Source organism: Anopheles nili, chromosome 2 (assembly GCF_943737925.1).
Source record: "Anopheles nili chromosome 2, idAnoNiliSN_F5_01, whole genome shotgun sequence".
Taxonomy (NCBI): Eukaryota; Metazoa; Arthropoda; class Insecta; order Diptera; family Culicidae; genus Anopheles; species Anopheles nili.
Window position 1 is genome coordinate 59,322,416 of NC_071291.1, and position 71,414 is coordinate 59,393,829.

At 41.2% G+C, this 71,414-nt stretch overlaps 6 protein-coding genes across 7 annotated transcripts; 3 read left to right on the plus strand and 3 right to left on the minus strand.

Annotated features, from left to right (window-relative positions):
* Positions 1 to 7,954: 7,954 nt before the first annotated feature.
* Positions 7,955 to 34,017, minus strand: LOC128721601 (serine/threonine-protein kinase ULK2). The gene is made up of 15 exons (XM_053815369.1): positions 33,924 to 34,017; positions 31,688 to 31,861; positions 12,412 to 12,499; positions 11,941 to 12,066; positions 11,797 to 11,870; positions 11,560 to 11,720; positions 11,303 to 11,445; positions 10,911 to 11,228; positions 9,839 to 9,983; positions 9,625 to 9,766; positions 9,079 to 9,558; positions 8,722 to 8,992; positions 8,517 to 8,653; positions 8,170 to 8,305; positions 7,955 to 8,108 (listed from the first exon to the last, which is right to left on the minus strand). The coding sequence occupies exons 1-15, from the start codon at positions 34,011 to 34,013 to the stop codon at positions 8,032 to 8,034; spliced, it is 2,562 nt and encodes an 853-aa protein (XP_053671344.1). The 5' UTR covers positions 34,014 to 34,017; the 3' UTR covers positions 7,955 to 8,031.
* LOC128721602 (slit homolog 2 protein) lies at positions 22,698 to 29,533 on the plus strand. The gene is made up of 5 exons (XM_053815371.1): positions 22,698 to 22,768; positions 26,587 to 26,846; positions 26,928 to 27,451; positions 27,558 to 27,780; positions 27,852 to 29,533. Exons 1-5 carry the CDS (start codon positions 22,698 to 22,700, stop codon positions 28,364 to 28,366), a joined length of 1,593 nt encoding a protein of 530 aa, XP_053671346.1. The 3' UTR covers positions 28,367 to 29,533.
* A 1,976-nt stretch (positions 34,018 to 35,993) lies between the features above and the next one.
* LOC128721743 (60S ribosomal protein L10a) lies at positions 35,994 to 37,311 on the minus strand. The gene is made up of 3 exons (XM_053815524.1): positions 37,278 to 37,311; positions 36,913 to 37,068; positions 35,994 to 36,588 (listed from the first exon to the last, which is right to left on the minus strand). The coding sequence occupies exons 1-3, from the start codon at positions 37,280 to 37,282 to the stop codon at positions 36,096 to 36,098; spliced, it is 654 nt and encodes a 217-aa protein (XP_053671499.1). The 5' UTR covers positions 37,283 to 37,311; the 3' UTR covers positions 35,994 to 36,095.
* Positions 37,312 to 38,252: 941 nt separating this feature from the next.
* On the plus strand, positions 38,253 to 41,273 carry LOC128731951 (GPI inositol-deacylase). The gene has a single exon (XM_053825110.1). The coding sequence runs from the start codon at positions 38,253 to 38,255 to the stop codon at positions 41,181 to 41,183; it is 2,931 nt and encodes a 976-aa protein (XP_053681085.1). The 3' UTR covers positions 41,184 to 41,273.
* Positions 41,274 to 42,091: 818 nt separating this feature from the next.
* LOC128721783 (NADH-cytochrome b5 reductase 2) lies at positions 42,092 to 47,314 on the plus strand. 2 transcript variants are annotated; one of them, XM_053815575.1, is made up of 5 exons: positions 42,092 to 42,207; positions 42,743 to 42,854; positions 45,618 to 46,182; positions 46,383 to 46,480; positions 46,555 to 47,314. In XM_053815575.1, the coding sequence occupies exons 2-5, from the start codon at positions 42,834 to 42,836 to the stop codon at positions 46,825 to 46,827; spliced, it is 957 nt and encodes a 318-aa protein (XP_053671550.1). In that variant the 5' UTR covers positions 42,092 to 42,207; positions 42,743 to 42,833; the 3' UTR covers positions 46,828 to 47,314. The 2 variants fall into 2 exon arrangements, with proteins under 2 accessions (XP_053671550.1, XP_053671551.1); XM_053815576.1 differs by lacking the exons at positions 42,092 to 42,207; positions 42,743 to 42,854 and adding an exon at positions 44,654 to 44,761.
* Positions 47,315 to 47,381: 67 nt separating this feature from the next.
* LOC128732099 (uncharacterized) lies at positions 47,382 to 48,319 on the minus strand. The gene is made up of 2 exons (XM_053825261.1): positions 48,222 to 48,319; positions 47,382 to 48,126 (listed from the first exon to the last, which is right to left on the minus strand). Exons 1-2 carry the CDS (start codon positions 48,283 to 48,285, stop codon positions 47,684 to 47,686), a joined length of 507 nt encoding a protein of 168 aa, XP_053681236.1. The 5' UTR covers positions 48,286 to 48,319; the 3' UTR covers positions 47,382 to 47,683.
* Between the last annotated feature and the right edge of the window lie 23,095 nt (positions 48,320 to 71,414).

Below are 71,414 nucleotides of genomic sequence, written 5' to 3' on the forward strand. Positions count from 1 at the left end.
TGCCGGCAGCAATCCAGCTGTTAGCGCGGTAAGATCGATCGATCGTCTAAATAGCAGAGAAAGTACAATGAATAAAATATCGATTTTCATAACATCTTAAGTTGACAACTAAACTTCTCGGAAAAAATAGTTAAAATAATAAAAAAGAGAAAATTAAGCACGATTTTGTGTACAACAAATTAGTGCTGAAGAAACTCTGATCAATGCAATGCAGCATGTGACTAATCGTGCATAGGTATGTTTGTAATTTTCCGCTTAGCTGATATGACTCGAGTAACAGAGCGAGCTAAATGTAATGAAAGCATGAAGGAGACCAAACATTCCCGGGACTCGGGATACGCTACCTGCAAGGAGAATTATGCACTGCGAAAACATGCAAAGCACGCTTTCGGATTGGCTCTTTTAAACCCCTCATGTTCACCCATGGTGGAGCAGTTCTGGGTGTTTTCTTTTAGGGGTTTTGGTACGAGTTGCTATTCCTTGAACCTGCACTTTTTGGATGCTTTATTTCACGGTCCAGCCCACCCTGCTGATAAGGGTGTGAGAACTAAACAAAAAAATAAAGAAGTTTGCTAAACGCCTAAGCAGTTACCGAGAACACGCCGAGTGTTTGGAAACCCCCAAGTGCTCTGGGACGTTTAGATGACGTTCTTCCGGACAGCATCTCGTCCACCACACTTTCGGTAAGTTCTTTTGATTTCCTGCACGACATATAACACTCCGCTGAGGCGATGCTTGTGAAGCATATTTGCAGCATAAGCAAACCTCTTCCGGGATATTCTTCTGCACCGTCATATCCCGCCATAGGGACTACTAATTGCCGAGAAGGTTTGTGATCGTTCAGCATAACAAAAAACACGCTTATCCTCAAGAGCCTCTGACAGCATCTTGCTCAGGAGATGAGAACCAGAATTCTAAAGCATGGCTAAAGGATAATCTTTTACATACGTACCTTTTTGAAGTGGCCGATTACACGCGATCGAATCCTGAGATTAACGATTGATTGTTAGACTCCGGAAACTGCACTCGCTGACCGTTTGATCTCTCGAAAGAGGGCGAAACTAGTTGATAGTTGCAGTAATTAATCTCGCTTAGCACTAAGTCCTTTTTTTCGCTCTTAGTCACGCACTATTGACTAATTTCACTTGCTTATTGTTTAGGCCTAGTATCCTGCAGGCTCTTCGACGCACTTCTCGATACACTATTTCGCACTAACGCTCGTCACCTGTAGACGGATCACAAGGCTACCACCATGGATCGATTACTCCCGTGGTTTAGCTGCGATGGCACTACCAACCCCACGTTTCGCAGCAAATCAACACTTCCCTAAGCCGGGTCGGGCTGATGATAACCTACGGCCCGAAGAGCGACACAACCGGTGCCAGTGTTTGGCCTGATTATTATGATTGGAATTTTGTGCGCGACGGTTTGATAACGGATTTCCAGTATAAAAAGGGGTTTGCGCGGACGCCCAGCAGCACACGGGCGTTTGGTTCGCGAACGCGCACACGCGAAGGGCCACAAAATAAAGAATTATTCTCGTCCTTTTGGATCTAAGAAGACACTACGATCATGCCGTTACGCTAATCCTTCCGGGCGTGAAGCTGATTGATTGTTGCCGATGCACGGATTGATCGAGTATTCGATTTGAATTTGATTGGAGCAACACTTCACCTGTGTTCTGTTGGCTGAAGACACACCACAAATGAAACCCAAATCGATGAGTGTGTCGAAAGCAGGACACGTGTGCGGGGAAAATTCCGCCAATAGAAGAGGTTCGAGAGAAAGCAAGCTTTTGTCGACTTTATCACACACCGTCACTGACGCGGAATCCGATTGTTCCGTTCGAAGTAGGTTCGTCCGCTTCCTTCACGAGGACACACGAGCGTGTGCGGATGACATTTGCTGACGGATCACATTATTTCACCCCGTTCGTAGATAGCACAACACAACGACTCCGTGCGTCGGTGTAATACGATCACCACTTGCGGACTTTTCACAGCACATCAGCAAACTATAAACACAATATGCCAGATCGGCCGGCGGTTCCTTCCGTTCCTGACTGTTGAACACTTTTCCTGCGCAACGACGGAAACGCGTGCCTTGCACCGATGCTTACGATAAGACGACTTGCACAACAATGACGGCGGACGTTTGTCGCGCTGCTGGCGTAAAACTTCGCGGAAATGCGACTCAATCTCACCGCTGCTCACCAGCTCAGCTCACGGATCGCACGACAAAAGAACGGCCACACACATGTTCTGAGCGGGTTTAAAGAATGGAAAGAGAGAATGGGGTTTGATTTTACTGCTAACCCATGCTGGTTCGTCGGAATCGTTAGGCGGTGTCTACACGAGCCATCGATCGGAGTGCTGTTTACAGAGATCACTCAATCGATCTGCAGTAGCTATGAATGTTTGGATGATTTGTTTCCTTTGGTTTTTGCTCATTTTACGCGTGTTCGTTCGGTACCGAATAGATTTATGATTAAGTCAACAATTTTGATTGTCAAACATCACTTCATGCCATTACACCTTACGTTTTTGGATGGTTACACAGGATCTCGTCCTTACGTGTAGACACTTTTCGTAGTTCTTTAGCCAGAGAGGCTCGTGTAGACGCGTGACGCATGTTAACGCAAATTTGCTTGGCGTACGATCGCCAAACAAAACCAAAAGAGAGCGAGAGAGAGATCGCGCGCGCGAACCTCAGCAAGAGAATGATCGAATGATGGGAAGAGAGAGCACAAACGGCACACGATCAGAGGATACCAATTGGTACGGGCTTGGGCTCCTTTCGCCTAGCGCAGCGAATCGACTGTGGAGGGTGAAATACCGGCGACTACTACGTGGAACGCCGCCTTTTCTAGCCAGTTTTTGTACAGTCGAAATAAACAGAAAACCATACAAAGTAAACATGCTGGCCTGTAAATTAAAAGCGGCCTGTTTCCGTAGCGATAAGTTCTGCACAAACGGGTGGCCGCGAGATGGCAGTTGGATAAATACGGCCCAACGTGCGCCACAGCATCCCAGACCAACGTGAGCCATAGGCAAAGGAGGCCGGCAGGCTCGAGGTCTCACGAAACTGTTCATAATAGCGGGTTTGCGGCCAAAGCCAGCCGAGAAGCTTTGTCTGGGTTTGATGAAATTCCTAGCATGCTGGAATTTTGGCTTAATTTGAGTGCTACTGTATTCTGTAAAAGTGCATCCTGCTTGCTATGATCGGAATTTTCTAATGCTTACCGTACATTCAAAAAGGTGTAAGCACTCCAATAACATGTGTCACAAAAACTAATAGTTATTTTTAAAAATATACGTCGAATGGAAAAGCGCTCCTTTCTGTTTGCAATGCACAAAAAGCTCTGTAACATGTTTAGTAAGAATAAATCGACAGTAGAGTTATCGAGTGATCCAAAACGGGCCCCGAATGTTGTACTAATGAGCTGAATGCTGAAATGCCCCGATAGTGTGCACAGGTGTGTGAGCTAAAAAGTGTCCTTGGGATCATAAATCTGGTTAGAAAAATAGTGTTTATTGTCTCACAAACATGTGCGCTGGATAGGAACTTATTTTGATAGGATTTATGATGGCAGACTGCCTAGGAAGAATCGTTATACCTGGAATGAGTTGTTGTAGAGTAAAATCCCTCGAAATAGAGCACATTAAGGTATAGATCGTGCCGTGCTATGTAATGTTGTTCGATATGGTGGTCACGTGTTTCTTTTACGTCTGAATGGTATTTTTTGGGATTTTTGCTGAAGGTAAAAAAAACGTACATCAATGAGTGGGTATCTTTCCATCAACGCCAGACGGGTACATAAAATGTTCTCGTACCCAAAATGTATCCTTATCCCCATGTGAACACAGGTTTTGATGCCTCATAAAACGGGCGTGCATATACTTTCGAAGAAAGGTTCAAACCAAAACATGGTATCAATGACATTCTTTTGCATTACAATCGAAACAAAAATGGATAACTATTGATTTCAAAATAGTGTTAAATAAAGAAGATAAAGATCGATCGTCAATCCTGCAACCTGTTTGATTTGTCATGTTGGTGCTCTCTCGCGGCTCCATAATGTAACTATGCATTTCAGGCAACGATGAGTCATGCATACCGACGAGATGACAACAGAAGCATTTCTCCCGTTTTGAAACTTAACCTTTCTACGATTGAAACCTTTCAACAAATCTTAAATTTAGCCAATATGACCACAAATAAATTCTGTCAAATTATATTTGTCACAGCTACACGATGGAATGAAACGGCCAAGCTATTCTCATAAAGTATGCCCAAGCAAATCGATTTGCTGTCTTTTTACGCCATCAACAAGAGCGCAATTGTAACTGAGATACAACTACGCAGCAGCAGTAAACGACGCTCGGGACGTAGTTTTAGAGGATATTTGTGAAACGAAAATCTGATTCACATGTTCCAGGAAAAGCGTTTTGTTGAATTTATCACGTCCTTCGTGCATGCGGCATCGCGGGATGATGATTTTCGAACAGCCTTGGAAAACATGTGCAAGTGAAACTAATGACACGGTCGTAAAACTGGACCTGCTTCAATTCTGTTTACCCTTTGCAGTGGCAAATGGCATTAAAAGCGCATTTTCATCGTGCTCGCTGACTAACGAAAGTCGTAAAATTATTGGTGGTGGGAATCGGAACCGCTTTACGCCTACGTGCATATGTAACCGAAATAAAACATGAAGTGCATATGCAACTTATGAAAGCCATCTAACAGTTGTTTAATTATCAATCCGATCGTTTACAAACATTGATTTCAAAACAATACTGAAGACACTGATTTTTTAATCAGTATTTCGTAATCTTTGCTAAATACTTAGGAGCCTAAATCAATAAATTGTTAAAAAGTACTAAAACTTCAACGGAAGCAATCAAATACAAAAAATACAGTACCAATATCAATTAGTGCAACAGCAATAAACATGTACAACAAATATAAAATTCAGTGCCCTGTATTTTAGCAATAATATCAAAAGTGAATTTAACCCCTTCACAATCTTTTGATTTCGAAAAAAAGGATCTAAAAATTGTCACCCGCTTTTATTTGTCTTTTGGAAAAAACGTGCTCTGAAATTTGTAAAATAAAAAGCATTTTTTTGCTAAAAAACATTATAATTAGTTCAGTGTTTCATGCTTAAAAATTACTTGGTTGTTTCCAACATCACTGAATTCCATGTTATTGAATTGTAATATAATTTAATTTTCGTCCTAGTTTTCTATTGCCAGGAGCAAAGAATTCTATTCATAGTTTCACAATAATATCCAGTTTCTTTGCGTAGCTTTTTATCGCACTTGCTTCTGCACGAACAACAAACTTAGCGCTATCGTCAATCAAGTCAAAAAGTTTATATTTTTTTTTGTTTTACTGACGAACTGGCCGTATTGTTCTAAGAAATAGATTTCTAGTTCGTAAATACATAATTCATACATTCTTATTATATAATTCCACATAATCTATGGCTGATGGGCATTTCCTTCCATGAAAAATTATAGTAAATAATAAAATTATTACGATTTAACCACAAAAGTAAAAAATCCCAGCACTTATTTTAATGAAGAATCTATACATGCTCATAAAAAGTGAAAAAATAGCAGCGCACAAGGCAAATGAGGAAGAATAAAGGAAAATTAAAACTGCCCGAGCAAAACTGGGAAAGGGTTAAGCTAACTGTTCTAAATGCAATTGCAATGCAAAATGCAGTTGCTCTAAAATTATGGTTTGCTTCATTCAAAAATAGCCCCCAAAGGTATGCAATTTGTAATACATCTAGAATTTTATACCATTTATCAAGTGTTGAACTTGTTAAAAAAGGATTTGTCATAAAAAAGAGAAAAATGCAACTAAAATTAAGTAAGTGAAAGGAAAGAGATACACTTATTTGTAATTCGGTTATAGGTTTTTATTATTCATTCGTTTTCACATAGTTTTCTTACATTTCTCGTAACATTCGTCTACCATCGGTACTAGACGGGAATCTTTGTCGAGTTTGTAAGACACTCGGCGCATTTTTAGACTAGTAAACTGTTTATTGTTGCAGTTATGAAGGTTAATCTACTTCTGTTTATTTTTGGTACATATCCATACATGCACATCTCGCAAGTAGGCTATGCTTGCCGCATAATACGAATTACCAATCAGGATATTGGTCTTCTGTCCCTCCCAATGGAAGAGCAGCCTCGCGCGAAGCAGATCCATATGAACTTAATAGGTAGTTAAACATGGGGTTGTTGTTGTAGCTTAACAGTAAACAAACAACTGTTGTATCTTGTTTTTTTTTTTATCTCTATAGCTTTAGATAAAGTCCCTAGCATATTTTTTCCACTCCATTCGATGAGTAATATATGGGTGTAGAAAATTAGTTTGTCATCGTTTGCGTTCATCACTGCAGACTAGTCGTTATTGCAGACAGTGCGGTTCTTGCACGTTATTCGGTACAATAGTTACCAGGTTCAACTCGAGAATCATGGCCAAACCTTCGCCGTAATACAAACGGTAGCCAGATGGCCGCATCGCCATATGATATTTAGCATCCTTGTCATTTATAAACGTCCTTCGGGTCAATGTACTCGTGCCTACAATCCGCGGGGCTCGTTTTAAATGTTCTGTGTTTCGTTCTCCATTTCGAGTTTGTACTTAGATACTTTTATCCAGCATCGTGGAGGTTTTCTTATTTTAAGAGAAATATAGCAAATAAAATACGGCAGGCCAAATATAGAATAAAATGTGCAAAAGTAATTTGAATCTGGTCGCTTCGTGTTACTTCGTTACACTCCTTATTGATTGAGTTTCCACCACTTCAATACAATACATTCCGATTTCCGCTTTCCGAAAAACACACAACAAATCCGTGACAAAGTTGTACGTACTGTATTGTTATTCTCAGCGACCTCCTCTACAAAAGCACATTGTAAGCGATATGGTGTGAGCAACGCGATCGAAATCGTCCTGCTGTTACGTGCAGCGAAAGTGAGTGCTATACAGCAGAACATAACCCCGATTCAATTGTATTTGCATCGGTAATGCATTCGAAAAGTATGTCCCATTTTGTCTGCATCGTATCAACGTTTGGGGAGTATAATTTCCTAACATTTGATATAAGAATTCCCGAACTGTCTTTAAATTATCTTATTTTTCTCTCCTTTTATTTGTTTTGAAAAATCATGCTTTTACGATAGCTGACTACGGTACTCAAATTTCCTATCATTATTCAGCTGCATCTGCTGTTGCATACGGACTGAATCGCGTTTGAACCTCGGTTTATCTTTACCACGCTCAGCGTAGGGAAGCGATCTGGACACGGAAATATATTACGTACTGGTGTTGATGTTCAAGCATGAATTTATACAGTGCTCTCCTTATTTACACAATCTGTCTGATTCGGGTGAGTATGCCATCGTTTAACTTTTTCTTCTTTCTTGCACGTCTCACTTGGCTTTTTACAAGACAAATTATATTCAGATAGAAGATCCAACTAACATAAGTGCATGCTCCCTATCTGTGCTCGTAGGCCGAGCTGCAACGAAAAATCCTTTTCATGTAGCATACTGGACGTGTGGATGCTTGATTTATTTACAACACACTTCTGTAGCTTTAACCAAACCATGGACAAATCTATTGCACAATTAAGCATGGTTTGATTGTATTAACATGATACGAACAAAAATTGTGACGTCTGTTCTTTTGTATTCTTGAACTATACTCATCGCTGTTGTTAACTGGTGTATATAAAGAAAACACATAACAATTCAAAATATTCAAACTAGACCAACACCAATAAAACTAAACGAGTGCCATCTATGCGTTGTTTCAATTGTTCGACTTTTGTCCTAAAAATGTATCAAGCAAACTTTGTCACGTTACGATCATCAATAAGCAACTGACCCGAAATTCAATTGAAAATTAGAATAACTTGGCATCCATTCATAAATATTAATGGATCAGCCTAATGAAAGCAGACTATCATTGTACGTAGTACGTAGTCGTTAGTGCACGAAAGGGCATTCAGGAGAGCTCGTCCGTGGTGTAGATGTAGCCTTGCCCTTTGAGGATGTACAATCGCTTTTCGACGGCTTCTTTATCTACAAATGTAAAACGTGGTGTTATTCACTTGGTTTGTAAAGTTGTTGCAATCTTCCTTACAGTTCGATAGCAGAATTTTGTCCTGAGGATGTTTGGATTTCTGGGCCAACCAGTGCAGCAAAATGTGGGCAGATTGATATCGAGGGAAGCAATCAGCCGGCTTGTTGAATAGCTCATCCACAGCAGCCATCTGACACTGTTGAAATTGAATAAGATAAAAGGAGATTATTTTTTAATTTCTTTAATTCGTTTTAATTAGTGAAAATTAAAACTGTTGAAATTTACTGTGTTAACTATTATATCTGAAGATTTAAAAGTCTTTCCATGCTTAAATAACTTTAGAGTATCCTTTGTTTGTTTCAAAGCATTCGTATTTCAAGTATTTTGTCAATTGTTTCCTAACTTACCATCTGTAGAGCAAATTCGAATATGATTTTATCGGCGGTAATATTGCTTGCATTAGCACGCTGCAGCAGTCCGGCACCGTTTAATTTCTTCGATTCAATCAACGTCGAACGATACTTTGCGTGCATCATAGTCAATACTGAAACAATGCACATTTCTTCAATTAGCTTCACAATTCACTTCCATAATGCTTAGTTATATACGAACCGTTTTTAACACTGTTGGAAGGTTTTAAATTGCCGGCTCTTATTTGGCCCGAGGCCAGGTTCATTCCCGCGGACAGCAGCTGGAGCGCTCGCACTAGCAAAACCAACCGTTCAGCTCGCTTGCAATGTTCCGGTTGATGAGGTGGTACCGGTTGTGCATCGGCCAACATCATGGAGGATAGTGGAGCACAGCGCGAATCGGCCACATCAAGGATGCAGTCCGTCAGCGCAACAACAAAGTTCAACTTCGCCAACGTTTCGTTATGATCTCTCTGTGGACGGAGGCATAAAAAAGAATCGAGCAAATAAATTTCCTTCCTATTCCAACACACTTATGCAAATGGCAAAGGATACCCACATCCAGTAGCGTTTCCGCATGCAGCTCCGGAGCATGGAAATTGATCGGATGATCATCGATGGTGTGATCATCCAGGAAGCTTTGCAGCCCTCCTGCGTTGCCTAATTCAGGTAGTGTGAATGCTCGTGCTGTTAGCGGGAGAGCATTATGGTGATGGTTGTTGTTTTCCAGCCCAGCCATCAGTGTGGTGGGGCTGCCCAATGCGGGCAGCTTGGAAAGTGCATTGTTCAGCACGGGTGAGCTGGTTCCCGACCGACGTAGCGGCGACTGATGAGAGCCGGGACTCACCGTCCAGCAGCTCGGTGGTGGTGGCGTTTCCGACAAGGATCCACCTGAGGTTGATCTTCGACGACCGCAAGAGGGTGGAGTCCCGATAGCGAACTGCACTGCCGGTGGTGAAATCGACCTGATATCACAGTTGCTACCTCGATGCTCCGATCGTTTCATATTAATCGGCTCCGATCGAGGTATTGAATTGTTCTAAGAAGAAAACAAACAGTAACTATCTTGCACGCTCTCAAAAAAAAATGCTGTTTTTTACCATACCTTTGGAGGTGTTTGCGCCTGAGGACGAGACACTTTTCTAGCAGCCGTAGGGACGGGTTTCGGTTCTGAGATCGGTAGTGTGCTGGGTCGAGGCGGGCTCGCCTGAGCTTGCGACATTGGTTGAGGCACTCGCGTTGGTTTGCTGCAAATGCACGAGGACACAATAATGATAAATTCCCTACAGTAAAACCCAGTTTGCGTACGATTTTGTTACCTTTTGTCATAGCTGCCGCCGTGGCTGGGATCGACCGGAATATTATTCGGTACTAAGACAAAATCATCCGATTCCTCGGGACTACTGTTTGACGTATTGTTTCCACTAATCGTTGCCACACTATCATCAATCTCAGCGATCGGCACTACAAAAACAATTGTTCAATAAAGACACAACAGTTGAGCTAATGGATCTGTACGATTGCTTTTGCTGCATATGATAAGTTATTGAAAAGAACAAAAGAGGTTATTTTATTATATGCCATAGCTCACTTCAACTTTATCAGAATATATTAACGCCAGGCGAATTGTGGGAAAGATATCACTCAAAAACCTGTTACACACAAAAACCGATTTGCCTGTTCGTAATGTCAACGGGATTGAAATAACTGAAAAGTAACAACTACCACCAGAAGCTGCACTAATAAATACTCGATCCCGCTGAACCAACAAGCTAAAATACAAATATTGATGACCAACCACTTCTGATCACGAACACCATTCAGAGTACATGAACTGCATCACAGCTGCAGCAGGCATTTGCAGATGACAAGTGCAGTAGTTATTTTTGAACCTGATGATATTCTAACCGTGCACGAAGAGCAGTAATGGCAAAAGGAAAAATAGAAAGTCGCAACGACACGCTTAACCGTGAATGCGAGTAATAATGTCATTTGGGTGACAACGGTTGGGAAGTACTAAAGCATCATCTACGTTCATTCACTAACGCCTCCCATGCTCCGAAAGACTATGGGAAAGCATTACTGTAGTGTAGTTAAATTGTACTTAGAAATAATTATTTTTCATTTATCACAAATAGTAGACTAGCTACTCTTCCCCACTGATTAATATCTTACAGGGGTTCTAAACAAAGGATGAAGATACTAAAAAAAGAAATGATCGATCTCTGAAAATATCAGTGAAACACGTAATATAGCAGCACTGGATTGAATTTAAAAAAAACATTATCGTTGATATTTCTTATCATATTACTTTTAAAAAAATAGGCAACAAAGGAAACACCAAGGAAAAAAAAAGAAAAATAAATTCTCTCACATTTACTGCATACTTACCGTTATTATTTTCGACCGTTTGCTTCTTAGCAAATTCGTGCAATTGTTTCTGGTGTTGTATTTGCTGCTGATGTTGTTGATGCTGCTGTTTCTGTTGTTGCTGTTGCAGCAGCTGCGCTTGGTGTTGCTGTTGCAAATACGTTGGATCAACGTGGGGCTTTGCCTGGGTCGGCTGTTGCTGATGCGGTTGCATCTGCTGATGATGCAATTTCTGTTGTTGCTGCTGCAGTGTAGTCGGTGCAATCTTCTGATGTGGGCTGTTGCTTTTGCCGATAGCCGTAAATGCAGTAGCATTGGGTCCTGGTAGTTGAGTCAGATCTGCACAGACGTGGTAAAAAAAATGTTAAATACTGCTCGGTGGCCTATGCAGAGGAATGTTTGTCTTTACTCACCATTTTGACCACCTTGCGGCGTTAGGGCTCGCTGCAGGAAGGCATGGTTGAAGAAGGTGTCAAAGTTCATACGTTCCTTTGCATTGCGTCGCAACAACCCCATGAGCAAGTCTATTAGCTCGTTGGAAGTACCAGGTGGAATCCTGAATGAACAAATGCCATGCAAACATACATTATAGTCATAAATATATTACCACAACCGCAAGCCCATGGGAATTCAAAGGCTATGCACTGGGTTTACCATACTTGACACATACTTTGGGATGAGATTGGCGTTCCTTTCATAAAACATTTTCAGCTCTTGAGGCGTGTGGGCCTGGAATGGTGCCTTTCCGGTCAGACACTGAAACACGATGGTGCCAAGGGACCAGAGGTCTGCTTTGGCATCGTACTGCAGTGACATAATCACTTCGGGAGCCTGATGGAGCAGTAAACAACAAAAATATTAGTTTAATACTTAGCAAAATGGGGTGGGTTCGGGAACTGCTGCATACCATATACATCGGCGAGCCGCATAAGGTTGCTGCCATATTTCCATCCTGTAGAAACCGGGCGAACCCAAAATCGGCTAAAAATGGATATAGTAGGAATAGAGTAGGAGGATTCGTTCACTCGCAACATGTGATACACCAGCTTACCTATTTTAAGCGTAATTTTCGATGGTGTCGGTGTACCCTTTCCGCAATTATGCGAGAGCAGTATGTTTTGCGGCTTCAAGTCCCGATGCACAACGTCAGCTTGGTATAGTGCCTTCATTGCATTCGCTGAAAACAAGCAATACAAACGAAAATGATAAATGGTTGATTTTCTCTAAGCCAAAGGAAAGGATTATAAAAGAATCTATGCTCTGTATATTGCATTTCCATTTTGAAATTCTAATCGAATATTTCTTTGCAATGGACTGAATGAATTTCAATTTTGGGATTTATTCGTTCCATGTCCTTTTTAAAACATATAAAACCATGAACGTGCTCCATCATAGTATGGGAATCATTCTATAGAGAGCAGCTACAATGGACAGGAATTTTTCGAAAAAAATCTAGTGAATTTCGCTTAGCAATAACATCAATTTGACCGTTAAAGCTGAGATTGCATCAAAAAGTACTTACCGAGTTGACCGAGGAACAGTCGAATGGTGTCTTCGCTAAGAGTTCCTTTTACCGCAAGATAATCCGCTAAATCTCCTCCATTGCAATACTGCAATGAAAAAAATAAAAAGATAAACAAAGTTAATCTATATGTTCTTTCCTTATTTATATGTCTATTATTTAGTTAGACAGACATAAACAAACTTAACATAATATTTAGTTTCCTTTCAATTGTTATATTAAAAGTCAGTTTAGTAGATTACCTTGGAACTATCATCTCACAATATATTCTACAATACTTTGATTCAAAAATGTGTTATCAAAAGATAGTTGCATCGATAATTAACAAAGGCGTTCTGTAAAACTATAATAAACCACATGCATTGAGGTAGAAGTTTGCATTCAATTTTCTCAAAAAAGAAATACTAGAACCACTTATATGAATGGCAACAAATTTGTCAGAATTTTCCCATTTATAGCTTTCCCCAGCTGTGCCGTTCGAAATCACATAAAAATGTATACCTGCTGCTTCCACTCGGTCCGTAATTGCGTAACACCATCGCTAATCAAAGGATAATCATTTCCTGCACCCCTCGGAGAAAGTGGCAAAAAATAAAGCTGTAAAAGATTTCGGCCAGCGCAGGGGGTCACAGAGTGACTGATGTAACGACCGGGAATTAAAAGGCTGTTGGCATTCTCACGTCCACAATGTAAGTAACTGCGGAATCGCACCATAGCTATTTGCGTTGATTTTCGGAACACAACGGATTTCCCACCTCTCCAGATCCTGCTGCTGAAAGGTGGCAACACACCGTGACCCCTACTGGTTTCGCTCGAATTTTGCAATACAATGGACCTGTGAAAGTGTGGCGGATTCGTCCTTTTCCAGCAGACATGATGGTTCCTGAAGTGCATCGGTTCAACTTCCGGTGGCAACCTACCGAACCGTACCGTAGGTTTGTGACAAAAAAGGACACAACAGACTGGGAGAATCAGGGAAATGGTATCCCTAAACCCGGATAACACGCTACCGAAAACCCCGGCGCTGAGCACCGTTCGGCTTCTGAAGAGTCTAATTAAACAAACATCTGTCAGGAATTCTGGCGGTAAGCACATACTTCCAGCAACTTCCAGCCACCAGCTTGCGTTTCGGTTGCAATTTTAGCCAGCCCGAGCTCTCGTGTCATTCGAACCACAGCCAACGGAGGGTTGTTGAGACCAACAGCTTGCAGAAGGTGGGATGTTGGCGTTGGCGGTTCCAGCGACACGTCGACCAGGCGTGGAGATGGTGCTGGCGTCTGAGACTATCGATTGAAAAATGTACGAATCAGACACGAGCGGGCTGGCAAAAATCATAACGTGCTTTAAATGATGCCCGCCTCTCTCTCTCTCGTGCAGGAAGTGTCATAGAATTGACAGAAGCAATTGGCCATTCGACGCGTCACACAGCGGAACACACAGACTACAGGATGAAAAGTTGAAGAACGATCACGGAGGAAACAATCGTGTACTGTGGCCGCGCGGTATCGGTCCCGATCCTGTAGGGCAGGGGGAATCGATGGTGCTAATGATAAATATTGAAAAAGATGGCCACCGTCACATATCGGCGGCAATTATGACTTTTTGCTCTTCATTGAGGCAGACATTCGCGTTAGGGTAGTGCCGGTGGTGTGGAAACCCGATGGTAGATATGACAAAATGGGCCCATATGGCTGCTCGGAGGGTTGGAGTCACATGAATCGGACCCCGCTTGAATTCATTTCCAACGAGTGGAACTTATTTATGGCTATCTGCCCTCTTTTTAAGCGAAAAATGAAATTGAATTGTATAATGCAAAGTCTTAACAGCGGATGGTGCTAGAGAATGGAGCTTCATTTGCCCAATTCAAAACTACTCACCCGATAATTTTATAGTAATTGATTGCATATGACAATCATTGCATTCCACATTTTACAATTAACTGCAATGTCATTATTGCAACAAGCACACGTAAAACATGCTGGATGCTCTATACTCTTAAAATTTCCCTCACGCGAACTAACTCGCATAAACGTTTGTTGAGTGTAAAATAATGGCTTTTAACCCCCAGAACGGGTGTTTTTCACTCTAGCGCGTTTAGCACAATCCCTCAAAAACCTTTTATGCGGGAGGTCAAACATCATCGCCAGCATACAATTGGTTTATTTATGAAAAAAACTCCCCCGGAATGAAGGCAGCTTTTGTTTTCCCGATGCCGGGGGAAAGGACTATGCGTTTCGGTGCCAGCTATAACATAAAGCAAGTTTGGGTATGGTTGCGAAAAACGCGTCCTCTAACGTTTATGGACGATTGAAGCGCAGGAGTAATGGAAAAGGAATGCACTCAAAAAGGTACAGCAGCGTACCCTAGCTGCGAGAAAAACGAACCTTGATGTCATAATTTTTGCACACCCTTTACTATTTCAGCGTACGACAATGGTCTGTGCAAGTTCACGGTCAGATTGGATTTCGAGGCATCACATTAAACCTAATTGAAACGATCCCATACTCATTAGCAAAAAACGACGTTCAACCATGTTGATGACGGTTGCATGTGTTTTTGATTTCGTTTTTCTATTCAAATTGCTGCAAATGGTGAATTTGTACACGAGTGGTTTTGTTCTTTCCTGTACTTTCAAAAACTTGAGTAATCTTCTAGCAAGGATATAATATCGAACTATATGAATAGTTTTGAAGAAAATGTTCAATTGCGATATGATGTTATAATAGTTAGACAGTACAAGTTGTGTTAGCTTAAAGTATTCGGGATAGTTATAAAATGAAATAAATTTAAAATTTGTATAATTTATATAAGTTGAGAACTTATTTTTAACCAGTTTTCTATGTCATCTTTGTATTCAAAGCTAAAAATCCATGCGTTGCTCCAAAATACAGCATTATAAATGATTTACAAGTTGCCCTATGAAAGGGCGGTGAGGATTTAAACGAAATTTGACAAAGACAGACAATAAAACCAGACCTAGCACCACAAGTTTGGTAAACTAAAAGGCAGACACATAAACCAAACCCTCACCTCTGCTAGAACTATTGTTTTCGAATCGAAACTAAGTTTCCAAAGGCGTCAAGGCCAAGAGAAAGAAGATGCGGAAATGGTGCGAGAATAACATGAAACGGAAGGAACAAAACCTCTCCATAAGATCCACCACCTACGATGGGCATCCGTCCGCTCTTAGCACAAATTTCGATCCCGCCAGAGTTTCCGGCTGGAAAAGAATTATGGATGCTCTGGATGCAAGAGCGATATTTCTTGTACAAATTGATTTCCCCGTACCGATCAGGGCAGAAAATATCGACGAGGGACAGAGTGAATACCGAATCTGATGCCGATATTTTATGCAATAGGGACACACCACCAGCTAGCAAATTCCCCCTTTTCACACTCTGCGTTCGTACTTGCTCTTGTGCAGTTGACATCGGAAGTAGATAAAAATAGAGCGTACTTCTATGCGCTATAGTTGAGTCTGTTCTCCTGCTGCCGACCGTTGAAGAACGGACGAAAACAATGGACATGTTATGGAGAGTGTAGCCGCACCGACTAAGTGTAGGGAGAATAAAAATGAACAAAATGCAGACAAGGATATTCTAGTACTTTGAATGGCGATGAAATGCAGCCGGATATCCGGAAAAACTAATAGTGAAAGTGTTTTTTTTTTGCTGAATTTACGCGCAAAATGCTAAGGATTGTTTTAGTCGCTAGAATAGCATATTTTTTGTTTGATAGCAATATGGTAGCTCTGTATTGTATTGCATTGTGTTTTGATTATCAATACTCTTTCGTTGCCAAACATACAAAAGAACTCTAGCTGTAGAATCCCGTTCGACAAGGACGCCTAGAGTTTTTTTCAACCCTTAGCTATATGTTCGACGTATGCTTGAGGTTACAAATAATTGAAACGACGAGAAATACACCGAGGGGTGTAGGGAGGTTTTTATTAAACTTCATTACAATTACAAATGAATAGCAATATTGTAATGAAGGGGTGTAAATGATGACACAATTCAGGAGATTATTGATAGATTTATTTTGCACCAGGGCTCTCGCTAAATGTAAGCATGTAAAGGGAATAAATTAACATAAATTATGTAACAAAATGGTAAATTAAATTATAGTTGATTTCTTCAATTAAACCAGTCTAATTTTGAGTTTAGTTTGTATTAAGAATTGAGTTGATGCAATAAAAAATACGACTATTTGTTATCTACTTTAAACAAATGTATTCGATCATATTTTGTAACGAAATATATTTATTAGGACTTTACAGTCGAGGACTTCAATACGATGACTAAGGAGTAAAACGTGTTCAATTATCAACGAACTACCGCATTTAAATTTAAATTTTCTCAACAAAATAATGTAAATTAATAACGAAAAAAAAAACCCAGATACATTACAGCGTCACCACGTGCTTGTTCCTTCGCTCCTCGTGATCTTTGTGATCTCCTCGTAATACTATCTGTGTCAAGGTTAATTTTTATGGTAATATCAATGAAAAGAAAATTAAAAAAATGCATAAAAAACATCGCATCGTGGATCTCAAAAATATTACAAATGGAAACAGCACAAAGCGAACATCTATAAGACAAGCTTAAACGATTCGAATGTTGTATATGCACTATTGCAATAAATGCATTCGTTGCACATGCACCTCAGAATCTAGAGCGAGAGGAGAAGATATCTTTGCTGCATGATCGTCCCAACCGATCCGATCTTCAAAGTGCGAGCTGTTCCGTTCCAAAACGTAGAGCAAAGCGTTCCGGACAGCTCTCACATAAAAAGGTAATAAACTCCTGGAAATTTAACAAGAAGCTGGCATTTATATATTTAAAACTAAGATTATTATTGCACCCCAATAGCACATAAACCTGTACGATTTTATAAGCTCAGCCAAAATCATATACAAAATGCTACGAGTTTCTGTATTTCCAGCATAATCTACCACCCATCACTATCGTTTTCACCGTTTGTGTAGTGATGCAAGGTTTCTGCGAGCACACGCGGCTACGATGCGAGCTGCAATAGGTTTGTGGTCGTGCGCGATCGCGTAGTAACGTAGAAACTGCCTACCTTAGCGTAGCACAGCCAAATCACATCATTTCCACGCATTGAACGGCGCAGACACGGACTGTGGTAAACGAAAAAGGGCTAGTTTTGGGAGATAACATAACGATTTGTGAGCATTAGGGCAATTAGGGCCTTTACTGATTGCTGTTGTGACGTCCGGGAGTGCATTATCGTCACACACAGCACACGGTGGGGGAGTTTTGGATGACGAGTTTTCTTGAAATAGCTATCCGTTTTATCGATCTTCGCTGTCTGTCAGTGCAGAATGCAGTTTTGCTTGCGTGCGGGAAATAGGTTTAGAAAACCTTCCTTGTTTTAAGGTTACCCAGAATGCGGTCAACTCGGTGTAGCAAAATGTGTGCACGAGAGGAAATCTTTCATGCGGCCCGGCGCAGTTAAAACAATGGCCAAAACGGGACGTGTTAAGATGGACGTGTGTGATGTGTGCGCCAGTACAGTGAAGACGATAAAGAGAGGGAGAGAGAGAGAGAGAGAGAGAGCCTACAGTGCGTGTTTCTTGCCACCATTATCAGCGTGTGTTCAAAGTTCAAGGGTATCGCGGAAAAGGTGCTCAAAACAGTAAAAGTTCATCTACTTTTGCTGATCGAAATCCTGCGAACATGTTTACGGAAGGAAGTTCACTTTCTCTCGTTCCCGCGCGGTTTGCAACGTGAAATTTAACACGACCAGTCATCTGATCTCTGGCGGAACCTACATCGCAATGGCGATAACGAATGAAGCATAGAGCAGCTAGGGGCAAGCGTAGTTCGTTGTAAAGATTGGAAAATGTGTGTATGTGTTGATTTTGATACGTTTAGGCCTAACACGAGCTTATCGCTTATCGTGCAAGTGTATATTGGGAATGATAAGACGGTTGGTTCAAATCGAAACACTTCATTTCCAAGGCAAGCCTTCGAAAGCTAGAAGGTCCCGCGAACAGCAGATACATAGCAATGCATCATCCAAGTGACCTTACACCTTCTACCTAGAGAGCCTGCTGTTGTATTGACCACGCGCTGATCGGACTAATCGCTCGCACACCCATTTACTACGAGCGCATCGCAGTGCCAACTTGGATGTTCCTTCATGTCGAGAGCATGCCAATATATTCACACCGACTTGCTAAAGGAAAATTATATGCTTGCCAGGGTGGAGTGCGAAAATCACACTGCTGCTCAATGTTCAATGTCTAGGAATAAATTTGCAAAATTTCTCACATCTCTAGGCGCCGTAGTGTGTGCGACGATCGGATCGTTTATTTCAAGTTGAGAGAATAATCAATGGTGGAACGAAAACCCCAAGGTTAAACTCTACCTTGATCGAGAAGGCAATCATGAAACAAGATGCACGAGAAAACTGATTATCGGCCAGAAATTTATTCAAACCAACCCCGAATGGTGATCGAAAGCTGTAGCTCCATTAGCCATTGCTGGGAAGTCTGGTAGTGTCAACACCTTTTAACACGCTCCAAAGCTATGCTGCCTAGTCATTTTTCCTGCCACCATACCGTCGGGAAGTGGCTAGGAAATTGTGATGATTATTTGATGGACAGAACACTCGGCGGGAATCGACCAGCCGGCATTTCGAACTAACACACCCCTACACCAAAGGGCCTACATAGCCTCAACCAGTCAGCCGAGTCGGTGTACAAAAAAGAAGTCGTGCTCCAAATAATACGATACATTCATTCCTCCATGGCCCCCCCCACAAAAACAAAAAAAAAGGTGCGTCAACTCGAACACGAAGCGAATACATGCACGTGTACAATTTTCAGGGAATTCAAATCAAAACCTGGAAAACGCGAATGACAAGCCATCAATCGCCCCTGAGCGCGAAACCTAAAACCAGGAGTGTGCAGCAGCACGCTTCTCTGCGTGTTTAAATGTTTTCCGTCCAAAGAAAGCAGATGCATATTCATGCCGAAATGGAGGAGTGTCCGGTGCTTTTCGACTTCCTGCCATCGACCGGCTTTGACCCGTCGCCACTGTATAACAGCGGCAGCAGCAGTACGCTAGTTTTCGATTTTTAATGCATCCATTTTTTTTATAGACCACTAAATGTTTCGAGTTCAACTGCGAACACTACATGCACACGAAACCGTGTGGGAATGCAAACGGTGTCAATATTCCGGTGCAACTCTAACCAGAGTTGCAATGTGATTCAGGCACGCGAGGTCAAATATCGTTGGTCCTATTCTGCCATTTTGCCGAAGAAACGCAAACGATTTCCTACCGCCAGATATGTGATCCGATCCGATATTGTGCAAACTCGACAAACTACCCTTGCCTGGCCATATATTCCATATATACTGTCGATTATTTTCCATTAAAAGAATGACGAGAAATATTCTAGGAAACAGACAGATTAATTTATGTATAAAAATGATACTTCTTCGTCCACGCGTTCTTTTCGTCTTACTACGGAAGGAAAGGGAAACGAATGAGACATCAGGCCCGCAATTCGCTTAAGAGAACAATTCAATTAGCGTCTTGCAGATGCGAATGCGTGCACACAGATAGTTGCATTCAGCCAATTCGGTGCAATAAACATATAGCACATAGTCTACCAGAACCATTTGGCCATCAATTAAGGCAGCTCCAATTTACGTTCGTCTGCAGGAAAGGCATCTCTTCAAACCACAGCCGATTGGTTGGTGGATGGCGTGCAAAGAATCGATACACGCAAACAGCAATTCTGCAGTGCGTACACGGACGAACTAATCAATCGAGAGCAATCGAATCTGATAGATCGGTTCAATTAAACGCACTAATGCACACTACTAGAGGAGCGCGACATTCTCACGATCGTGTCCCGTGTTTCAGCATATTATTGCAGATTTTTCATCCACGCTCGAATGCTAACAGATGTAGCTCATTAAAGTGCGTCGCAAACGCTACCAGACTAGAAGAAAACTATCAAAATGAGGAAGAGCACACCGAAATGAATAATTTGCATGCATCCTTGCGATTATTTCATGCTTTGCGTGCACGGAAAGTCGAAATTAGACGTCAGAGAGCCGGTGCAGCTTAAATAGCCCGAAACCGTCCGCCTCGGGTCTGGGGTGTGATGGTCGTTCTGGGAATAATTTAATTACCCATATACCGAAAAAAGCCACAGCACGGTGGTCGCGCGCAGTGCGGAAATGCCCGGAAAAGGCCATGTTCTGCTGGTGCTGGTTTGCGTTTTGTGCCACTCCTCAAGCGCGTTCAATCATCAGTGTCCCATGGAATGTGTGTCTGGAAAAGAAAATTGCTAAAAAAGCGCCACTCAGGAGAAGCTAGACGTTTGGTTATCACGATTGTTTAACGATTCGTTGCGCTAGAAAACGAAAAACCCTTTAGCGGGAGTGAGTGAGAAAAGAAAACTACTCATCGTCAAGAATGGAAATGAATAAAACAAAAAAGGGCTAACCGAAATAAATTGAAAGCCAAACCCAATAAACGACATGTTTGGTGTGAAGGGAAAAATAGCACCGGACCCTGAAGCTTTCTTGCTTTTCTGTGACACCCAAGGGCACCGGAATGAAGCCCTTATTCCGCAAGTGGAATAAATAAATTACCACAGCAAAATGACTACGAACAAAAAGGTCAATGGCGCGAGCGCTCTGGCTGGCACGAAATAATTCCATACTTCGTTTATACGACACACCACACTCGCCATAAGGTGAGAATCCTAGAATGTTTGCGCAACAACAACAACAACAAAAAAACGCGTCCCTTTTACTCACTCTGATGTTATTTGTCATTTGTCGGGGACATTTGAAAACCATATTTTATTTCGCCAAACTACTTACTAGCCTTAATACCTTCTTCGCCTTAATACCAGCTCCAATATGGGATTGCTAGTAATCTAGTAGTATCGATTAATTGACTAAATTTACGGTTTCACGGTAGAGGAAAAAAGAAATTGCGAAGGATTTCGCTTTTTTTTTTTCAATATCCCCTTAATTAATTAGAAACAGTAGCAAATGCACGAAGAAAAACAAGCAACAATACAAGCAATCACTCACATTTCAATCCCGTCATTCACGTGCTACAGTTTTTTGGATGGGTCCCATCATAAAAGGGTGTAGCAAAATAATGAATCGGCAGCTGTTTCTAGCTTAGCAATGTGCAGAATTTTCCAACTAGGTTTTCCCCATCAACAGAACCTGTGTGTCAGCGCGTGCGGTTCTGCTTATCGTTATTCTCGTATGCTAAAAAAAAAGGACTGCCCTGTGTGCGCGTGTGTGTGTGTGCCAAGGTGGAAAATTCCTTTTTCCAAAAGAGCCAACCGAACACACACGTACCTGGCTTTCTTCGGCGTTCGCAAAAGCCGGCTGTGCGTGATGTTGCGGACACTAGACACGAATAAACGACACAAACTCACACATCCAAAGCAAACCACCCTATTTTCACCCTTATTTTCCACCCGGCGCGCTGCTCGCCAAAGAAAGGAAGGTTGGAAAATACTATTTACCACAACCGCACGCGATAGAAGGCACCCGTAAACCTTCGCTACAACGACCAACGCTTGCCTACAACGGCCACACCACGATGTGAAGCCAGCCTTCGGGGCTATTTACCCGGGAGCATCGGAGCACTTTATCGACAACCGTCACTAGCGTTGTGACCGTGCACGAGGCAACAGCTCGTTCGTCGTTGTTTCTGCGACCGTAGACACCTTTAGTGGGTTCGTTCTGGTCTCCTGGCCGTGGTTCGGGAAGAAAAGCGGAAAGGCATAAAGTGTAACACCCCGATCGCATCGAAAAGTGGTTCACAATCATTGGAAAAATAGGCAGCGGAGTGCGCGAGGGATTAGTGTGTATTATATCTTCGATTATTTCACTTGCATTCCAGAAAGCGCGTGTCGTCCACCTACAAATGTGCACATGATCGGATGGAGCACTCAAAAACAAAAACGAACAGGACTAGCCAAGTGTTTTATTCGTCGCAAGTGTGTTAGCAAGTGTTTTTGGTAGTCGCTTGTACAAACAATCGGAGTGTTGAGTGTTGTTTGTTTTTTTTTTACGTACATTTACGCTGCACGCGAAAAAGGAGGGATAAATTGTCAAGTTGGCTTTCGAGGATACGTCACAGGGCAGCTTGTGCACGAATTACAAGCATTGTAAAATCTTAACAGCTTACCCAAGTGAAACGCTGCTGTAAAGCACCAAACCGTGGAAAGAAATACCACCGGAAAGGACTAACGCTAACGCACAAGCAATAATGAGGCGAAAATGGATCTGGAAGCATTCGGTCCTGCTAGTACTGCTGGTGGGTCTGCTGCTCTGCACGAGGTAAGCATCTAACGCCGGTGGGCAATTCTCCACAAAACGCGGCGTAGTGTTGTGGTATCACATTCGCGAACGAGGGCAGGAAATCAGGACGTAATCAACGCCAATCACCGGCTTGCAGCCGCAAAAACGCAGCAATAATGTCGACACACGGGCGTAATCATTATGATTCCATTCTCTCTTGTACGCTTCCACAACACAAACACGTTCCACGTTCGTTCGTCAGCATGCCAAAACGTGGGGTAACGGGGGCACCCACAGTGGGGTAAACGAAAAGGGGAAGAACGCCTCTGAAGCCTCTCTCGACACCCGGCGCTAGGGGAAAAATCAATCACAGGCGATATCAAGTGCATGAACTTTAATCTTGTTTTGAAGAGGCGATATTTGTGCTCGGAACGGGTGGTTCCCATCAAGCTGCGCAAGGAAAATACGTCACGAACGCATGATAATTCCCAGACGCACCACTGTGTGGTGGCTTGGGAACTAGCCGACAAACTCCTCCGAAAAGGTTCAAGGAACCAAGACACAACGCACAAAGCCAGACTCGGTACGGAAATTCTTGACGCGCTTTCAAGAATTGATAAGACCGAGAAGCTTCCTGCGGTCGTTGCTCAAGTGGATTCGGCTCGAAACAATAATCTTAATCACCGCGAAAGCGTTTCAAACGAAATTATGTATAACCAGCACAGATGCTAGACTGTGGTTATTCAAGTGCTCTGATTAATACACAGCTGAGTTGAGAGCATCTTTATGAACTGAAAATGATATAATTAGGAAAAACTACTGGGATATTTGCTCTTCACAAAACACTTTTTTGTTTTTGATTTTAAAAATGTTTTTGATTTTAAAAAAACGATCGGCACATATGAAGCCGGGTTCACGTTTAACCTGTGTCCCGCGCATGATGCAATTAAACCAGATCCAGAGTAAACAGGGAATAAACCAGACACATTAAATTAAAACCTTAACAAGACACGTGCCTTGGACACGCGTGTGCATGTATCCAGTTGAAAGGTGAAATAAGAGAAGAAAAAAAAGTACAACTCATATTAGTGCACAAGGAATGGATAAAGTTCAAAGGTCGAAACATCTCGCATATGTGTACTTCATTTTGAGACAGGTTTATTTGGGTACATTTCTTCAGTCGCTTTCATGCAACTAGGGATCTGTATTTAACGAAAACGCCAGCACGAGTTATGTAAGCATACACTCCCCTAAACGGCAACCCAATTTTTCAATGCATTTAATGAAACACAGTTGGGCGTTAACGACTCCCAGTAATCGAGTAACTCCTGTCGGTAATTAGTCAGATGAATTTCAGTTTCGTTTTTTTTAAACGTTACGCAAAATGCTAACTAACTAACCATAACCCCGGTGAACCCGGTGAAACTAGCCCTATTTTCTTGCCAAATTCTTTTCCTTATTCAGTACTTCATGCATCGGAATGGATTAACTTTACCAAGACGTCTTGTATAGTTTATTGCACTTGCATCGTGTAACCTGCTTTTTCCTTTAAAGTTACACCAGTGCCACAGATAGATAGGAAACCCACCGGAGAGACACCGCGAAACCATGCTGAGCAACTTTCATTGCGCTTGCCTGCAAGCACAGATGCTGCTGAGAGCCGGTTTTGCAGCATTTTTTTCGCTTAATTTTATTTTATGTTATTCCCTTTAAATGCGTAATCCTCGACGGCAAATGCCCACGCCGCGGCCAGCCGGGATAGGTGTTTCACTCAGCTGGGGTAGTTTATTTTTCACCACAAGACGAAAACTCTAACCACTAGGCACTGCTGGGTATGAAAAGAAAACCTCAGCATGCACACACCCCGACTGTGTGGGTAATAGATATTTCCAGCATTTGATTGGAGGTCATTGGGTAAGCTAGAGGAAGGGGGGAGGGGGCACTGGGCAAGTTAAACAAAAAACCGGTCCGAAACCTATGATGTTTTACATCATTATCCAACCACGTGACAACAAGACGTACCGTGCTGCTGCCATTAGCCGGCCGGGCTTCAACCCAAATCCCACACCTTCCCATCCCGAATCCCACACACACGCCTCCAGGCTTCATTCCAACAAGAATCGAATTGTGGTGGAAAGGTTTTTGCCTTTCGCGAGGTGTAGAGCTTTTCCCTTTTAGTCGAGAGGATACAAGTTTGACATATTTAATACACACCTGCAGGGTAGGTTGGCAAACATTGAGCATACATTTTGCTTGCTAGAAACCTAACAATCAATAGTGTTTCCTATCGGTTCCTAATTCCATCCAACGTACGTTACGAGCCTAGTTGTTGAGAAATTATGCTTAAATCATCGTCGTCAACCGTACACGTACAACTCTTAATGTGAAAACCGTCAGGTGTGTCGCGAGTTAACGGCGGCCACCGGGTTGTGCTGCTGACGTAGTTTTGCTCCATCCAAACAGCTAACATTTAACTTCTTCATAGATTGTAATGGGAAGGATTTGTTCAAATATTGGTTTGTGTAAGAAAAACGAAAGACAACACCATTTTGCAATGGCACACTTCGGGTACAAAGTCTTGCCGATTAGATAGCTATGAGATTGAATCATCAAGCTTTCGACAGGAAGTGATTGAACAGCCGTATTGATTTAGACGGCACTGCTTAGTCATCACAGAGGTACAAAGGTTCACGCGGTTTCTTTGACACTATGTGCAAGAGAAAAGCCAACCGCAAATGAATGCATACGGAATCACTTCTGGTGGCACCCTTGACCTCGATTGTGAATGCGACCAGGAAGTAATTTTTGTAATAAACAAACTCAAACCTTCGGACTTGGTTGTGTGGCAGGGTTCGGATGGTTCGCAGTATCAGTAGCATGCCAGCAGTCAGGGGATCGCACTGGATGAAAACGACGGGGTGGTAACATAGAAGCGAGCACCGTCTCATTTAATTCAATTATTCTAATGCGTCTTCCTTGCTACGTATCACATCGACATACGACGGCTGCCGAACGCAAAGGAGACCACATAGTTCTCGGTCGACAGAAACAGCAAACAATCGTGTCACAAACGCAAGGCTAGACCTACGACCTCGTCAGACAACGACCGTTGTTCGAATCCCCGGCTTGGTAAAAAAGATGGCAATAGCACGCTACGCTGGCGGATTATTTCTAGTATCATTTCGTTTGAAACTTGATCGCGAAAAGCAACCGTGGGAGCTGCCATGAAATCACGTTTTAATTGAATTAGTATGCTTGGAAATATCTGATTGCAAACAATGATTCCGAATAACGACATTTTGACTATTTTGAACTGTCCAACAGACCCATGCGTGTGTGTGAATTGTAACAAATGTAGGTCTTCCTGTGACGGCTATCCTTTGTGAGCACCTCAACAGCTGTTTGTGACGCATTTATTATACTTCATCGTTTCTGTAGGTGTAACCATGACCGAAACCACATACTGTAGTTTCTGCCTCATGTTTGCAATTCCATTTATCACCATCCTGACGTCATCGAAAGACTGAGGTACAACATCGCGATCTTGATAAACGGTCCAGCAGGCACGCTATATCAAAAGTATTCTCTGAATGTTATCTTAGGAAACAAAGTCCATTTCGTTCGTCGAAATATTAGATAACACCAGAATACAGAGGAGCGCGAACACATGGCGATTTCTGGAACGGAAGCTTTAATGCCTGATCTCAGAAATTAAGTAAAAAATAGTTGATGGCTTAAAAAATGAATGTATGAAATTTTATACCAGTTAGCGACACCCATGTTTATCTTTTTAAACCACCATTTAAAGCAATAGTCACAATAGTGATGAACTATTTTATCTGCACGTATTCTTCCAGCCTGGTGCATGCAAAAAATGAAGACAATATCCCTGAAGAAGTGGATGATGCATACGCCGACGAGTACGACGATGAGGCTTACGATGAGGAAGACGATACTGGTGGCTTACGGTCCATCGAGCTAGACGACCGTAAACCAGGCAAAGGTGCTGACAGTGATAAATCGAGCGCATCATCCTATACGACAACGGCGTCGGGGACACTCAAATCAACGTCCACTACAACCAACATCCCTGTTATTATTTTTAGTGATGTGGATGGTACGTAACTATAGCGTGTGATGGCAAGAAAATAGATTTTTCCATCTAATAATTTGTTTTTTTTTTCTTACACTTTGTCAGATCACTCCATAGAACAGGAAGATTATGCGTGTCCAAAAGAATGCAGCTGTTCCGAGGGGACGAAATTCGTAAACTGTTCCCACCGTTTGCTAACGGAGATTCCGTACAATTTGCCCAGCAATGTGCTTCGGCTGGATTTAAGTCACAACAACCTGAAGCGTCTGAACGTGGAAGCGTTTCAAAACTGCACTGCTCTTCAAGAGCTGCTGCTCGCCAATAATGTGATCGAACAGTTTGACAAAGAGCTGCTAATAAGGCTCGATAAGCTAACGTTTCTCGATCTGTCCTCCAACCAGCTATCCCATTTGGATAGTGATAGTTTTAGTGAGGCAAGCAAATCCCTCCGCCGGTTATATCTAAACAACAATCCACTCGCATTGCCAGATGACGGTACTTTTCTAGGACTACCGGAACTGGAGGAACTATACCTCATCGACTGCAATCTGACCGAGTTGCCTGCTCAAGCGTTCAGTGAACTAGGTGGTCTCACTCTGCTCGATCTCTTCGGCAATCAGTTCGATGAGGTATGTTAATTATGCGTTTCTAAAAATATTATGCTATTGAAGTATTTAGGCTGTTGACCAAAGGATCACATAAGGAAAGAAGTAATTTTTTCTGCATTTTTTATAGGATATGAATGTGGACGTGTTCGAACCATTGAACAATCTGATTCATTTGCGAATGCCATCAATGTCAGAAAATACAGTACGCGAATTGTGCGACAGGGTTCAAAGGATTGATGTAATTGATATAACGAAGCACAACATAAGTTGTTTCTATTTGGCGTCAGACACTTCATTCGAAGACAGCATCATTGTTGATTTGCCGAAAATTCCGGAGCCCGTGACAAAAGGTAACAGTTTCCTTCCTTAAATAAGGTGCGAAGGTTTAACTAATTATTCTCGAAACACTGTTTGTTTTTAGAACCAACCACAACCCAAGCACCTCGAAAATTATTAAAGAATATCAATGGGATCAATCAGGACTACAAATCGTCCACGTCAAAGCTGCAAGTGGGCGATCTAGCATTTCAGGTTACAACACCGCAATCTACGCAACAGAATGTTGACCGCAAATCAAATGCAAGCATGTCCTCTTCATCGGCTGTGAAACCTTCCTTCCAATCTGGTTCGCCATCATCCGCCTCCATTACGCATACTGGCGCTGCGTCGGAAGTGAACGGTGACAGCGAGGTGATCAAGACGTCTTCGACAACTTCTAACCACAGCGATGGTGAACAATCTATGCTATCGTCGATAACACCAGAAACTATGAAGCAACTCCTAATGGCAATCATAGGGGTTACCGTGCTAGGGCTGATCATCGGATTGATCTGTCGACGTACCGGTATTAAGAACAAATTATGTGGAACGAAACGACGCCCAGCACCGACTGATCAGGTGCGACCGGCCGAAGAGGTCCCTCTCAACAAGGTCTAGAAGATCTTGGCTGCCTCCGGAAGGCAAACAGGGATGCAAGAGAAAAACATAAATCGTGATCACAACTGCGCCATGAGATCAACGCGTTAAGAAATCAACGCAAATAGGATTCTCCTGCAATAGTTTGATCGTGCATGTGATATTACTTACAAAGTATTAGGTAACATCGTCTTCGGTTAACTGTCAGCACTCTGGTGGTGGACAAGGCGCGCATTATAATCAGTGCTAGGTTGAACTTAGATACTTCTGAAAGGCTTCAATTGAGTGCTTTATTGTCTCGACACCATTTTGTAAATATTCAAATTGTTCAATTCAAATAATACTAACCAAAGTTGAAGACATACCTATCGACGAATTAAATGCATGGTTCAACATCTATAGGCTTCCATGAATTAAACCGCATAGGCTATCACTATCGCATAGGCTATCACGAGTGAGCACACCATGTTTCTATCATATCTTTATATCATCACCCTTTTTGGTACATATATCAGCTTAAGAAAGTGATATTTCTAAGGGATCGACGAAAGACACAGGAAAAATAAAGGACATTATTTCCTAACATTGAACTTGTAGAAGAACTAATAGACCGTTTAAGTAAAGAAGTAAACCATTGTCACTTTTCGGTGAAGAAACAGCACGCAATTGTAAGCAGAAGTAGTCATTAGAGATACGCTTAGTAGCATTAGCATGCCAAAAACGTTGACACATTTATCGATGGAAAAGTAAGGCCGATTAATAGACTTATTTGAGGCTAGTTCGATGTTTAGAGTGCCGTTCGTTTGATGCATTTTGTTTAGACAACAAGCTAGTATAACAAATCAATGAATTTGCATTCATCCTTGTGTTCCAAAAACTTATCTTTTCCAAGAAAAGTTTATTTTGTTCGTAAAATCGCTAAAATTAGTCAATAAAATGTGTATTATGATTAGATTATATCGTGAAGAATTCAAACAATTTCGCACGTAAGCTTTTCATTGAAACCAGCAGTTTGTACTACGGTTAATGTGCTGTTCAGTTCTTTTGATATGTTGGTGACTGTAATAGTGTACTTGTTTAAGCAATAATACCCCTATCGAAATGTATAATATCCCTATCAAACACGGAATAAATACATATAGGGATAATATCAGAAAACATACAATCTGACATCAAAATAAAGATATCCTCCAAAGAAGTTTTCCTTGGGTTAGATTTATTAATTGGCTTAATTAGTTCTTAATTATTTATCATTTTAATGTCGATTCGGAGCGACAGATTAAATACGTTTGAAGGAAATTTTTTCATATAGATAAGGATATTGATAATAGAGCAAATAACTAATACTACATTGAAAATATTTCCTTTTTTTAAATGCTAATTATTGAAAAATTTGAGAAAAATGTGAATTTTATGTTGTATGCCATATTTTTTTTCCAATTGTATATTCGTGATCCTGTTGACAAAATAAATATTAACCACAGCAAAGATACTCATGCAATCATCTAAGAATGATATATGCATATGAGAATCAAGATTTGAGCCGTACTATTTTTGAAGATATGCTTGTATGCGCTTATGTCTATATGATCGAATGTTCATACGATCGTATCCCTGTGAATTTTTACATCCACTGGTAACAATATATGGTACGAAACATTTTATAGCTTAAGAAAACCTTTCTACTAATACTATCTATTACAACGGAAAATGGTACTGAAGCTATATAAAATATCAGTGCGCCAATTCTCACAGGCGCCTACTCTAAGCCATAGATACTGCCCAAAGCTGTAGAATACCTCTTAGCTACATTGAAAAGAAAGATGCTTAAAAGGATTTCAGAACGTGTATGTGTGGAAAGAATAAAGGAATTAACACAGGACGATTCAACTTGTAAAGCCCTTTTAGATAGATGACATTGACTAAGGGGCTTGCTACATACAAGTTAAGATGAAGCGAAAGTATAGAAGTGTCCACTAAAAACGAGCGGATTTGATCTATGCTGAAGCAAGACAAGACCGCAATAAGTGGTTATGGCATATAGTAAGTAAGAAAGTTCTGTATGCCATGAGCCTTGCTGAAATCCATTTTGACATTTTTTTTTTTTCAAAATATACTCTAATACAGAAAACATTATATTATTGGAAACATTATTTTAAAAAAAGCATATAATAGCAAACAATATTATGCAATAAACAATGAATTAAAAAAATGGAAAATCATCCTGATTTCAAAAAATCTTTATTGCAAAAACAGGAAATCCTAAAACGTGATAAGCTACTCAATACATCTTCTGTCAAATCAAAATGAGTAGTTTCAAGGCCAAAAATGTCTCCTGTAACCGGCTAGACGTCCAATCTAGTATTCATATATCTTCAGAAAGGTTACGTTTACCATGATAAAGAAACAGGACATAAGAGACACGGTTTTTATATTGAGTTTCGAGTGGCACCCTGTTACGTAGAACATTAAGCTCTACAGACTTTTATTAACGAACATTTCACAATGCGAAAAACAATTGAGGGGTGGAATTTCAAATAAAAGCAATGAACATAAAGAATGTTGAAAAGATGATTTCAAAACAAATCAAATAAATGCTTATTAAAATACTTATACAGCAAAATTTACCCTCATAAAACAGCTTTCAACTATGCTACTTCAGTAAGACACTCCTTTTAAAATACTATTCATTAAAAATAATCATATAATTAAAATTATGACTCGAGAATTGTAACTTAAGATATTACAATAAATTCCAATTTAATAACTTATTACTTCATAATAATTTTTTAGGAATTGAAAGAAAACAAATAATAAAAGAAAAAAAATTCAATGAAGTTACCAGAAAAGAAAAAAATCAATATAATTGGAAAATGGAAATCCTTAAGTACGATGGTTTGAATTCGAATATATATCATGATCGTCATTAAGAAATGCATGATTTTTATATATATCAGAGAATAGTTTAAAATTATTTTACAATAAAGAATAAAAAGGGCAAACAAACAAAAATTTAATTTAATCATTGGAACTGTATTTAACATGAATTTTTAAAAAAATATTCAAGTCATATATATGTCATATATAAAAAATATTCATGTCATATGTGTTTGGTACAATATTTTTTGTTCTACAATCATATAAGCTATATAACTTATAACAAATTTGAAAACAAAAAACTTTCAACCAATCATACGATTCAAATGTATACTTATGCGATAAAACAAATGATTTTGCAGTTATTCCCATATATATTCTTTGGCTGAAAGATAATGTAATACATATATGGTAACAAATAAATAAAAATTTAAAACTAAAGAGCAAAATTGTCGCATTACTCACCTCCATGACCAGGAACACGTTCTGATCCTTTTCGGTGCAGGTTAGTAGTTTAACCACATTCTTGTGCTTTAGGGCACTTAGTTCCTTCAAGATTTTTATCTCCTTTCCGAGCAGACTCTGCGATTTGGCCAGGCTTTTCTTCGTGATGCTTTTAATTGCCACCGGAATATGTGCCTTTGGAAATGAGAAACGCCATATTAGTCTTGGATAAGAATGTTTACCTGTTTACCTAGGAGCAAAATCCACGGGTGCAAACAAAGCGGGTAAGCTTCCTCCTAAAGAAAATATGAACTGACTCATCCTGCAAGGACTCACGATTGCACCGGTACTATCTACGAACGTATGCCAAGAGCGAGGGGAGAACAAATTTATGTAAAGCAAGAAACCACGTCATGAACCAGAAGGACGATTATAAGACCATCATCAAAGGTGTTAAATCACCGATGAAAATCATCAGTGCAACGAGGACTTCTTCATAGCCGGCAGTGCTTTTTTGTATATTATGTTAAAATACATTTTTGATTTTAAACCTTCTGATAGTGAAACACATATCTGAACTGCATAAAATGAAGCAAAAGTACTACTAAACCAAGGCGGTTGTAATTTTTAAATGCGGAACAATAATCTTAGTCAAAGATCACTTCAAAAAGCTGTAGAAAAATAGACAGACATTGGGAGGAAGATTAAATCTCTTTTACGTTCGTGAGTGGAATTATACAATATTGTTGATGCGTATTTGTCCTCGTTTCAAAAGCTTTACTAAGCATCGGTGAGATTGTGTAAATACGTGATCAGACAGGACTTTACAGTCATAAAAGTATACACCTACATTTCATTATCAGATAGATCAACGTGGTGGATGATAAGCAAATCAGCCTAACGCTCATTCAATCTTTTCAGGAATTTGTTTGTAACGTGAAGCAGCATTTCAGTTACAAAAATAAAGACGTTTACTATGTTGCGTTAATTACAACGTGTCGTGCAAATATAGAAAATGAATGAACAAATTCTGGACGATACATCCCAAGACTGTAAAAACTATTAAAATTAATGTATTATTCTTTTCTCATGTACTATATTTTCTGAATCTACATGCATATATTGCAAGAAATCTATTACCAGATGTATATCATGTACACCTGATATGGATTATTTTTTTCTATTTTTGATAAAACGGAAAAATAACGTCTGGAAGTTCAAATACCAGATCGTTCTACAATAAAATAAAACTTTAATACTTAACTTACTTTAACTTTTAAAATAAAACTATTTCAACAAATCATTTTGATGTTATGTAACCTAGTTTTGCAAGAGCGAATCTCTACATTCTTCGACGTAGTCATGGCATAGTACAACGTAAAATGTTTGTCTTGGTTTTAAAGAAAAATATTCTTAAATATAAAAAAACGAACATACATATTTTAAAAATAATGTATCTTATACAAGGTATGTTTCTCAAAAGATTGTATTTTTGAGACTGTCTGTCGCGTTGCTTGGAATACGTTTGGCATGTGGCATAAACTGCAATTCAATTTTAGTAACAATAGGCAGCGTGGCATAAACATTAGTAACATAATGTAAGAATAATCTTTTTTAACGGAGTGCAAAGTCGAATTAGCAAAATTTAAACATCTACAAGCCCACACAAAAATTCAAAATTGTTTTCAAACCCTGACCATTGGTAATACTTTTGAATTGCCTTTAACGGATAGTAAGTTAGTAGATCGTAAAAAATACTTATTCACAACGATGGAAACAAAAAAAAAGGCTCACGACAATGGAACCATCTGAAAGTGGAACTACCGGCCCCAAGGTCAGCACATCCTCCCACCGTTTCACACCGTGCCAACGTGCGAAGGAAGCGCTCAATCCATCTGCTTATCATTCAAAACGTAAAGGGAACCGTTGCCTCGTGTGCATTAGTTACGCCAAAACACTGATCAATAGTATCAACACAAAAGCTTCTTATTCTTGCACTTCATTGCGTCTCATTCATAGGGTCCTTTCGAATGTTTCGCGATTCTCGCGCTACGGTAGTGCACGGCAGGATAAAAGAAATGGAGTAGAGTGTGGATTTTCCTTGACTAACTACGCAATTTCCATCGAACTTCCTTGCTAACACACACGAGAGTACAACACCGCCGAGAGAGCGTGTGCGTGCAAAAGAGAGCAAAGTTTACTAAAAATGAATGAAAGCGAACTTAGTAGGCTTTTTCGTTGCACGTCGCTAGCTTACCTCCCGGTGGCGGCCCTTGAAAACGACCGCAAACGCGCCATGACCGATGATTTCTTTACTGTTGTACTCGTAATCTCCTACAATTTCCATGTTTGTTGGTTGTTTAGCAATTACGCTACAAACCAACGTTTTCGGACCACCTCGTCGCCGTCGCTGCCGTCGTTCTGTTTAGCCAGCACTCCCGCAATTTCCCACGGCAAAGATAAAACAAGAGCGAAGAAGCGCGGCAGAGCCTTTCTTCGTGGGCTTTTCACAATGCTATTTCACAATACGCACTTTTACTCTTATCGTTCCACCGGGAACCACAAAAACGGATAATCCTCACTTGATTGCAAAACGCTTTTCTTCTTTCGTTTGACCCTCTCTCGCTTCCGCACGCAGGATGTGAGATGATTAATGCATCCCGTTAGCACCCGAAAAGAAGTCGACCTATTGCTTATGCTTCTTAGGATGCGGAGAGCAACGAATATTCAAAAATACGACAAGAAATCGCTTGCTTCTTATTGTGATGAATGAATATCTTCTCACATCGTTTCATACGTATCGAGCATCACACGGTATCAAGGTGAACATGTAACCAGCACAGCGTTAGAGCGTTGGCGAATTGATAGCACTCGGAGTTGCTGCACTTTTCATCGAAAATATACTTTTGGAATCACTTCAAAATCCTGCCAATGCTACGCGTTTGCATCAGCCAGAAAAAATCTATATTTTCTACTGCTGGTTTGCGGTGCAAAATTTTCAGATTGACATTTCTGCTCCAAATTCACCTGATGAAATCAATAGAAACAACGGTGAGGATCTGTTCTTGCTTTCGTTTTCTCTCACTCGCTGGCTCACTCACTTCGGCCCACCCCGTTTTGATGAAATCCGTGCGTTTTACGTATCCGTATGTTGAACTATATATTATCATTTAAATTGCACCTGTCGATGGGCTGGTAATCGATGTTTCCTTTGTTGGTATTGCTATTTCGTACCTTCCTGAGCACTTTGTTTTCTCAGGTAGCTCTTAAGCATCGACTCAGAATCGCACTTCCGCGTTACGGTATACGCAAGGAAACAACACACTAATGGCGTAGTTTCATGAACGCAAATTATTTGCCTCGGAACCGTGCTAACAATTACCACAATGCACTATCCACAGACGGAAACCAAATTAAACACGGGCAAAGCTATATTTCAGCTTTATTGTGCAAGAATTGGTGGAATGTAGAAATTTTCACATCAACAGCTGCACTGTAGCACTTTTTCCACTAGCTTGATATCACAATAAACTATATTGCACAGTTTTCGCACATTCGGAAGTTCACGTTATTACGGGACCACAAAAACAGAAGCATCCGATGATCTGCTGCGTTTTTCCCGACGTTTTTCCTGAACCAATGGAACGGCCCTGCGTTTCGATACAATCGATTTTCCGCAACGTTCCCTCTTGCAAGCTGCTGCTAATGCCCAGAGAACGAGCTACGAGTGTGTGCACATGTGTGTATGCAGAAACAAATGGTTTTGTTCAAAGCAATACTCTCCCAACAGCAGCAAGGAGTGGTATTAAGAAGGGGGCTGTATGTTTTGCGATTTCTTTTTCTTATCAACCATACTTGCTCGTGCGTGCCTGCTCTTTTTCGAATGCATGCGCGTTAGCGAGAGTGAGACTGCACGATGTACCAGGGGTTGCCGATGTGATGTCGGATTGACATTCGCCTATGCCATGTTGACAATAACTATGTCAGCTTGACTGTTTGTTTCGAATCAGCCGTTCATACGATGGCAATTTTACTGCTAAATAATACAGTTCAAACAGCATCTGGAATGTTACATGGAATCAATCGCATGCTGGAATTATACACAAAAAAATATATAAACAAACGTTAAGTATGTTAAGTTTTGTTGTTCATTTACCATCGCATATTAGTCTTATCGCAGAACTTATTAGAATCGAGCGAACACACGTTTTGAGAACATATTCAGCCGAGCACATCTGTTATAACCATTGGTAATTTTTGTCTCGAGTTTTGATTATAATTACTGGTTCTCAATTTACCATAAAAATAGTTATACAATATTAAATTGTTCTGCCTAGAAACAACTTTTATTCTTGTTTTCATGGAACAAATTATCTCCGTAGTATATCATCGCTGTGGCGAAAAATACGTGATACACAGCTTTCTCTACCTAGTACAGTCGCTGAGCAGATCCCATAGACGACTTAATGTGCAGGGAACGCACATTCTGCCAGTGCTTCTTCAACAGGGAAACCAGGAAGTTGATGGCCAAATGCACATTCTGAGCCAGCTCATCGGTGGACATCTTTACGTGACCAACGGCCACGGACAGACACAGAACCTTCTTCATCTGGAACTTGATGGTGGCCTTGACCTCGTCAATCTTCTGCACCATCGATTCACCATGACCGAGCAGACCCGGGAACTTACCGGCCTTGTTCAAACCGGGACCCAGCAGACGCGGGATTTGCTTGATCAGTGATTCGGAAGCTAGGAAAGCATCATACTTCTTCGCTAGTTTCTTAACCAGCTTCTTGTTCTTGTTCAGCTTCTTTAGTGCTTCAGCATCCATGAACGGAATATCGTTCGCCTTGGCTTCATCGCAATGCTGTTGATCACCGAGCACGCACACCTGCATCTTCGGACGCGGAATGTACTTTAGCCTGTTGAAATGGAATAAAAATTGAACATTATAATAAGAAATCATTCCTTCACCAGTTAACTCGCAGCTAACGTTTCAACTATTGTGCTAATGTAACTCACCACCAGCGAAAAGCCAAGTGGTACAAAACGAAATGAACCCTATCTTTTCGGCAATATCACCATCCCTAGTTAGGAACGCGATTTGCCTCCTCATTTGCTTTAAAGACCCTGAGTGCAGGTCCGCTTCCCATTTTGAAGAGGGAAGCTTCCTGTTGATGCGAGTTGAATTCATCAACACGAAACGTGTTGATAAGCTTCGAATCGATCTTCAGGTAAAAACGTACTTGACGGTGCCGGAGAAACGCTTGTCCTTCTGGGGATCGTAGTTCTTCAGGCCAATTTGCAGCTCCACCGTCTCCAGGAAACGACGGCGCTTCTTTTCCGCTCCCTTCAGGACTTCATTTACGCATTCATAAAGAATGTCACGGGAGACTTTAGAACTGAAATAAATGCAAAGGAAATAAAACCACGTTAATAACAATACATAACCTCAATTAGTTCACTCATAGCAGATGGATCTAAGAAGAGCAGTTTTAAACGTTTGCCCGCACTTGAACGCCAAGAAACTATGCTTTTAACATATGCTTGAATCAAATACATCATAATGCCATATTTTCACATGATTCTAACTAAAATCGAGGAAACTTACGCCATCTCAATAACACTTGCGACTGTACTCGCTGACGATTACAAAAGGAAAGAATGAGTTTGACAGCACGGCACTGTAAATAGTGACAGCAGCGTTTGCCGGAAGTCAAAGTGATGGGCATACATCGAGCGGAAGATGAAAAATATTTAAATTCAGGACACAAAATAAAATTGTATTAGATACGCTAAAATCCATTTAAGAAGGAAAAAATACGAACAAAACTAGGACAATAGATAAAGCAATAATGAAAAACTACAAAACTAAATATATTATAACGTATTTTAAGGCGAACACTACTTGTTAACCGACACGTGTGCAAAGAAAATGTTCCGATTATTTCATACAAATACACTAATAAAAACAATCATAGTTTTTGTATTACTAAGGGAACAATTGATAAATTCAAGAAAAATATTTAAATAAACATCGGCTACGTTCTTCGTTATTTGAGATTCATTTGACGTATCTAGTTAGTGATTTGCTATGCGTCAAAACGATTTTTTGTTTGGATGGCTTTTAAAGCCAGGCAAAGAGTAAATTTTATTATTTGCTAGTTCAAATTATATTTAACTGCTTTACTTGTGATTTGCAGCAATAGAAAAACACTTAAAGGGTGCCTTATTATAAGAAATTCAAACAGAGGTTGGTTTATGATTTTATTGCAGGTTTTAATTATAGCATAAAGCTATATGATATTTTTAAATGATTTTTTTTTATTACAGAATTATGAGACAAAGCGTGAATTATTTTGTTCCTCTTTATATGGCTGAATTGACAAAAAAGCTACTATCTCTCGGCATGAAAAACTAGAACACTAAGCAACGGTGTCAGATCTGTTTGAATGATTTGCGAACATTTTCCTGCTTCCGTATGTGATATCAAGTTCCGAATAGAAGCACTGGAAAAATTAATAATTTAACGCATCAGAACCGGATCGATGAACAGTGTCCTACCCGGTTTCCAACGAGTTCAACGATGATTTCCCGGTTATTGATTCTTCTCCCGGTAGCAACGGTAGTGCTGTTCCTGTACGGTGCTATTATTAACATCGGCTACATCGAAGAGAATCGTTGCCGAATGACATACATGTTTGAACATCCACAATATACCCGGCTTCCTGTTCAGGGCAACGAACGATATCCTAAATATGGGCTGTACGCGTATTCGGAAGGATCCATTACGCAGCGAGTTCAGCAGCGGATTTTTACTGGCGCGCCAGTACTCTTCGTCCCGGGAAGCGGAGGTTCGTACAAACAGGTACGCTCGCTCGCTTCGGTTGCTCTACGAAAAGGAATCGATAACAATTGGCAGGCTCACCTTGACTACTTCAGCGTTGATTTGAATGAGGAACTTTCAGGCGTATACGGAGGATATTTGCAGCAGCAGACCGAGTACGTCGAACTGTGCATACAAGAGATCCTAAGACTGTATGGCTCGCGAGGACACGCAACTAGCATCATTATAATTGGACATTCGGTAGGAGGAAAGATCGCCCAAGCAGTCGTAACAAGTGGACGAGGCAGTATCGGACGGCATGTGGCTGGAATTATAACAATATCCGCGCCGGTTGATAAGCCGGTTGCATTGATCGATCATTACCATTACAATTTTTACGATCGAATTGAGCAGTCTTGGCGAGTAAATCGATCTATGGTCGGGCAACTCAAACCATCCTCCGTTAAACCGCTGGACAGCATTTTATTCATTACGATCGGAGGAGGTATCCGAGATATTATCGTCCACGATGGACTAACAGCCTCTCGATTCGCGGATGTCCACGCAATGACGCACAATATACCCAATGTATGGCTTTCGGTGGATCATCTTTGTGCGATGTGGTGCTTGCAGTTCGTGCTAGTTTTGAACCGTTTTCTTTACAGCATGATCGTTCCACAGGGACGCAATAGCTATGGGTTTATCGATGGAAAGCAACTCAAACTTGATAAGGCTACACGTTATATCTCCCTGCCATTTGCTGATACCGATGATGATGATGATAATGATGGGCACAACTGGAAGTACCGGGTTGAGCAGTTACCGTTGATTGTGCATCATCCTGAACAGGAAGATTGGATAGAGGATATACGGCGCTCCTTTACCGTGCGAAGTCGTACCGGGTTAGAACGCACAAGAGTGCAGATGATTCGTATTGTTCCGGATAAACCCTCGCATAGGTTCCTTCGTGTTGAGATTATAAATTCAGAACAATCGAATTGGATATCCGGCTGTGCAGCAGTGGAAATATACGGCAATTCTCGCATTTGTCAAAAGGCACAATCCCTTGTCAACTACACGCTGCCAGTTCCATCGTCCAAATTCGACCGCTTTGGAGCAGTGCTCGATTTACATGAACTGAAACGACACAACCCCACATGGACGCATGTGCTGGTTAAGATCCCCCGCACCTTTAAACCGGTTCAGTTCAGTGTGGATATCTTCAATCCGGCTGAAAGAGAGATTAATATAGACATGCCACGATGGTTCGATTATCGGCACCATCTCATGCTTCACGATCATTCGCCGGATGACACATTCTACCGTATTAATGTTCGCGGAATGACGGAAACTTATCAAACGATTGCCCTCGATATAGCCGCCAGCTCGTGCGATGGCATTAGAGGAACTGTCGTGGTGAAAGTGCACGTGCCATGGGCCCCCGGATTTGACCGTTACACGTTCCACGAGGACCTCAATCAAACGACCGTATACATTTACCCACCGATTCAGGATGTTCCGACGGAAGGAGAGCAAGAAGTGCCAATACAAGTAGACGTTCACCTTTCGGCGGGCTGCCGATATCGTTTGCGTTACGCGCAATCCTTCCGAGTTAGCATTGCCCGAATTGTACAGCAGCATCTCGTTCTCATGCCGGCACATTGCATTGCACTGTTGCTGCTCGCATTTGAGAATCAGCTTACGCAAACGGCCTTCGACGATCCGGCCTTTTTCGTAGGCAAACTGCGTAGCTCGCTGGCAAAACCGGGACCGCTAATAGCGCTCGTAGCTACAAGCTCGCTTATTGCGAGATTCCTAAGCCTATTCGAAGCAATTCCCCGTGTCGAAGCCCTAGAAACCCCGCTATTGGTTTCGATCCTTATCCACCTTGCCTCACAGGGAGTGCTAATCTTCGCAACGCTCGCCCTGTGGGGTGCGATTGCTTTTTGTGCCAACTTTGCCCACAAGATAATACTTCGATTGATTGCGCTCCCGATTCCGGTAATGTCGACGACGTTCCTGTCCTGCATTCATAAGTTCCCGCTCGCGATAGCCGTGCTGCTGGTAGCGATCGCACTGACGGCTTGTGGAGGCGTTAGTTTACTCTGTGCCGCCGCCGTCTATTTCGTGCTGCTCTCGAAGGCTTACGAGGACTATCTGGAGAATTTTGTCTTTCACACGGCGCGGAAAATTGCCGCCCGGCTCTTTGGTTCGCGGGAACAGGACAACGGCGACAACGGTGGAGTCCAGCGCAGGCAACGACGACGGCCTGCGAACGAAACTGGCGGTGAGCTGATGGTTATTAATTTTCACCTGCCCTTATTTTTACTGGTGATTATTCTTGCCCTACTAAATGTGCCAAGTGTTATTACTTGGGCCAAGAACTATCACTACTCAAACACACTGCAGCCTGACCCGTCGCTGGTGCCGGCGTTGACCGTGCTTGTGTGTTTGGCCGTCCTGTGGCAGATGAACACCCCACGGAACGTATACGGGTACGAACTGGTGTCCGCGGTGCTGGTCATAGTGGCCTTCGTATCGTTGCTCTATTGCCAAGTGCATGTATATCGACTTAACTATTCGATAGGCTTAGTATTTCTTGCTATTACCATACACCAAATAATAGCGCCAAAACGACGTGACGTAAAGGAGGAAGAAACCGAAGAGCAACCTGACGAAACCGACAAGTGACCATTGAATATGTATTAAAATACGTGTTAGTTATTCTATTATTGTTTTTCAATAAATAGGGAAACCTTCGCTAGTCAGCTGTTTTGCCAAAAGAAATGTGGAATAGTCTTGTAAATCTCCCTTCTTCGCTACACAAACTTTTTCTGTTACTGTTAAAATATTTGGGGATATAATTTAAACGTTTCACAGCCAATTTGAATTCAATTGCAAAACACTACGGTTTTTAATAATATAAATCAATTTTGCACCTGATACAGTTTGAAAGAGTGTATTTTTCCTACGACCATTTTTTCAACAATGTCTGCTATATTTTATACCATGTTTTATTTTCTAAATTATTTTAAGGCTTTTTTATAGGATTTTTTTGGGAAAATATTACAACGGTTTATGGGTTGTAACAATTTTTATCACTATTTAAATGTTTAAAATCAGTTGCAAACTAAAAAACGTGCTAGTTTTTACAACAACATAATCGCAACATAACCCTCTATTTTAAACTATAAAAGAAAAGATGGAGAAAACTTGCAGCATGCTTATAATACACGTGCACAAGTTCGGTATTTATTTAACTACCGGCCTTCGCTAATTATGCTAAGCATAAGCATATGCTACACAACATTGCAGCTCATGCTTTATCTCATTGTACTTGTAGTACTAATAACGCTACTTATGTTTCAAAAAAGTTTCCCTGCTATTTTGAAAACTATTTTTGTATTTTTAATTATGGTAGCTCTCTATTCGATTCCAAAGTATTCTATCGTTATTATTATATAGAAAATAGAGCAAGAAATTATACATTTGACGGAACTGATAGCCCTGTATTTAGTACTGGGCTACCACCCCTGCATATGACCAGCCTGCGCCATGCATCTTACCCTTTTTCTACAAACATACCAGGTAGGTTTGACAGCGGCTCGTTTCATTCCAAACACTGCCAAAAAGGCAACAAGTTCTGGCAATAGTTTTCATTGGAAAAATTGCCCTTATTTTTGAATGGCAAACGTGTCCTATTGAATCAGACGCGGTACGTAAGTTATAGCCTAAGTCGCACAAATAGCTGTGTCCACAGGTTTTGTTAAGCAGACGCGATAAGAGCTGAAATAAGTAATTTGGTACATGAGCAACTGTGTTATAGAATACCGGTCAAATCTTCGAAACCACCAACTGTACTCGTTTTGCATTGTTTAACCGTAAAAAATGGTCCGAGACACATTGACGCACGGCTGCTGTGTGTCCCGTAATTATTAAAAATAGACAAACGCGTCACAGACCGATCCAACTTCATTTGTTCGTCAATTGCATTGTAGTATTTCCATTGCAGACCGGTGGAACGGTAGGTTTTCGGGATCTGCTGTGATTACATAAGATTATATCCCTTTATTAAAGATGCAGGACGCCGCTAGAGCGAAAAACTGGTTCCGGAGATTCCTTCTCAAGTGTTACTTGCCCGATTAGTCTCTTGCTACCATTAACGTTTGTGGCGTACTTCCGATCATTATTCTATCGACGATTAAACCGGTTTTTTTTTATTTTTGTACAACGCTTATTCAATTTCGCAGACCAAAACGCATACCTCGTGTAAGCTTGTGCAGCCGTGCTTGCTCGTAAAACGTGTTCGAGAACCTCAACGAAAGCTGCCATAAAAGAAGCATGGGCCTAACAGTAAATCAGGTAAGTTTTGGAGAAAGTTGAACCATATTAGCTTAGCTTTAAGTTCGCAATGGTGCAGTTTTACAGTTATAATTGAAACGAACTGAACCGTATATTTAGCCCTTTGGTAAAAACGATCTTTAGTAGCGTGTAAAGATTTACAGGTCCTCTAGCCAAAACTGTTATTTTATAAGTATTAATGTTTATAAAAAAATCTAAAAATATATTAACCTCACTAACGTTAACTAAACTAACTTACCCAAATTATCTTATCTCAGTTTAGGTAAAATTAATAAACAAAACATAGAAATAACTATTTCCAATTGATTTTTATTCAATTCAGAAAAGGAGAGAAAATCTAAAGAAACGTATTTTTCATTTCTTTTTAATTTTAATTAACAAAGTAAAGATTCAGTCAAAGTTAACCAAGTTAGTGAAGTAAATTTTCAAATAAAACTAACATTACATATAAAGATCGTTTTAAATCAAAATTGTTTGATGGAAACAGACTTATATAAGATATATAAACACACATACGATTAATAAATACATGAAACAAATTAATCACCATGACCTCAGATCTTTAGGCGTTTCAGCTGTTAGATGTTGCACTATTTGTGTACAATGTTAGATTTGCGTGTCTCAATCGATGTCAGTAAATATATAATTTCTAGAATTTGGGGCAATAGTTTTCGATTTTAGCATTTTTTCCACATTAGCTTATCGTGAAACACGCCTCCTGGCTCGTGCTGCACCCGTTTGCTCCTTTGCCCACGGAAGGCGATCGGCACAGGGAAACACGCCGTGGCGGTTGAAAGCGATCGATGAATGCATCAGCTGTTTTTTTTGCAAGGAGCCGTACGTTCGACACGCACCTCTGACCTTGGTGTGTTCATGAAACGTGTGTCGCTGTGTCTACGCGCGCGGTGCCATGCTCACAGAAAACGAACGCATATGCTATTGCTCAACCTTAATTTGTCGCTCTCTGTTGCTCTCTATCGATGCGTTTCTCAAACACGCACACAAACTTTCTATTGTGATGCCAGGTCCAACCACCCCTAGCGGGTGAAGTAAGCCGCGTATGCTGCTCGTTTAGGTCAGATAACCGAAAAAGGATGAAGCTTTGCTTTTGGGACTGTTTAAAATAAATTGTGCCTCACAAACACTCGAGCGGCAGTGATTGTGATGCAAAAGCGGAGAGGCTTATCTTGATGGACCCTCATCCCTTATCAGCTGCCTCATACACCCTCAGCTTATAGGGTGCGAGCTCTACCGGTGGTGTGTCGATGATTGGATCGAAAAGTTTATTTGATCAGAGTAGCCTGCGTTTTCACAGACACATTGGATCAGCATGTGTTTCTCAGTAACAGTTTTCGTGAAATAATTATGACGCAATGGAAAGATAAATTAATGCTTTTTCGTCCTGCACTGCAATGTGCAAAATAAACATATACGGGGTGCGGTACCATAAACATTTGAGGGGAATGTTTATTAAAAAATATTTTCCGTTCAATCTAAAGTCAACGGTTAGAGCGAGAATGTTTTATCCACCACCATTCCGATTCGTTTGCATCGTTTGCGTGCTTCCATGATTTCACTATGTTCATGACCATAACTTCTCGTCTTGGGGCGCCCTCTAAATTGCTCTCCCCTCCCCTGCGTCGCTGCAGTACTTCCTAGATTCGAGCAGCGATCGGTGTTAGTAAAAAAAGCCCCGAGGGACGGACACAAACAATATTTCAGTCCCACACGCGCTTACAGTCAGACGCTGAGCGGTTTAGTTCCCTTTGTGGATTCTCATCTCAAGCCTCTCGTGGTGAGGCTCTGCTTACAATCGCTCCTTCTGGTCAGCTACTCATTTGGCTCGTGGTGTATCAGTTTTCATTTAAACGCCCGAAAGGAAAATAGGAAAAATGCTAGATTTTGACGTAAGTTTTGTACGCGAAAAGGTGTATATTTCACGCTCTTGCTAAAGAGGACATCAATAGTAGCAATCGTTGGCAGTGTTTGATGACACTGTTTGTGTTTGGACCCCTGTGGAAAGTGTGCCTGCGCTTGAGCTTATGTAATTTTGTGTTACGTTTTTGTGTTGGCTATTTCGATTTATGGTTCGAGTTAAACGAAGATGACATAGCGCGATTTGCAGCGCTACGTCATCATGCCGGGTTTCTAAATTCATCAAAGTAAACAATGAACGAATCAAGAGCCGGCTGGGATATTTACGTCAGTGATGGGTAAAGGATAAAAAAACCGCTCGATATGTAAAAAATATGCTCCATGAATTGATTGCCAAATGCTTTAACAGTGACGTATGCGGAAGATTTACTGTATATTTTTTTCAACAGCTTTACTTTGCAATCATATTTCGCACGCCCGAGTACCGTGTTGGCATACTCACCTTGAAATATGACATTGAAAGGCAAGTTCTCTGTCCACATGTCGAGGGTTAGAATTTACATACGCCTAGTTAATTACACGTTTTCAGTATGCAATGGATATTGAGCCTTAATAGAGGTAGCATTAAATGTGCGTAATTGAAATGTATGTTGTCTTTAAAAAAAAGAAGTAATCATGTCATGTCATATATAAGTTATTTATGGTGTGCAAAAATGCGTCAATTATTCGCAACTGAAAGTGAGTGATATTAATGTACAAGTCATATCTGACGAATAATATTAACAGTTAATAGGGAGTTAGTTATACACGCGAACGGGGAGTTATTCAAACACGACGTACTTTTTAATGTTACTAAATAATTTCGCTTTCAATCGATATATCTTGCAGGTATATCCCGTTGCAATCGGCGTAGTGGTGGTTGTGGTGGGTGCGGCAATCGCCAATTACCTACTGAACAACAAGAAAGGAAAACCGTCCTCCTCTTCATCCTCAAAGGGAAGCTCGAAGGAGCCGAAAACTCTGCTAGATCCTCAAGAAAAATATATGCTGCCATTGGTGGAGAAGGAAGAAATTTCGCACGACACGCGGCGCTTCCGGTTCGGGTTGCAAAGCGAAAAACACATCCTGGGTCTACCCGTCGGCCAGCACATTCATCTATCGGCCACCATCAACGACGAATTGGTGATTCGGGCCTACACGCCGGTTTCGTGCGATGATGATCACGGTTTCGTCGATCTGGTGGTGAAGGTGTACAAAAAGAATGTACACCCAAAGTTCCCCGATGGCGGCAAAATGTCGCAGTACCTCGAAGGTATGCAGATTGGAGATAAGATCGCGTTCCGTGGCCCGTCCGGTCGCTTGCAGTACCTCGGAAATGGACGGTTCTCGATCAAGAAGCTACGGAAGGATCCTGCTCAGATCTATGAGGCTGAGCAAGTAAGCCTGATTGCCGGTAAGTTAATAGAATTTTGACTAGCTTGAGCTAGATTTTTCCGTACGCTTATCAGCATCTTCTGGCTATTCACTGATAAGACGTAGTGTTCATGGAACCAGTTTTAGATGATAGATTTTTGCAAGAATGTGCAAATTCCACCACATTATGAATGCAAGACGGCGTTTTTCTAAGCAATAGCATGATTATATTTTTTTCAGGTGGAACTGGCATTACTCCTATGTTGCAACTGGTCCGTGAAGTACTGAAACATTCCGATAAGGACAAGACTAAGCTTTCGCTTATTTTTGCTAATCAGGTAATTTTGTGCTCACACCTTTTCGTTTTACACAATTACTGAACAACAGAATCTCTTAAACGTTTCATTCGTAGACTGAGGATGATATTCTCCTTAAGCCAGAATTAGACGATCTTGCCGCACGGTACCCGGAACAGTTCAAACTGTGGTATACACTTGACCGTCCGAAGCCCGAGTGGACCCAGGGAAAGGGATTCATTACGGAGGAGATGATTAAGGCTAATCTGTTCGCTCCATCCCCATCGTCCTTAGTTCTCATGTGCGGCCCGCCTCCGATGGTGAACTATGCATGCATTCCGGCATTGGAGAAGTTGGGTTACGTTATGGAGCGCACTTTTGCCTATTAAATATCAGCAAAACCACACAATCATAGAACGGCGGTTTCATAGGACTATAATGCTACCAGTGGGATATTTTATTGGTAGAGGCTGAAATTTAGATTTCTTAGTGCATGTCTGTTCTGTTTTGGGTAGTTTTTCCCGCATAGTCTGAAAGATGGTGGGAAGGAAAGCATGTGAAAAAAGACTTTAACACAGCCGTGTATTAGAGATGTACTGTTAGCTACTATTACAATTCCTTGTAAAGGAATCATGAAAGCAAGAATAGCCGTAAACGCAACTGTCCAAACATCCGCACAATGCCTTTTACCGTGTATCCGATGGAACAATAGCTGCAATTTAAAGTGTTGTGAAACATTAAAACATTATTTGCCGCTATGCTATGCGTGATGTTTTGGGTTTTGTTAACTCTGAGATGTGTCTCTTTGTGAGTAACAAAAATAGAAATTATTTATGGAATGAAAATGTCAAGAGAAATAAACAACCCCTAATACCACTAAAACTTTTTTTCGCATTTGATTTCAACTATCGAGTCGAGCAAATTGCAAATAAAAGGTGGGATATATTGTTATGAGATGGTTTGGAGCATTTTGAATATTATATTAGCAAAATGATTTTAAATACTGGGACACGAACTAAGTCAAGCCAATAGATACAAACCAGTAATTACATCCTTTATATTACAATCTTTTATTAAAATGTCTTAGCTCCGTTTGCAAAAGTTAGATTAATTATATCTAAAACATGGACTCTGGACGGAATGTTGATATTTTGCACTTATGACGGATTGTTACTATTTAGCATTAAAATCTAGATGGAGATTCTGCGCTTTTCGATGTGCTCATTATTTGTTTGTACGGAGAGTTTAAAACAACTTGCGAAGCAACACGGTTACTCCCAAGAAAAGAGACACAATCAACTTTTGGTAAATTCCGCTTCCGAATGATGTTGGTGCACTGTTACATCGATGATCTAGGAAGCAAAAGCAGAATGTCGTGGAATCAAAATGGTTCCGCTTCACATCTAGCTCCTTGATCGACGTGTTGACGTAGTGAGCAAGATTTAGATCCTTAGCAGCCGGTCGGCATCCTTCGTACTTGTCAGCTGGAATGTCCGTGCGGAAACCTTGCAGCGAACTAAGGCAATCACGGGTGTACGTTTCGATTGTGCCTTTTCGCTCAATAACCTTTACACATACATCGTCATCTTCTGGACACGGATCACCGAGGTAGCCGATGCCTCTCCAATTGAATTTTTCACCACATCCCGGGGTGGCAGAATTACATCGGTAGCACCAGATTGCTTCACCTATGAGTAAACATGCAGTAAAGAAAACGTTAATAGGCATGTTGTGTATGATTGACCTAATGAATGACATCATTAGGGTTGGAGCGAGTCCTCACTGCAGTTGATGAATAGAAGTACACATAGCACTATTGAAAGAATAAACGATTTGGAGGAAATCATCGTACTTTCTTAATATATAGACAATTACAAACAGTTAATGGCTTAAAAAATTGCAATAACGTAAATCTAAACAAAAGTAACAAGATAAACAAATGCCCAACCCAAAAAGACGCGAACTTTAACTACCGTCAGTTTGACATTTGTTAGATGTCAAAAATTCAGCAAATCGATGAATCGGTTTTTTGATATTTTTAAATTAATCGATGAAAAATAAAATATAGAAAAATGAAATTTGTTAGAAAAGTATTCCATGCAAATAATGAATGCATTTTAATGTGCCTTCATATTTGATTAATTTTCTAATGGGGTGGGGCCGCTCTAGAAGTTCACAAATCTGTTTTGGGGTTAACACTAACCCCCATTCCCTGAAGGAAATAGCATCTTTGTTCTGGCACCCATGCAAGCTTTAATCATCTAAGGTGCTTTTTTACGGCTTTTGACCGAATCTGTAGACCATAATCGAAGATTATAATCAAGATATAGCATACCTTTACGAACAGCATATAAGGTCTTTTACGAACACGTGTTCGTACGTACGGAGCACGAAAGAATAATGGAAAAGAGTGAGCTTGCTTCGCAGTTTTTCGGAGAACTGAATGGTTGCAAGACATGAAAAATACGGTAGTTAGCGCATTTTAAAGTATTCAAAGTGGATGCCTAATCAGGAAGATGTTCGTTGATGAACAATTCGGTAAGAAACGCAGAGACACATAGTGAGCCTCATGGCAATAACGAGAGAAGCATGTCCTGCAGGACAGAGAGTATAGCCGGGAATGCATGATTGCTGCCATTGACCGAGTGATCTGGATTTCTATTGGCAACCTGACCATGTGATAAGATTGTGATAGGATACCTCTCAAGATTCTTTGTTTTCCGAAAGAGTCTGCATCAGGAGGTTTTACTAGCCTGTCTCCTTTTCAACCTTACGTTTTCAATATATTATTATCAACAAAGCTATCACTCTTTAAATATATTACATATGATTTTGAAAAATATAAAAAATATGACATAAGGAGCTCAAACAAAATAATAAGCAGCTGTTTCCAAATTCGCCATTACATTTCCTGATCCTAACTAGCCTCAATTCGAATACGCCTTTAGTATATCAAGCAAATTATTATTGGTACTGTGTAAATAAACTTTACTGGGTAGTAATTGGTTGACCATCAACATCTACTCGATGATATTGCAGGTTTAAACTACGAATGATTTCAGTTACTTCGTACGAATCATCTATTCACACGTCTGCGTTTATTTTGTAAGTTTTTGGAGGCTTAGGTGAATCTCACGGTCTCGTACAGTTTTCTGTAATATATGAAAACGTAACGGAGTAACAGCGAAATGCTTTAACGTATATTTTTCGCGATGTACAAGACTCTAATCTAATAGTAGAAAAAAAGCAGAATAAGATATGGAAATGTTCTACAATTATAGATAATTTTTAATAAAGTTAGATATTGCGCTCAACGTCTTTAAACTATCTTGTGAATATACTAATTACATAAGACAAATGCCACGTTTAATTCATATCGCTTAACCGGCAACCATGTGTTTCACACCGAAGCCAACCATTTATTTCATAAATCTTTCATATTAAAAGCCAATCAAGAAGTTTTTAACTGCTCGACGAAGGCATCTGGTGAAGCGTTGCCGTTAAAATAAAGTCACGCTCGATTAAGTTCCGCTGCAGCAAGCCCAGCGCTTGTTGGCTGCTTGAAATGGAGGCGCCCAGTCGCTCTCGACCGGCAGCAGAAGGTGATCGAGAAACGGAACCTTCTACGGGGCGGCCTAAGAATTGGCAGCTGTAAGCCGGGGACTTTAAGTCTTGTCTGCACGGTCCGCGACCCAGCTGCACTCGTCGGGCTGCAAATAGCCCCGGTACCGGTCGTTAGAGACAATGTAGCACCGCAGAAAGCGCCACTGGACACAAGCGCTCGGTCGCTGATGAAAGTTTCGGTATTACTTTTCTCGCTTGCCGGCTATATTCTTGCCTTTTATCTGCTCCCAGCGAGAGCGCCATTCCGTTCCGGGTTCGGGCTTTTTTTTGTTTTTTCGTCACCGCTTGCGGTGGCCACTCGTGGTCGAGCTTTGCTCATGATCGAGGTAACTGTCCGGTTTATGGTGCAGGCAGGCGAATCGGAAGGAGCATCGGTGCAAGTGTGGTGCCATGGGAAAAATAAATATACTTCGGCGACAATGATACGGCGGGCGTTACCTGTTGATTGAGTTTCATCCGTCTGGCGGCTAGCCACGATATGGCCGGCATCCATTATGTGCGCGCGACACCAAGAGCTGTACATTGTGGCGTTCTCCTTTCGTACGCTCTTGCGCTCAGAATGTGGCGCCCCGACCCCTACAAGGAGATTACAAGCCATGCTGGAAGTCTGGCGATCTGGTTACGACGTGAGTTTGTAAATACAGAGGAAGGAGTGCATCTGAGCAGCTTCTCTTGTAATCGAGCAACGCTACTTCGAATACAGTGATGCACGCAACTTTTGCCAAACATATAGTGAGGCAATAGCATTGCTAGACAAAAAAGCCCTTAGTTGATCTAGGGATCTAGGGAGGTGAAACCCATATTATTTTAATAACAAAATAATCCGTCACAACCAGCTGAGTTAGTATAATGTACCTAATGGATTATTTGTTTGAAGACGAGCTACAAACAAAGGCCATTGACACTATATAGTTTTACTTTCATATGATTTGGACACTCTTATTTGCGATGGTATGTAAAGTAACGCAAATTTTGCATAATCTAGAACCATACTGTACTGGCACACATGGTACGTTCGGGCCATTCAACTGACCACGCTCTATATTGTTGAGTTCCGCTTACCTTGTAGCGGCGTGATAGGTAGAAGTGTGCTAAATTTAATCTTTTATCCTTACCTAACCATTCCCCAGCACGCTGCACGGCGTCGCTTGCTTGTCGAAGGTGCTGGTTGATTTTTATAGCTATTACTATAAACCGGTGCAGGATACAGGTTGCTGCATTGTCCGTTAGATCGATACCTTCGTACGAAATCTGTGCGGTGTTTCTGCGTTGCACTACATGGGTATTAAGCGGGAAGGATAAGGAAAATTGTTGCACGGTGTTACGGGGTATTAGTGCAATTGGTTTAATTGAATATTTTAATCACACGGTACAAAGCAGAGCCGATGGAAAAGCTTGTTTGGTTTTAGTAGTACCCTTGAGACGTGATTTCAGATTCGCATGGGAACTCGTATCGCTATACGAAACAACGGTAGGTAGGTATGTTATTAAAATGATAATATATAGTGCATTGCATAATAGATAATTTACATTCTTTGTTTGATTTTATGAAAGAAATATCAGTACATTTCAGATCCAGAGCTGCAAATCACGATGATATATAAATCTAAGTTCTAAAAAAGCTATAGTTCTAAAGCGCTTTTGTATAGTTGCTAATAAACATTATTGGCAAATTGAACCAATTCATACATACTTATAGAGTTTTCATCATTGCTAGAAAAAAGTGAACAGAGATAAACTCAACGATATATTATTTATAATCAGATCGTTTAAAATTTTGAACATAAATACTCTTTTAATTATATCCTCTTATAAATCTGTTTTTCGACGCATTTTAAGTCCATTTTGTTTTTTAAAATAAGAAACTTTATAAGTAAGAGTATCTGTGCTATTGTGGTTCGATATGCTAGTGAGTAAATGGCACAGCACAGAATGAAAGATAATGATTTTTTAAGTAGATTTATTTAGGAGTATAGGGCAAAATGAGTCAAATATTTCGGGTTATTTATATGACCCATATTTAATTATGAAATATGCGATTTTTGTAAAAGTAGTTCTCCGAAAAAAAAGTAATTTAGCTTGATAATTCAATCAACTGTAGTCAGAAAAGAGAAAGAAATTTAGCTGTATAATTCAACCATCTGTATAAGTATATTTTATGCAAAGATTTAAACTTAAAAAATACTGCGACTCAATATAATCATATTTTCACTTCTTCAACCAGTTGCCATTTATTTCACAAATATTTTGCGTTACACGATACCCCTTTTGTATATTATACAGGCTTATCAGTGAGGGCCCATTGAGTGGTACTGTTACTTGAAGGAGTCGTTTGGATTTCGTACTCATACACTTTGTGGAAAACAATTCGGGTGTTGCTTGTCGGTTTTGAATCCCTCTTTGATTCGCAGGAATTCGGGATGCGGATATCGTTGCTGACCCTCAACCCAAAAAAACGTTCGCTTCCCATCGCCAGAATAAACCATAGAACCCAGTAGAATCGGACGAACTGAGATGAAAATCACCCGAACAAGTGAAACGGTTGATTGGCAACGGGCGAAAACGGGCGGCCAATAAAATGGGTGGAAAAGAGTGCGATTTTATCTGTCATTACTCATCATCGGCCGGCGGGTTGCCAGATGATCAGGTGGGGTCGAGTGTGCAAAAAAAAAAAGCAAACCTAGCCCAACTTGTAATGATGGTTCGCTGAGAAGCACACCAAGCCCTTGGTTTCGTACATCAGACTGAAGAGTTTACGATTACGCTGTGCGGGGTTAAATGAACCAAATTTACATTTTATTGGGACATGAAAGGGCGCACGTGGGGAAAAAAAAAGAACGAAAGAACGCAATCGCACGCAAATCGGATGAGCTAGGCAAAAAGTGGCGCGGCAGTAAAATTGAATCGAACTTTTCCCAGCGACCAGCTGTCCCGGTGAACGAACCCCGGATCTAGCGAATGGATTGGTTGTTTGGGAGCGATTTTTTTTTTCTTCTCCATTTCTGAGCGACACCTAGGTACCTATCAAGCGGGAAATAAGGAAGGAAAGCATGAAATGGATGCGGGTTTGAAATGGAAAATACAAGTTTTATTCAGCTATATTTAGACCACCGCGTGGAGTTCAATAAAAACACGAGCGTGTGTGTTTCTGTCGAAATAAAGCGCTTGACGATGAAAAAAGAACACGATCAATTTGAGCTTTGTGTTTAATTCCCTCGCCACGGCAGCAGGATAACAGCCAGATATCAGGTTAACGTTGAGTAGACAGTAATTTGAAGAAAAAAAAACATCATTCGGTTTGCTCCCTGAAATGAATCTTTCCCGGCGTCGCTACAAAGGAGCTTCCATCACGAATGGAAAATCGGGAAAAATATACAATTTTCATGAATAATCTGCTCCGATGGTGGAAATATGAAAATTAATCTTTGAACCGGGGTGTTACATTCGCGATGGAAAATTCAAAGAAATATATTTACGGCGACACATCACGCTGCCCAAAAAAAAAGTGCGACTTTCCTGCGAACCGGCACATATCCGATGTCAAAGAGAATTTCCGCCTCAGGTGAATGCCAAAGTTCATCTGTTTGCGGTTTTGGCGCGTATTTTCTTCTCCGGATGCACGACTTTCTGGTTGACTTAGGTATCATTTTTTCCTACAAATTATAGGTTAAGCGATACGCGCCGTCTTGCCAGATGTGGCCGATAAAGCAGGAGGGTTTAGCTCATTTGAAAATATTAATCAAAATGTTTGTTCACCTGTCGCAAATATTTTCCAAAACAAATTATCAGAATAAAGGATTATACGCAAAAAAAAACGAGTGTGGCAAAAAATATACACGCAGCGCCATACATGTCGAACATAATGTGTTCCGAGAATTTGAGCGCGTGAAATGAAGCCAAAGAACGGGAATATCAACGCAATTCTCGTAATTCGTCTTGGTCGTAAAAAAGGATAGAATATACTAAAAAAATTCATAAAAAATAGACCCTTTGCAGCAAACGTAGGCTTGTAAAGGTGCCAAAATAATCCGGAAATTGCACGAAATAAATAATTGGATGAGGTAAACAGTGAAGGGCTTTTGCGCAGGTTCTGAATTCCGTTGTCGAACTTAGAGATTGGAAGCTTTTTTTCCTCGTACGAAGACACATGGCCTCTGCCTCTAATGCCTCGGCAATTAGCCTTGCTGGTGCGTGTCGTATTGGGTTACGACCGGAAATTGTACACTCTGGTCACGACGGAAAACACTTCAAGGAAATGTTTACACGGTTTTAAAATATTCATTATCGAAATATTTTGCGCTGATGCATCGATGTAGAAAATGGAGGAAGGAATAAATTACAATTGATTCCCAGTCCCAGATAATTTTGGCCATTAAAGCACATACGATTCAATCAACTGCAAATGTTACATTGTACCTTAAATTTTCTATAAAATTTTCGTGCATATGTGCTGTACTGTCTTTAGTTTTTAATAATTTGTACAAATGTATTAGTACTAGTTTTATCTGAATCAATTAGTAGTTTTGTTAGTTTCCATGCATTATAATCACACTAGACAATTTTTAGCATAACTACTGATACGAATTCTTATAATTAAATAATAATATTAAGTTTCTAAGGAAAGAGTAGAAGAACTTTCTGAGGATAGAATTACCATTCATTGAATGAAATCTATAATATATTGTACATAGTTGTCAAAATGTGGTGGAGGTGTAATAAACTATAAAAGGATTATTCTACACACATTGAAATACAACATATATTATCGCGTAATCTAATCCTAAACTTAAAGTAAAAAAAAAATTAAATTTGGTAAATATAAATGTAGTTGTTAGGAGTAGTGATTTTAAACAGATTTACACGTATTGTACAAGTATTGTTGGTATAAATTTTATTGTTTCTTTCTGATTGATTTTCGAGCAAAACTCTATGGATTTTATTAAGTACATGCATTTTAAAAATAATTTAAGAAGGCAAAAAGCTTTCAGAAAAAAAATATGCAATCTATTTCAAAAATCAGAGAAAAAACTTGCAAGTTAAATCGTGTCCTTGTGGTGCCACGTTACCCATGTTTGACTGTGTTGCGATGTAAATATTTATTCGAATCCGTACCTAAAAATATCCCCAACATGTGCTAAAACGCAGCAGAAATTGTGCACCTCTGCTCTGGTGCGGCCCATCGGGAAACACTTCGTAGTTCGTCCACCTGTCAACAAGTGAGCTTGGTTCGGGTTTGGTCGGTTTACCGATGCCGCGTAAAAGCTCTCACGAAAAGTCGCTACTCTCACACGTTCAGGAGACCTCTCGCTCAGCTGCACTTTCCAGTGATAACGAAAGAACACTCGAAGGAGCGATACCGAGTCTTGCCAGAGCCGGTTTCGGTAGATGGCTTTTCCAGTTTTTCCAGGGCTGTCTTTCGAGCTGGTTGCAAGCTTCGCTGCCATAGCAACCATCCGTTGGAAAAAGGCTGCGCTTGTGCTCGCCATTGGTTAGGTGTGTGTGTTTTTGTTGTATTTTTTTGTGTGCAACTGTCAGCAGGCAAGGCTTCACGTCTCAGAGAAGGAACCAAATCTAAGGAGGCCTCTTGCGCAGGGTGCTCGCTGGTATAATACGGAATTGCCATCAGCATCAGCGAAGGCAGCATGGTGCAGATTGAGCGGGATATTGGTTCTATTGTTCAACCGTGGTGTGACGGTGACGGTGTGTGAGTGTGTTTTGTTAAGTGAAGTTTGATAAGGACACACGCAGCTGCGGGAACGACTCGGTGCGAAGGCTTTGTGTGGGCTTTGTGTGTTGGTGGTTTTCCGGCCAAAAAGTGCGTGGTACGTTCGCCACTTCCAATCAGCTTCCGATCTCTCGCAGTGTTGCGAATTACTGCGGTTGGCGCCCCCGCCGTACGCCTGCACGCACGGGGAACGTTGTTGCCACTTCCCGGAAGCAACCCACGGATGAGCTGGAATGGGAAAGCTAGCGTCCACGATCCGGATTTTTAGGAAATTGTGTGTGTGCTTTTTTTTCTATTTTAAATAAGTGCTCGTTACGAATCGCACCCAAGCTTGGCAGGATTTTCGTTGGGCAGTTTTGGTCGCTTCAGTTATCGGTCTTCGTCGAACGTGTTTCGCGGCACTTATCTCTGCCCCAGCACTCTTGGGCAACGTTGTGTTCTATAGTAGCTTTTTTTGTCCGTCTCTGCGAGTACGTGCCTGTCCCTAGGGCACGGTTGATCGGAAAAAGGTTCCCTTGTTTTGGGGCTGATGTATGGGGCCGAACATAAATCATTATCTGCTTTGACAGGGTGGAAAAGTCTCCTGCTCGGATAAGGCGCTGGGATAGTGTGTAATTCGCGTAAATAATACATAAAATAATATAACGAACACCTTCTGCGGCACGGCAGGCAACAAAGAAAATCGTCTGAGGCCGTCCGGAGCGGGGGTGACAATCGATTCTTATCTGGGTGTTTTTTTGTCTCATCTTCTTGCGAAGGATCTTGCGAATGTAAGATGCTGCGCAAATGAGAATCTATCGGAAAGAAGTTACTTCTACACGCACTGTTCGAACGAGCCCTTTTGTTGGTTGAAAATATCCGGAACGCTCGTACCGAAGGGTGTGATAAATGTGCAAAAGTGAATTTTAATAACGCGGTTTGCCCTCCAAACCAGCTGGGAAACAGGAAACAGCTGCAAGATTAAGGATAGAGCTTGCTGTTTTTTTATCTCCTATCCGACCATACCCATTTTTTTCCCCATTTCTCCAATGGCAATATCGAAGGACCGTCGGCTGCTCGTTCAGGCAAAACTTTCGAATGTAGCCATCACAATGGTGGAACAATCGAAACAAAGTAAGACGCTTCGGAAGCACAGGCGCAAGGTGCGGTTGAAGATTATTAACTTTTGGTTTCAACTTTTGCCCACCCCCTCCCACGAGCGAGATTTATCTGTACGAGCACCGTTGCGGGGTCCCACGTCGAGTGGCCAATGCGCGCAAAAGACGGTGCAAACGGTGTGCGTATTTTTTTGTTGTTGGTAGTTTCACACTCAAATTCACCCCCGAGGAGGGTAAATGTTAAGTACACCAGTGCTTGACATTAACCAGTTGCGCCGTTTCTCATGCCAATGGCGAAAGGATCCGATTACCAGACACCACGCGAAAGTGGGTGTCTGGGTGAAAGTTTTTCCCAGTTCCTCGAGCGCGGCTTCCATTCGCGAGCGCTTGCGATCGTGCTGGAGGCAAAATTGGTAGGTCTTAATCCGACAATCATTGCCCAACGCAGGCCAACTTTCCGCGCACAACAAAGTGTGCCCGGGAAAAACCACGCGACCGGAATGAGTAGTGTCGCTTGTTCGCTTGGACATTTGCCCCAGGGTGCCTCCGGCGGGTCATAGCCTTTAACTTCGACGGTGCTACGGTTCGAAAGCATCATTTCCTCACGTAATTTCCGTGTTTGCGTTTGTGTAGTTTGCTGTGATGAATTTCAATCAGTACTGGTGATTTGCGTGATTATCAAAAGTGGAGGCGAAAATCCAAGTCACATCCCAGCCCGTGTTGGGGTAGCGCGAACCGACCAAGACCAAGTTTTTCGCATTGTGCTGGAAAGTTTCGCGAGACGAAAAACCCACCCTCAAAGGGGAGCTCGGCTTCACCCCCTTCGAAACGGAATCCTTGCGCCGGTGAGTAAACGTTGGGTGGCGATTTGGCGTCCCCCCGGGGGAAAATAATTAGTTTTACGGTTTCGGGTAAAGAATTTCAGCGGGAATGGGAGCTCGTGTTTGCTCGGGCAGCTTGACGAGCGTGTTCGCCGTAATTTAAGTGATGATTTCACCGGATCAATCACCTGCTGATAAGCTGCGGAAATTGTGTGGCTTAAAGCGTACGCCCGTGAGATACGGAATACAATTTTCTTTCGTCACGTTATTAACAGAAGAAAAGTTCCGGTAACGGTGGGAATGAGTGATGATGTTGTTAAATATATAAATATATTACTACTAAATATAATGTGTGTGTCGTAGGTATTTTTCCACATTTGCCACAGTTTTATACATAGTTTTGATCATAAATCGATTTTATCTATCCACCAAGTGTTTAATGAACTACCGAAAGACCAATGATGATCTGCGTTTCATTGTGCTTATCGATTTATCACAAACATGAGTTCTTATTTATTTGAAACGGCTTTCGTTTCACATTTTATATCAAACTCGTTGTCGGATATTCTCAGAAAAAAAAGCTGTCAATGGGTATTTGATATCTTTCATAAGAAAGTTGTAAGTTGAAGCTTTGGTTTGTATTCTTTTTTGTCGGAGATTATCGAGTATCGGAGTATAGTCCAAGGATTATGTAAAGTATGCGCAGAAAAAAAAACAGAAAACCAATATTAAACAACTTCGCAGTATATATTTGCGGCTTACGATACCTTTTCTTAAGAAATTCGATACGATACGATGATGAATCTGATCCTTCTAAGAAGCGGCTTATAAAGGCTCCTTATATTAATATTCAGTCAAAACATATTTTAAAGCAATGAAATTCTGTTCTAATATATACATTTTAAAATAATATACAGTAGCTTTCTCTGTTAGCACAAAAGTTTATGCGGTGTATACTTTATTCAACCAAGCGGTTCTAGAAAAGAAGTAATAATGAACTAAACGCTTATTATTACACCACATTTTTTGAAAAATGTTTATGTATAATTTATGAATGAGCATTATTTTCTAAAAAGACATTTATTTTTGGAAGTCGTGCTAGTTTATCTTTAATACATGATGTATGAATAGTTTCCAGGTTGATGAACAATATATGATAGTGGGACAGCAAAACAAGATACGCTTTGGCGAGCTATGCAAAGTATACGTTATTAGTTTATTTATCCCCAAGGCTTACAAGGCTACAGTCTTTACAAACGCACAAGGGGAAAGGATTCGCTAGAAGGAAACCATTCTGTTACGCTAGCAAAACTGAATTACAGACACGGACTTGTGGGCAGGATAATTACTGCCGGCAATTTATTTCCAACAAGATTTTCCCGTTCAATAGTGGGCGTAGAACACCGGTGCTTAGTGCAAGCAAATACGCAACATCAAAAAAGGCAGCGCGTGGGGAATATGCAGATGATCAGCGAACGCACGATGCACTCATCCGTCTCACCCTTCCAGCTTGCGGGCAATTTCCCAGACATCATAAGCCATGCAACGAGCCGAGGCATGTGAAAGGCAAAGTAAGGCTATTCGGCTGGCAAAAGAACTAATTCCGACCATACTTGCAGCCGAATGTTGTCTTTGCTGCAATTTCCCGAAGGTGTTGCCTCAGGCGTTAACGGAGGTGCAACCGGGCGGACCGTTACACATTCATGACACACAACTTCCATCGGTGTTAAAAAACAGGATACAACCGGTTGCGGTTGCACAGGGAATGAAAAAGGAGCAAAAAAAGGTGTTTAAAAAAAAACCTGAATATAAAGCTTCTGACAGCCGTGTTTATGGTGTATCCGGGTGTCGGTGGTTTTGAAATAGCTCCTGAAAGAGAGAGAGAGAGAGAGAGGATGAGAGAGAATACAGGAAAATATAAAGAAGTGATTGGGAAGGAGAGAGTGAGCGAGAGATACAAGGAAAAATGCGGAGAAAGACTCATAAACTCAAATGCAGAAAACCAGAAGCGAAGCAACATGGCGGTTTCACCCGACATAATGCGGTGCATTTTCCTCCGAGGCTCGAGGCTGTTTTTTGTTGTCGTTGTAACACAGTAGCGCTGTTGCATTCATCAAGTTGCTGCGTTTTATTCATTCTCATTTGCTCCCTTCGCCAGCTCGAGCGGTGTACGCTTTTGCGGTTAACCGAGGCAGAAGCTCGCCTTTTGCCCCTTTTTTTTTTGGCCAGCAACGGGCACGCAAAAGCTGCCCGCGGTGGTCAACCATCATCGCCATCATGCAATGTGGTCGGTGCGTGGCTTCTTCTAAATCTCACTTTCACTGCCGTTGTGCCGTCGTTTCGCATTCGGTGCGGGATAATGGCGCGCGTACCCGCTTGCAAGTGACACGTTGACTCGCAGGAAACCATGACATTTATTTATTATGAGCCTTGAAACGCCGGCTCCTTAGCTTGCGCGCGTAGTTGTACCGAGCATTGTTCATTCATTTCCGTCGTTTGTCAGCTGCAGCCGCGCGCATGGCACGCTTCGGGAGAAAACGCGCGCTTCTTTGTTCCACCCAGTGCTGCCGCTTTTCATCTCCACCGTATCGAAATGCCTTTGTGGGTGTGCGTGTGCATATGTTTGTGCCCGCACTTTTCTTTCTGCTTTTTGTCTATATCCGTCCGACCTTTAACACCCGCCCGCACTCGTGGTGGAAATGTTTCGCGGAGTTGTGACTTTACATTCTACGCCTTACGGTTGGGTGGCTTAAAATGTAATCAAAAATGGAAAATAAGATCCTGGAGCGAGTTTAGGACACTGATGTATGGCTAAAAAAGAAAAAAAATGAAATCAAAATGCTGAATGGTATCGGTTGCTGGCTTGGAAGTGATTCACTCGAGAGATCAAAGTCTCAAGAAAACTTCATCGGATGGTGGGGGATTCAAAATGAAGATATTCATTGGTATTTCATTGTCATGGCTTGCTTAGTGATGATTGATTAGCTTTGATGTTATAAATAAATGAAACTCAATAGGCTTACGCATACACACAAAATCTAATAATTTCCACAACTTGTAGCAGGCTGAAAGCTTTTTGTGAGCTCTAGATGATTTTTGAACAATTGATTTTTGGAGATAAAATCCAAAAACAGTTAATGATTAATTTAAATTAACAAATTTGTGCTATAAATTACAATGCCTCCAAGATTCTACGACAATAAATTGTATGTTGATTGCTGATTTTCATTATACCGTAGACCCATCCGTCCATGTCCGGCAATTAATGGAAGAATGATTTATTGAATTCAACCACTCAGAAATGAGATGCTTGAACAGATCGTGAAAAACAGTGCCGGAATAGGGGTTGCCGATATCCGTTCTGAGGCGCGTTCGGTGCAAAAGACACGAAACCGATCAGGGGTGAATTAATTTCATAAATCATTATCAGAGCGCGTTCATAGCCGATTCGCGTGATCGACATTGATGTTAGCCACGCAATCGTACCGGTGCGGCAGTCGGAGCACCTGAGACCTGCCCCGCGGCAAAGGAACCGTGGTGCGAAGTGGACAAATTAATTGCAGGGAAGCGGAAATCGATACGACACGGTTGTTATTGTTAGCCGAAAAACTCCTGGGGAGCCGTGTGCGAAAATGAAGTGATCGTTTACCAATTATCTTCGTCACGTTCGTTGCCGAAATAAGGGAAGAAAGAAAAAAGTAAAACGAAATCACCCTCGCACGTGCCCGTAGGTGGGTGGTTTGCGTGCACTTCTGGTGGTGCGAGTGGATAGATGAGTTTTTTGTCTTTCGTTGACGTTCGAGCGCGTGTTAATTATGGCTGTGGCTGTGGGAGCAGTTCGTTGGAAGACACTTTCTTTGTTGTGCGTGGGCCACCAATGGGTTCGTGCTTCACAGAAAGCTGTTAAGTTTGTTTTCGAGCGTAGGATGGGACGGGGGAATTGTTTTCTAAGCTGAAAACCTTGAATGAACCGTTATCCGATCGGCAGCAGGCGGTTTCGAGTTTGAGGTACGAAAATTCATCTCTTTCTAGATATGCGAGCCCGTTTTTTTGCTGCCAACCATCCCTGAAACGAATTCGTGCTCGTTCATTTATCCTTTAATTCGGATCTAACGATGGGATTACTGCTCGCGGGTTGTTTAGTTCATGAATACATGACGCTGCGCAATTGAATGTATGTGAGCTGATTGCGAATGCGTCTAATATGCCATTGAAACCATTCACCCGGCATTTGGCCCGTGATTCACAAAACTTGTCTCTTTGTGTTTTTATTTCATCCCCACGGATCAGTGAAAATGTCAAAAGCCATTGACAAACGCTAGAACTTCGAACCGATGGCAGTGACTGGCAATTGAAACACGTACGCACGTTGCTTCTGACGCTTTCTGAAAAGGTCATATCAATTTCTATAGCAATGGGTTCACAATTCAGCCTCGCTTCAATATCCGTGCGTCTAACGGAATGTTTACTGTAAGTTGTGTTCTTCGAACACACTCTTATTACTGCTGAAGGCGATATGAAAAATGTAGCCACTAACGATGACTGATGAACCTTTTCATACGCATTTCCATCGTACAGTTTTTCCCACGAAATATCACTACAGGCAAGTTATTTGGTAACGGCTTACTGATACCATTCATTGTGTTTCGTTATTCGTATTTGTACATATCGGAAGATTTTTCCCCCGTTTGTGTTACATCTAATACATGGTAGCCATTACGGTGTGTTCCGCACTAATTTGACTTTTCCGTCGATCTCTGCTCATCGTCACTAGTCTGACAGCCAGCCGGCGTGGACTGTCGTGATCTATTCGTTACGGACGAGCGAACATAAACATCCCATGCTGCAAGCTGTCTCCTGCAATCATCACTGACGCAATGGCAGAGCGCGCGAATGGAAGAGATAGAGAACCCAGCAACCCAGACAGGCGGAAACTTTCCGCGAGGCCAACCGCATCCTTGACCGACCGAAAAACGGCGCTTGACGAAAGGGAGCGGCTGGGCGGTCGTGATGTCAAATGAAATTTCACTCCGATCAGCCCCTGTAATCTTCTCGCTGATTGGGTCATCGCCTCTCGTTCAGCACTGTGGGAATTGGACGCTAGGAGCGAATCCGAATCCGGCGAGTTCTCGTTTCGTTTCACGAGACTCCAATGGCCAGACCATCGCCCGAAAGTGTGTGGTGTCCGTGTGGGTGACCTGTTGCGTAAATGCACGTCCACCATCCGGCGGGGCCGGGTATTAGCGCCTGCGGTTGTTCACCGTGCGTATGTGACGTACGTGAGCCGACGGATCTGGGTGGCGAAAGGCCAGCGACAGCCCATTTTGGGCCTAACCGGATTGGGCTGGTCGAAAATCGGCGCTGACGAAGCTGGATGTGCCGTCGGTTGCTAATCGGTTCAGAATAACGCTTGGCTAGCTGAAACGTGAACGGTAGCTTTGAGGGTAGCTTTTCAAAGGGGATTCAGGTTTTCCTTTCCACGTATATTCATTTTCGACACGACAGAAAGTGGTGCGCAAAAGTGGAGAAATTCAAAATAGACCAATTTAAAAAATATTTTATCCATGAATCCATGAAGCTTTTAAATCTTTGAAGGTGTTTCAAATATAGATAGTTCTTTCGATAGAAGGGTTGGTAAAAAAAAACCATATAAACCGTGCACAATTTCACTCGAACGATTCCATTCCCAATTGGAAACGGCTGCCTAGTCATCCTCGTTTTCTCGGCGAAACCATACACCACGTTCGATACGAAAACAGCAAGAAATTGCTGAGCCACACGATGATTTTGCATCGAGTTATACCGCATGAAATAATCGTTCAGCAATAGCCAGAATCACGAGTCGTGACATGCGAGCGTGACGTTCGTCGCAAGTACGTAAAACCGACACCGTTGTCATGCAGCCACACCACGGCCGTCGGGACAAAAGGTTGTCGGTGGAACTGTGGTGTTGATTACGTGCCGATGTTATGTTTTTCTTGCTGCGTGGTTCGCGCTGGTGGTATCATACGCATAAATGCTTCTATTCTGCCGACGGTACACTGGAAAGGGGAGGCCGTTAAACTAACTCAAGCAATCGATTCCTTCACTAGCGAGAACCTCGCACACGAAGCGAATTGAATGGTACGGTTTGAATGGGGGAAAACAAAAATCCTTCGAAAGGATGGCAGATCAATTCAGTGCGCGGATAATCCCAGTTCAGTTGTGAGATGAGAGCTTTTTTCCACTGGGAAGGATAGCGCGTTGATTAGTTCCATTAAGCTTCCGTGATTAATCTCCCTGGAGAATGTTGGTTGAATGGATCGAACGAATATTTAATTCCGGATTCCTGATCTATTAATTACGAGTGGAAATGTGAACAAAAAAATGATCACGTTTCAGTGTTAAGAAAATGAATATATCATGATCAGTGAACGCAAAAGTGAAGAAGATTTTTACAGATGGTTATCCATTTTACCATGCCATCCAAAAACTCAACCATTATCCACGAAGTTAAAAAGCAACAGTATCCTTAAAATAAAAAGATTGCACACGTTTGAGCAAATTGAGCCGCAAAGTTTTGCCGTACATAAATCTAAACTTTATCGTACACCCGAGTACTTAATGGTCGTAATCAGTGTTTTTCAAGTTGTCGGAGGTCTTTTAACGAAGAAAAAACCCAGTCAACTCCGTCAACAATCATCACGCCGCACTCGACGGCTTGTCGTGAAGCACCTTTTCGGGCTTCATAAGGTACCGTATAGCAGAAGCCTTTTTGCTCGCAGCAAACGCTTCGCTACTTCACTACGAAGCGGTCCCTGGTGTTGATAATCATCAAAAGAAACGGGTGTTTTGAATTGCCACTTAGGCAACGTAAAGTGTTATTTGCAAGCACTCTGTTGGAACGCAACCGTGAGCGACCATTTTTAAGCGGCTTCAAAGACCGTGCCAAAAAATGCCTCGAATGAGAAAATTCGCTTTCGTGCGCGTAGAATACGGTATGACAGATAATGGCGGGCAGACACTTGAAAGTGAATGCAAACGACCCAACGCTTGCGAGTGGAATCGATATTACAATACCATGACCTGCGTTTAGCATTCTCCGAAGAGACAAATTTGCTATGGGTTTTACTTCTCGTGTGTTAGGCTCTTTCAAACCTAACCCGAATGGTGGCTGCTCACTTGCCTGGAAAATGTAATGGTCGTTCTTGGCTTTGAACTTATCGTCAACAGAAGTGAAGTGTGTGGCAAAAATGTGTTAGCAAAGATGATGAGATGCTTTCGCGCGAGATGTGTCAATGTTGTTGACTGGATGGAGACGCCTGGTTGTTCACGCTACCCTGCTGATGGAGACGCCTGGTTGACCATGCTGTGCTGCAGATAGAAGCACATGAAAGAGATGCGCAAACTATTCATATCGGTTGAATTTGTAATATTTCATTACAACGGTTCGGGTGGTATACAATAAAAACAACGTTTAACAACGTTTGCTGATGGTAGAGTCTGTGTGATTTAAATGGGCCCAAGAGTGCAACCTGCTCGGTATGCAGATTTTCGAAATTCGATCGATTCATGGACGGAGAAAGTGGGCGTTTATTTCATACCATGCATCTGGGTTTGGCATGCAGAGTACTTGGGGCAAATATGGATATTTTATATGCAAGGGTAACCACGATAGGTTGATGTTTTCCTTCTCGACCACCCGCGTTATGTTACACCAAAGCCCACTGCTGGTCTGTTTGACGCATGAGAGTCATGTTTTCGATGGGTTTGAACTTTTGCGTATAGAATTATGCATGAGTTTCCATCCATTGATGGTTCTAGCATTTCATATTGTGTAGAATGTTTTCATTCATTGAACGAAAAAGACACCAAGTTTCATTTGGATTATTTTTTTTTACCATTTTTATGGCTTGAATTGGATCATTAATGTGAACCGTTCAGGTAATGTGAACCGTTTGTTAAATATTAGAGCATGATAGCGAACTGCATTTCTTCTGATACTTCATGTCGTATGGTACTCAAAGTTATATTATTGAATGTGGTTACTGAATTGTTTTTCATGCAGGAGTATAGTTTAAGGTATATATATAATATAATAATTATTATTACAATTTTTCTTTCTATTTTTTTGACATCGTACTTTTATAAGGTTATTTAAATATTAATAACGATGAAATATACTCATATTGTAAAATAGTTATTTCATTTGATAAAAAATTGTCAAATGAGCCATATGTGATTGGGCTTAACTTTCATTTGCTGATTGTTTTCTAACTAAAATAAATTTTATTTTGGTATTTACATTAGTTTAAAAATTTACTCTAAAGACGTACGCAATTTACTTGTTGAATTCAATCCTGCTCCGGAGCGTTTAAACCACCAGATTGTGTTCTAATTTCGCATACCTCTCTGGTCAAGTGCCAATAAATTCACAATTATTCTCGCAGAATAAATCTTCGTAAGCGTGGCTTCACTACGAAACGTCGTCCCATGGGGCGCACGGTGTGGAATAGAGCGATTTAAAGGATTTCGTTTCCCCATCCATTCGGTTCGCTTTCGATAAGCTTTCGACGCCCACATATTTTTGCGAACGCTGGTTGAATCGGTCGTGGGTAGGAATCATTGCGCGTAAACCAAATGGGGACTGAGTACTCCGCAGGGGCCCACGCCTTGATCAGCAGTGAACCGATGCTCCTGCTGGTGGTTTGGCTGATCCGTACCGGATGGTCCCGGTAGATTGCGCGTCGGCGAGCTCCAAAGGATATCGGTTACATCGAACGACCTGACGGTGAAATCACCGACGCAATGGAGAAGTACGTCGGGTTCATGTGTTTACCAAGGTACGCCTTCATTGTGGGCGTTATAGGATAGGCTTCATGGGAAAAAAAGTGAAAACAAAAATCGAATAAAAAACCCTACGTCGTACAAAAAGGTAGCGGTGAGCTGAGCGTTGTTTTGCTTGGGTGAAAAATACGCGACACTCAACCAGGCAATGTTTATCCTATTTGAATCGGAATCGACTTTCTTACCACACCTCCCAATTGGGTATTTCCCTACCAAAATGCGCCTCGGAAGAACGGCACGTGATGAAGATGTTTTCTCTTTCAAACAATTTTGTTTCACTTGTCTGCGAAACAAAGGAAGACGCTTTGTGTCTGGGAGCAAACGGCCTACATTATCACGCTAGCTTTTTTTCCATCTGCTCTGTTATATCGCAAAGAAAAGCAAAAGAAGGAAGTGTGAGGGGTGCTTACTCCTTTATATCCTTTTTTGCCCCCGATCCTAACCCAAGCGTGTAACATCTATATTGAAGTGTGAGAGAGCAGGTATAAAGTTGCCGTTCGCTTTTTTTTCGAAATACAAAACAAATTTACAATTCAGAATCCTCTCCCGGGGTCCCACAATTGAATGAATTGATTTTCACTTTGTCAATAGTAGACCGTACGGTGAGGATTAGGGAAAGATTTAAAGACGGTCTTCTTGAGTGCTGGTATATGGAACCCGGCTACGATGCTGAAAGTTTTATTATGAAAAAGATGTGCGGTTTTTTAGTGATTCGCATTATTTTTTATTTATTATGCTATTCAAATCATTGGATTTTTATGTAAAGTTTAAGATTAAAAGTTTTGTGTGTTTATGAATGAATACATTTCAATTAGAATTAATTTATGAATATGCTAATCGAGTAATGGAAATTGATTGATTAGCTAAGTTTGATCTAAAGTACAAACAATAAATTATAAATAATATGCCTCTGTGGATTATAATAACAATCTATTTATAAACTAAACATAAATTGTGTTGTGAAATATTTGTTTTATTTATAGATGAACGCTGATTCGCCGCTTATTTTGTTATCGTCATTTCATACTTCAAGCACGTCTGCGGGTGACTAAAAAGGAATCAAATCGGTTATCAATCTGCACGGGTCAAAGAGGATGCCAAAATTTCTAAAGTGAATTGTTTGTCAAAAAATAATGAAGAAACGAAAAAAACTGAAAAAAAAAACATAAAAAGGGACAGCAGTCTATCAGAGACAGTGATTTTGGACCGAATTTTAGTACGGGAATAATTTTTCTCCCTTTTATCCGTCCCCTGCAGACCTTTGACGTGCTGAAAGCTATGAAAAAGCTGTTCCAAATGTTGACATCCGAGAAAAGTGCAAGTTCACGCACTTAGAAAAATAAAACTCTTTTTTTTTGTGCTAAGATGTTAGATATTTTTAAATGGTTTTAATTTTTGAGTTAATGTCGTATAGAAATAGAAGTAAACTTTTAATTTAGTAAACTAGTAAACATACTGATACTCGTGTAAAATACTTACTTACTTACTTAATACCTTAAAGTATAACCTAGGCGCTTAATACAAAATAATTTCACTTTGTTAATTGCCAAATGGTATTTGAGATTTACTACCATGCTGTCATAGGAAATATTAATTGCTAACACATTAGTTAAATTTTCGTATATGTGTTATCTCGTACTCCAATTTTGTATTTCGTTAAGAAGATTAGCAGATTTTGATGTTATAGTTCCTTCATCAATTCAATCTAAAATAGTTTTGTTCATCAATTTATGCTTCTAGCTATTCACCTCCAATGATTGAAATAATTTGATTTCCATATGTATTTAAATATTTTTCATTAGCGTTAATACTATCTCCATTGGTATATGTGGTAAAGCTATCAAAAAAGGTAGCAGACGAGTGGTTTGGAAAAAGTTGAAAATTAAGTTAAAAATTACAGCAAGCCTTTTCATTTACCACATCAACCCACAGGAATGCTATGGGGAAGGCAGGCTACATTGTCGCTTTTCGTCGTTGAGTTTGACCGGAACTGATATAATACAATAGCGCACGCAGCGCCCGAGCATGATAAAAGTTTCCACAACAACTACATGGCAGAAAAGCTGGAAGCTCACGGGCTGAATGGTAGTGAAAAATTGCGAGCCCTTTTAAAGGATCATAACGAGATAATTTAATGACAACGCACTAGATATAACATGAAAACAAAATGTTATCAACTGGCCAAATTTAATTTAAACTGACTACTTTTAGGAAAAAGAAACACTTATGTGTAGAGTTCAGTTTATTGGAGAAGTTTGTTTGAAACGGAACAATATGCAACTGGTTTTGAGCACTATTTTGATGGTTTTGAATGGTCATATTCATTTTTGAAAAGTGGAATATAATTTGTAAGTGAAAATTGCTGCAATTTCGATACAATTTGCTTTAGAGGGTTTACATTTTCTTTTTCCATATCCTTTCCGAAACCTACACCTCTAGAACGATATTATGCATGTACTGTTTTGTGAATTTTTTCGATGCATTATGCTACCGTAGTATGCACGATAACATGCTTTTCATAGAGCGGCTGCTAAGGTCTGCAGTACGAGCGGATGAAAGGCATTAAAATGTGCATTTCCAATACACAAAGTCATTCTCATGCACAACGTCACGTTATAGTCTTCCTCACAGCCATGATCCCGGGAGAAACTATGTTGCATGAGAGCGCTTTTTTCCTCCCAACCAACAGTCAGGGGCAACAAGAAAGGCATTAATGCAGTTTGTCGCTAGAAGCTAGCACCAAAAGCCCCAAAGGCGATGAAGCGACGTGTGGTTTTCCTGCACGCTTGTGTGCGGCCTCAAGGAGGCGTTTGGTTTTGAGGGAACTGGGTACAGCTGCCCTGGTAGGCGCGCTCTTCCGACCGAGAACTACTCGAGTCGTCGACATTTATTATGCTCGCAAGGAGAGCTGAAGTTCACCACGGAATGGTCGTGTGAGCGTGTTTGTGACGAATTTTAACGGTGAGCCAGGTGAGCGGCACTGACGCATGGCATACTTTTATGAGCTGCAAAACTAATCTTATCCGACGGAACGCTTGCATTAGCCCAAGCATTAGCTGCGTGGAATGTTTGCGCGGGTGGGTGTGGGGTTTATTAAATTATTTGGTATGCACCGAGTAATGAAGCATGCGGCTGGCTTCCGAGAGCAGTTTGTCGAAGTGTAAGCTTATGCGAAAAGTTGTTTTTGGCCTGCGCTAAGACGGTGGATCCGCTCAGACGTGAAACCAAAGTAAAGACCCGTAGGAGACCGTTCGTGGTTCAAGCTAATATAATCCAAAACATGCCTTGGGCTTACTCCGTGCTTCACGTGCAAGCCGATTGTTGGGGCTTGAACGGTGAACACACGTGCAATATATTTCAATCTCGAAAGATTATGACAAAAGTTTAGCGCTTTCGTGTTATTTCTGTTCTGAGCAAAAGCTGGCTACGGTCTTCAAGCGGGTAGTGATTATTTTTACGAGCTTATCCACCGAGGGGTTGTTGATTTTACGCAACCTTTAGCTGCCAAATGCAGTAACAAGAAATCTAGAAGCAACCCGAATGCAGAAGTAATGCACACGCGATACCACTTTTATAAGCTGCTCTGGCGCACACGAGTCCCATTAGCGTTAATGGCATCATCTTCGATGATGATATTTGAGCGCATAAGCCGAGTTAATTGCCGCAATAAAAGGCAACGGGTTAATATTAAACTTCTTCTTTGCCGGAAGATGATTAAATCGCAGTAGAAGTTGAGTTCCGTCACTGGCATGATGATTTGGTAATATCGCAGCCCATATCAATATACATTAAAATGTTCTTAAAGCTGTGCAGCCCGCTATAAGAATCAGGTTCGGGAAATGACATCCAATCATTTCGAGTATAAATGGTTCAAAATGTGTCTTTAGTTGTTTAATAATTATTTATTTTGCCAAAAAAAAAATCTTCTCATGTCTCGTGACTCCTTTATCGCTGGATAATGGCATGAAATGACATGAAATACGTGTGGCGAAAGGGATACAAAATTACCACTGCCTACACTTCATTACATTTCGTTTATGATAAAAAAAATGGAGCCCTTGAAAAAGGGATGCGTTTTCCATTTTATAACTTGCCAGCCGGTTCTGAAGTGCTAGCGGCAAGTGCAACAGCTACGGTAAATGATCAAAGGAAAACGCAAACACGAAGACTGGGTCAGTGTTAATAATATTCGATCCACTTTTTACAGCCATTCGTTGCGGCGCATGGTTCTGTGGACTTGTTGGCATTTTGCAGCAAGACCACGGGCAGGCTCTCTGGCAGTGTATTAATATGCATGAGCATTACTCCCTCTCAGATCGACCAAACGGCAAACGTGGCTTCATGCTGATGGTCGCCTTTCAACGAAATCTTGAGACCGCCACCAACGGCGACGAGCCAAACCCTATATTTAGGTGATTCGTATGCTGTGCAAAAAAGCGGCGTTCGTCCTTTTTTTTTTCGTGCTTCCTTCCACTCAGCGGGGAAGTGCTATTTGTTACCACTTCCAGCGGTAAAAGAGATACCCGCTGCGCTCAATCCGTTGCCGATGGTAGCAGCATTCCCAATTACCAGCTTTTTAACTTCTATCCACCGTTGGGGCTGAATGTCTCCGCTCGGTGGGTTTTGCACAATGCACGGAACGTGCACAATGCATCGCTGTAATTGAACGGGGATTGTATGATGCAAACGCCCGCACGATACACCCAGAAGAGCGAGCACGAAGACTGTTGGGGAAAAATGAGAAACAGCATTCAATGGCGTCAAGTTTATCGTCAAAATAGTACCGACGGAGCTGCACGGAAACGTAATGCCCTTAAGGATTGGAAAGTTTTCCAGTGCGAGTAGAAAGTGATGTTTCGTTGTAACTCTCAGCTCTACAGCCC

Coding starts and splice junctions, on each gene's coding strand:
- LOC128721743 (XM_053815524.1), bottom strand. Junction 36,589..36,912: donor CGTTTCTCCGGCACCGTCAA/GTACGTTTTTAC, acceptor CCATTTCAACAG/GCTAAAGTACATTCCGCGTC.
- LOC128721602 (XM_053815371.1), top strand. CDS start 22,698: ATGAGGCGAAAATGGATCTGGAAGCATTCGGTCCTGCTAGTACTGCTG. Junction 22,769..26,586: donor GGTCTGCTGCTCTGCACGAG/GTAAGCATCTAA, acceptor GTATTCTTCCAG/CCTGGTGCATGCAAAAAATG. Junction 27,781..27,851: donor TCCGGAGCCCGTGACAAAAG/GTAACAGTTTCC, acceptor GTTTGTTTTTAG/AACCAACCACAACCCAAGCA.
- LOC128721783 (XM_053815575.1), top strand. CDS start 42,834: ATGGGCCTAACAGTAAATCAG. Junction 46,183..46,382: donor GCAAGTAAGCCTGATTGCCG/GTAAGTTAATAG, acceptor TATTTTTTTCAG/GTGGAACTGGCATTACTCCT. Junction 46,481..46,554: donor CGCTTATTTTTGCTAATCAG/GTAATTTTGTGC, acceptor TTTCATTCGTAG/ACTGAGGATGATATTCTCCT.
- LOC128731951 (XM_053825110.1), top strand. CDS start 38,253: ATGATTTCCCGGTTATTGATTCTTCTCCCGGTAGCAACGGTAGTGCTG.
- LOC128732099 (XM_053825261.1), bottom strand. CDS start 48,285: ATGATTTCCTCCAAATCGTTTATTCTTTCAATAGTGCTATGTGTACTT. Junction 48,127..48,221: donor ACTTCTATTCATCAACTGCA/GTGAGGACTCGC, acceptor GTTTACTCATAG/GTGAAGCAATCTGGTGCTAC.
- LOC128721601 (XM_053815369.1), bottom strand. CDS start 34,013: ATGGAAATTGTAGGAGATTACGAGTACAACAGTAAAGAAATCATCGGT. Junction 12,067..12,411: donor ACTGTTCCTCGGTCAACTCG/GTAAGTACTTTT, acceptor GCTTGTTTTCAG/CGAATGCAATGAAGGCACTA. Junction 8,993..9,078: donor ATGCGGAAACGCTACTGGAT/GTGGGTATCCTT, acceptor CTCCGTCCACAG/AGAGATCATAACGAAACGTT.